A 72,089-nucleotide genomic window follows, 5' to 3' on the forward strand; every position below is an offset into this window, starting at 1 on the left:
GCGGCTTCGCACCCGACGCGCCCTGTCCACGGAACGGCGAACGACCGCTCGAAATTGAAGCTCATCTGTCGGCCCGCCAGTGGCCTGGGAGATACAGGCGCCTTGACTCTACATTGGCATCTCCACTGCGGTACCGTTCCCCAAGCCTTCGCCGAGACGCCAGCTATACTGAGCGGCGTTCTCCCGCATGCATATATAAAACAAAGCCTAATATATGAAACACATCACATGCGGCAAGAAAACATATACCATGTACATGAAACATACATTCCTTTTTTAAAACAGAAGCTGTGAGTATTTTGCTTGCTTTTCCCATCGTGGAAAGGCTGTTGAATTGATTAGCATTACAGTGAGTGCATGGTGTAAGGCAAAAAAGGCAGTGTTTAGGCCTTACGTTTAAGACAGTCTTTGATGATCCCTTACTGTCTGTTACGCAAAATCCCTGCACAGCCATCGAACCATATGACCCTCATATTGTACTCACAAACCTACCAGACAGGATAGTTAAGCGGGTGAGTTGGTGATATATTATCCAAAAAACAGCGCGAACATACAGGAACAAATGGAACAAACCACAGGAACTGGACAGATAATAAGAAAACATTGCGGTGCTCTCTGAAATACATGATGGTTTAGTGAGCGCTGTTTAACGCAAAGACAAACAGAAGAAAACACGGGACCGGCGCTTTTAGTTCTCTCTTTTATTTGTCTCTGTGTTAAAGAGCGCCCACTAAACCATCATGAACAACCTACAACTCGTCCAACTTTCCCTTCTGTTGCTCTCTGAAATGCCTCGTCTCGCACAGATCAACTGCTTGAGTTTTGGGGCCGCATTGCTGCGCTATTTAACGACGGCGCGGATCGATGGGTTCTCTTTGAGAGCAAAGCATTTGCAACGGGAGGGTAAGTACGACTTTCGTGCGGCTGTAAATTTGCGTCTTCATTATTATTCCTCTAAAAATGACGACGCTCAAAAGTTCTCTAATAACTTTGCTTCAGTGCTTTATGCAATTACAATGAGATGTGTCAGCTTACTTCACCGCCCAACAAACTGTCTACCAAACCCCGGTAAGCTAACAGCCGCATGCCATGCACTGCACGTCGAATTCGGCATGTTATTTTCGCGGCCGCCTCAAGTGGTTCAAAATGTGGAGCCCAAATTGGGTCATTTACAGTAATTACAGAACATCCTTTAAGTAATTAAACGTCATTTTGACATCAGCATTAAATGTTTATTCATGACGTATTTCCTGCCATACAACGTCAGACATTCATATTTCAAGAGTCTGCTCTTGTCCGTGGGCAGTTCATTTCAGCCCATTCATAATACAAACGTAAGTGCTTCTCTTTCAGTCATATACACCTATTTTCCCTTCACAATTACTTATAAATACCATCCAGACATCAAGAATACCGCTCCTAAAGATCAGTTTTTACGCTCACGTCATTTTTACGTCCCCGCAAAAAGCCATTTCTACACACCGAAATTTCGCACCACAAATTTGAAACACGTAACTGTTCTGAGAAACTTTCAGAGAAACAAAATGGCGCCTAACGGCGGCCATGTGTGTCGAGAATAGGGCCCCTGGTATATATGGCGCGCATGGACGACGCCATCTGCAAACACTGTCGCCAGATTAGCAATACTAACTCCGTTAAAACCATAAAAGTTGCTGTTATGACGTTTCAAATTAAAAAAAAAGTGTTGTAAATGTAGGAATCAATGGCAAGAAAGCATGCAAAAAATAATTGGTGTGATAAAATAAACTTGTGGCGCTATTTTATCCCAGTATCGGCAGACCGCTCTTACAAAGCGCGCACTAGCGTGCCTTGGGTGCCTGGATTGCATAGAACACACTATATGCAAGCACTGTTGCCAAACCAGCAATACGAACTGCAGTGAAGCCATAATATGTGTGGTGTGACGTTTCAAATAACAAAAAGCTCTACAATGTAGAATTAACGACAAAAGAGCACCCAAAAAAATGAGTGGTGTTGAAAATACAGTTGTGTGCGCTATTATACGTCTGTTTCTGGTATTTTTCAAACGTTCCAAATATTTCCGGAAAATGCGTTCAGTATTCAGGAATATTTCAGGAATTCAGTATTTCTGGAAATTATACGTCCTTATCTACTGCACTGAAGCCGGCTTTTTAGTGCGATAGGCTGTACGCGCTATCGCGTCAAACAGGCTGGTTCGAAATACGAGGAACGTTTGCCGAAGCCATTGTTGAAAACGAGACAATTAGAAACTTTTCCCTTTTTCAATTGCCGATAATTTCTGCACCATTCGTTGTTCACTTTTGAGGCTAAATAGATTGTTATTGATTAGCATATATTGTTAAGCTTCGCCCTAAACGTAGACGCCATAACGCCGTTAGCATCCCCTTTGGGTTTCGCGAATCTTTTTTGAATTTTCCTGCTTCAAGTTATAAATATTTGTACTTTAATATCAAAACATGTCGCAAGCACACATGAACAAGTGATTTGATTAGGTTTGTTTATATATAACGAAGTCCGATATACCTTAAACCCCGTCTGCCAACACCAAACAAGAAAGTTATGGGAAAAAAAGCACTCCTAACTTGCGTTACTCGTACTAATACAGTTAGCATTCATTCGCCCGTCGGGGTGGCGCACTGGTTACGGCGCTCGACTATTGTCCCCAAGGACCCTTGATTGAATTCGGGCCTCGGGGGCTACTTTTCGATGGTGGTGAAAAGCAAGGCGCCCGTGTCAGTGCACGTTAAAGAACCCCAGGTGGTCGAAATTTCCGGAGTCCTCCATTACGCCATCTCTCATAGCCTGAGTCGCTTTGGGACGTTAAACCCAACAACACAAACCAAACCAAACAGTTTGCATTCATACCGCGACATTTATGAGCTCTGATAGCGGAGACGAACTTCTGCGGGTATGCATGACGGAGGATCAATAATGCGGCTGGCGGAGGAAAAGGAGCTCCAACAGAGGTCACAGTAGAAACGCTTTATAATGTTTTAAGAATAAATGACGGGCGAATTGAAGTTAAAAGCGCTGTGTATTTTCCTTTCACTATTTTTCCTACGGAACAATAAGGCAGCGTGAGAAGAGTATAGTGGGCGGCAAACAACGTAAGAGCGAGCTCAAACTATTTGTCTTCTTTTGAACCGATCGATGAAGACAAGTAGTACAGCATCACTAACGATGAATGAACATTCTGCACAGGGCCCACCCGAGGTCATTAATTACGCTCACCACAGTCGTCGAATGACAGCCACAACGTATCGGCTCAAGTCCAGGAGAAATGGGACTACCCTAATTACAAGACAACGCAAGTCCACAGGGAACGCCATATTCCTAAATCAGCCGCCCGCTTATTTAGCAAGATCGACAGCGCTTTCAATTGCAGTTCGAAGTTTGTTTCCCGGATAAATTTATTAAGCCCCAGAATGTCAGAAATTAATCATAAATGCCAGTGGTCACATGTCCCCAGCAGTTTGGGCGTGGCGCTGCCGGGATCCCTAGCGAATGTCTTCGAAGCATAGAGACATGTAGTAAAGATTTTGTACGCCCTGATAAGTGGGAATACAGCTTTTGACAAGCTTCACAAGAAGCTTATGCGGGAATGATGCTGCATCATTTCAAGCCGTTTATGCACCAACACGCAATGCTGACAGGGAGAGCCGAAACCGGTGCTTCGCATTGCTTTGGTGCAGTGCTTATGGGCAGAATACTTCGTCATGTGGTGTGGTGAGGACTGTATTGTGGCTAGGTTTGACATATTGTAACTTTAAACAGGCTTGAAATATTTCTTTGATGATGCACATTGCTTTAATGCAAGGTGTTGACTTTTATTAAACGTAGTTATTGATGCACTGCTACTCGCCCACTTGCCAACTCAGTAGACTTGTAAACGTGTATACTTTGTATTCTCTGTAAACTGAAATGACGATATTGCTTCCCAATTTGCGCAATGACAGGGCAGTTGTGTGTCAGCATATGAAACTAGGGGCAGCATTCGTACCCCTATATTATTCTGCTACTTTGAGTTCTTATCATCTTTCGCTCTGTTTGCTCTCATACACACATCTTCAGAAAAACACGACACACAATAGCAGTCGGTTGTATGGCTGCAACAATTAGTCGCAAACAGAATGAACCTGTAGCTTTCGAACTACACGACCTATAGGCCTAGAAGTTTTCAAAATTGTGTTTCTTACTCACCAATAGTATCAGACATAAATTTCGCAGAGTATACTTTATAAAAACCGCGTATGGATCTGAAGTCCTGTTCTCTTAGGGTGACTATTGCATCGGCCATGTTGCCTTATGCTATAATTTCCCACCCAGTATGTGAAAGGCAGAAGGTCTGTCTCATTAGGATAAATATTACTGGCACTACCAGCTTACATTCTAAACAACGTAAAACCTTTGGTAAGCAAAACAGTCTGACACTTTACGATCATTCTGCCACTTCCTCTTTCTCTCTGTATCCTTTAGTCAGTTATGCATCATTTGAAACAATGTATGTGCACTACCTTTAGAGATTTAAAGCTTTCCTGTTCCTCTTGGGGCTGACGTCTTTCGTCAGCCCATTGATTGAATGCGACATTTATTCTAACTACGAAATTTCAAAGGTTCAGCTTCTTTTAAAAGGTCAATGTTGTAGGCAGTATCGTAAGGTTGTCGATGTGCTCGCCGACGAGGAGCCAGTATATGTCCGTGCAATAAAAACTGCTCTTCTATTCAAACGATGCCGGCTGAAGCCAGCTATGAGGTTTTACGCGGACGAATCACTTGGACGGTAAAAGTATAGATATTGATTTGGGAGCAGATTCACGGCGCCAAGGCAGGTGTGCTTTACCGTGCGAAACAGAGAGTCTGTGGGCAAATCTCAGTACCGAAGGCACGGCATGTCAAAAGACCTGAAAAATTCTCTACTTCGATGCACGTCTCATTTTGGTAAACAATCTTTAGAAGCTTGAGGTAGGGCTTTTGTTTGGATATCAGCACATTTTATTTAGTAAAAAAGTCACTGTTTAACATTCAAGAATTTTTAATTAAAAATTTCAAGGTAACACCAGTGTAGTTTTGGTGTGTACTGTACATAAGGGTCGAACATTATGCATGTAAGGACTAAAATTAAACATTGATATTTATATTAGACTACTATAAGGTACCACATATTTTTCGTGCAATATTTAGACCGCAAATTCGGAGGCCTTCAACAACAAAAATAACAAAAGGTCCTGAATTTTTGTTCTTCGCCTAGGGTCAATAGGTCATACGTAAAAGGTGTGTTTTCAGAATGTCACTTCTGTCACTTTTCCGTGCTTTATGTCTATAAAAGGCATCGCTGCCAGTATTGGTGCAACAGAAATCACGTTCAGTGTTTGTCTCCCAAAACAAAAAATACAATAAACAGGACTACGCCGTCAGCACTAAAAATGTAAATGATGTCATTTTAGTAATACGTGAAGCAATTACCAAACTAACCAGCTTAAAATGGCACAATACTTCCTTCCAAATATGCATTTACTTTGCCGGTCATGGAAAGTTCTATACAACTGGTTGTGCATACCACGTTCACGGCCATATATTTAATAACATAAACTACTATGTCACTATAAATAGCAATAACAAAGCTCTATAACGCAATAATATCCGCTTTCCTGTATAATGTACCGTCAAACGCTGCACTTTGCGCGTCTCGCGATTTAAAAAACGAGCATGTAGAAATCGGGGGGACGGTGAAACGTCGCCTTAGGCGAAGACGCCTTAGCGCCTTGAACACCGCATTTGCATTCCGCGATCGCGAATTCTTCCTCCAACTTGACTAAACGATGAATTGGAATTGAAATGGCATCACCCCAGCATGACAGCTGCGCAGCAAACGCTTGCTTTGCAGCTTTGACACAAAATCATGTGCATAATTATATTTTCAAAGAGTTTTGTTGATTTTGTGCTAAGCCAATAATATGATAATCGGTTTGTTAACGAAAGAACTGATCGCTTCTCGAAGAACCAAATTATATATATATATATATATATATATATATATATTGTGAGCCTTCTGTGGACCTTCTTTCATTTGTACATGCCATCATCATCTTCTTTCATTTGTACATACCATCATCATCGTCCCGCGGCGCCGGCTCTGGCGCGTGCCTGGGTTGGTGACCGGATTAAAACGCTAGACAAGGCTTCGCTGTCTTTGCCGCCCCGACCTCGCCGTCTTGACCTAGCCTTCTTCCACAAGTGGTGGAGGTGAGAATTGATCCCCTTGCTGTTTTGTGCCCTGCCTCTAGCTAGAGCTACGTTCCGGTCGCTGTTTACCGCCTGCCACCATCGTTATGTCTACCGAGAGCACCCACGAATCGGCAGTACCCTCTACCTCGGCTGCATCACCCCCTCCGACTATGCCCGCCCGACAACGCGACCCGCCGCTGTTCGCTGGTCGTCGCGACGAAGACGTCGATGACTGGCTGGACACCTATGAACGCTGCAGTAACTACAACCGGTGGGACGACGCTCTAAAATTTCTGAACGTTTCTTTCTACCTCATTGAGGTCGCCAGAACCTGGTTTATTAACCGCGAACCCCACACCACTAACTGGACAACATTCAAGCAGCAGTTCCGCCAATATTTCGCCGACCCAGCAGTTCGCACTGAGGTCGCGAAGAACAAGCTCGCCTCTCGCCTCCAAGGTCCCGATGAGTCATACGCGTCTTACATAGAGGCCATACTTGCACTCTGCCGGCGTGTTAGTCCCACCATGCCGGAACCTGAACGCGTACACCACATCTTAAAAGGAATTAATTCTGTGGCTTATAATACCCTGATTGCCCAGAATCTTTCTACTGTTGACGCCATTATTGCGACCTGCCAACGCATCGACCAGCTGCAGTCCTCCCGATTGCAGCCCAGCATTGCTACTGGCCCGACCTATGCTGACCTGGATCTACGGGCACTGATTCGAGCCATCATCCGGGAGGAGCTCCAAGCCCTCAAGCCTGTCTGTCGACACGGGTGCGATCATTCTTCCGTACCTTCTAATGACGCCGGTCTACGCAACATCATTAAAGATGAGCTGGCAACAATCACGCCACCTATGCCGTCCGACCCTCCTGCACCCCGCCAAGCATCGACTTACGCGCATGTCGCAGCATCACCCCCTCCTTTTGTTCCGCCACCCCAACTGGCATCGCCCTACAACCACATCAACGCCGTGACGACGGCTCAGCCTACGCCCCCCTATTACGCACCCTGGCGCCCCTCTCGCCCAGTGTGCTACTACTGTGGAATACGAGGTCATATATCCCGCTTCTGCCGTCGCCGTATTCAGAACGAGCGGCGTGGTTATGACGCATTCGAAAGTGACGTACCCTCATATTATCAGCGACGACCTCCTATTTCCAGCCCACCTCGAAGATCATCCCCACCTCCAGAATCCTCGTCTGAGCCTCGTGGAACCCATGCGTCCCGACGTCGGTCCCTATCCCCATACCGCCGCTCAGTTTCCCCTCTCCGACCCGCAACAACTCTCCCTGTCCGCCATCCGGAAAACTAAGCGTTGCAGTTTTCGGAGGTCAAACTGCAGTCTGCGAACTTACCAAAAGTCCTCCAGATCGCCCGTATAATGTGATTTCTGTTTTCGCTGAAGGATTACCGGTCGAAGCAGATTGATACAGGGGCTGCAATTTCTGTAATTCACGCTGATTTGTGCTACCGTTTGCGAAAAGTGACGACACCATATGATGGGCCTGAACTCCGTGGAGCCAATGACGTCCCTTTGCGTCCTTTAGCAAAGTGCACCGTACGAGTTGTTATTGACGGCGTCCGCCATCATGTGCAGTTTGCTGTGCTCTCTCCATGTGCGCATCTGATGATTTTTGGATGGGATTTTTTGTCAACCGCTTCGGCGTTAATTTCTTGTGGCGACCATGTTATCCATATGACAGACAGCGATTTTTCATCTGAAGTTTCTGAACGACATCATCCCCTCGTTGCCGCCGCTGATACTGTTCTGCCTCCTCAGTGCGAAAAACTGCTTACCGTTGTTTCTGACCACATCGCTGACGGGGACGTACTCATCGCACCATCTTATCGTCATCTTGAACGCGGTATCGCCTTCCCGTCTAGTCTTGTGAGGTTCTGCAACGGCTCAGCGACAGTAGCGGCCACTAACACTTCACGTGAATCCCTTGTGCTCCAAAAAGGAACTTCTCTCCCCTGCAAGGTGGATGTTCAACCTTTGTCCTTGATGGTGCTCACCACTCCTCAGCCTCAGCACCGTGTTTCGACAGACGTCTCTCTTTCTGTTCTCACAAAGACTATTAATCCTAACCTCACGCCGAACCAACGCCAAGAACTGCTGACATTGCTTCGACAACACCAAGCCATTTTTGATGCCACTTCCCCACCACTGGGACGGACTAGTGTTGCGCACCATCGCATCATTACTGAAGGTAACTCTATCGTTCGCCGACGGCCTTATCGGGTTTCCCTCTCTGAACGAAAGGTAATTGAAGAAAATGTAAATGACATGCTCCATCACAATATTATTCGTCCCTCGACAAGTCCATGGTCCTCCCCAGTAGTGTTAGTTAAAAAAAAGGACGGCTGGGTACGCTTTTGTGTTGATTACCGCGCACTCAACAAAATTACCCGCAAAGATGTATATCCGATGCCGCGAATTGATGACGTCCTTGACTCCCTCCAAGGCTCCGAATATTTCTCGACCTTGGACCTTCGCTCAGGTTACTGGCAAATACCTATGCACGAGGACGATAAAGAAAAAACCGCTTTCGCAACTCCCGATGGCCTTTACGAATTTAATGTTATGCCTTTCGGACTTTGTAACGCACCAGCGACATTTGAAAGGATGATCGATACTGTGCTTCGTGGCCTAAAATGGAGAACCTGTTTATGTTACTTGGATGACATTGTCATCTTTTCGTCAACTTTTAGCGACCATCTCACGCGCCTGAATGAGGTCCTGACGTGTCTCGCTTCAGCGGGCCTTCAGCTCAACACCAAGAAGTGCCACTTTGCACAGAAGGAAATTAAAATATTGGGACATCTGGTCAGCCATGACGGCATTCGTCCAGACCCTGAAAAAATCATCGCGGTCTTGAACTTTGCTCGTCCACAACGGATTACAGAATTGCGCAGTTTTCTCGGCCTGGCGTCTTATTTCCGGCGTTTTATAAGGCATTTTGCAAGTATTGCTGCTCCACTTCATCAACTACTTAAAGCACGCAGCCCTTTCGTGTGGACTGAACAATGCGAAGCTGCTTTTAATAACCTGAAGCACGCTCTCAGATCAGACCCTGTTCTTGGCCACTTCAGTGACAGCACTCCAACCATCCTGCACACTGATGCCAGTGGTATCGGTCTTGGCGCTGTACTTCTGCAGCGCGATGCAACTTCGCGTGAGAAAGTGATTGCCTTCGCCAGTCGGACTATGACTACAGCTGAGAAAAACTACACTATTACAGAACAGGAGTGCCTTGCCGTCGTCTGGGCTGTCCAAAAGTTTCGCCCTTACCTATACGGTCGGCACTTCACAGTTGTGACCGATCACCACGCTCTTTGCTGGTTGTCTTCGCTCAAAAATTTGACAGGCCGACTTGGCCGTTGGATTCTACGCCTGCAAGAATACAATTTTGACGTCATTTATAAATCGGGTCGCCAACACCAAGACGCCGACGCTCTTTCTCGCTGTCCACTTTCGGAATCGGCTTGCTGTTTTTCTTCCCAATGCATTTCCACCTATGACCAGAGCCGACCATCTCTTTCCCCGACGTATATCACAACTGTTTCATTTGACGACTCAGAGAACGAACACACTCTCCGCTCACAGCAATTAGCCGATGCCTACTGCCGTCCCATCATCGACCGCCTTATTGGCGCTTCAGACCCACCCAATGCTCGGCTTCGCCGACAACTTCGCAATTTCAAGCTCGAAGATGGCATCCTACTCCGCTTCGTGTATTGCCCTGATGGAACTCGCTGGATACCAGTCGTGCCGCGTGTACTTCGTCAACGTATACTGGCGGCTCTCCACGATGACGCTACTGCAGGTCACCTTGGTGTTGAAAAAACCTACGACCGCGTGAAAAAACGATTCTTTTGGCCTGGCCTATCTTCCAGCGTTGCCAAATACGTCGCATCCTGCCCTTTATGCCAACGTCGCAAACGGCCGACTTCTTCACCCGCTGGCCTTCTACAACCTGTTCCTTGTCCCGCCACGCCATTCGACGTAGTCGGCATCGATTTATATGGTCCCCTACCTCTCTTCGATGGGGGTAACCATTGGATTATAACTGCTGTCGACCACCTTACACGCTATGCTGAGACAGCACCTGTACCGACCGGTTCCGCTCAAGAAGTAGCAAATTTCTTTTTGAAATCAATTGTATTGCGTCATGGCGCTCCTCGGGTGCTCCTAAGTGACCGCGGGACGGCCTTCTTATCGACAGTCGTTGCCGAAGTTCTTTACGCGTCATCCACCCTTCATAAGACAACCTCGAGCTACCATCCCCAGACTAACGGGCTGACTGAGCGATTTCACCGCACCTTATCGGATATGATCTCCATGTATATCACACCGGATCATCGAAATTGGGACACTATTCTACCATTCGTCACTTTCGCCTATAACACAGCAGTACAGCGGACTACCGGTTATTCTCCATTTTTCCTCGTTTATGGCCGTCCTCCCACTACAATTCTCGACGCTTCCTTCTTCTCTACGCCCGACTACTCCACATCGGTACCTACCCAGCTCTTATCTCGTGTGGCCAGATGCCGTCATCTTGCCCGCCTCAACACAGCAGCGTGCCAGGAAGACCGCAAGAGCCGCTACGATTCTACGCATCGCGTGGTCTCTTATCGTCCCGGTGACGAAGTACTGCTTTATACTCCACTGCGCACCCCTGGCCTTAGTGACAAATTCCACCACCGCTACCTTGGTCCCTACAAGATCATCAGCCAAACTTCTCCAGTTAACTAAAAAGTCATGCCTGTTGATCCCCCGGCCGATCGACGCCACCGCGGAACTGAAATTGTTCATGTCTCTCGCTTGAAACCGTTTGTGCGCCGCGGTACATCGGTTAGTTAGGAGCGGCCAGGCTGGCCGCTTCCGACCCCCCGGGCAGATTGTGTGAGCCTTCTGTGGACCTTCTTTCATTTGTACATGCCATCATCATCTTCTTTCATTTGTACATACCATCATCATCGTCCCGCGGCGCCGGCTATGGCGCGTGCCTGGGTTGGTGACCGGATTAAAACACTTGACAAGGCTTCGCTGTCTTTGCCGCCCCGACCTCGCCGTCTTGACCTAGCCTTCTTCCACAATATATATATATATATATTTACTTAGCAACTCCCATTTCGAGATTAGGTTTTCCACTAACTATTCAAGTTCTCCTGTGCTTCGGTACAAGCCTCGAGGGATATGCCTTAAAACCATTGTGCGATTCTATTCATGATTACATAATTTCAACAGGTACCTATGCTAGGTACGAATTCATTACCCTTTATTTTTCTTTTTATTTTTGTCCAAATGCTAGGTAAACATTCATATTTATCTGAATACTCTAGTCTTTGAACGTATATATTTACAATCTACAATGCTCCCTGGCCAAGCCCCCGCCGTGGGTATGAGGTACTCATCATCATCATTAGGTGATTCCCAGGCTACCGCGCACAGGTGCAGAGGGGGATAAACAGGGAATGAAAGCGGAAGATGGCTGAGGAAATCGTGGTATGAAGCTAGGGCGGCACCGCGCGCGCGTATTCCTTACTGTCAACACGGTGAAATGCAAATTAATAAAGGGAGATTATTTTTCGGCTCTATTAAAAAAAGCAATCGACACAAAATGTTCGTCCGCTACATTATATTATTAGAGCGTACCGTTATAACGTGCTCCGGAGTACCTTGGTTTTCTAAAAAAATAAGCAAATGGTGAGCCCGCATGTTAATACATACTAATACATGAATACTAATACATAAATACATACTAATACATGAAACGCATCACATGCGGCAAGAAAACATGTGCAATGCACATGGAACATACATTCCTTTTTTAAAATAGAAGCTGTGAGTGTTTTGCTTGCTTTTCCCACCGTGGAAAGGCTGTTGAATTCACTAGCGTTACGGTGTGCATGGTGTAAGGCAAAAAAGGCAGTGTTCAGGCCTTACGTTTAAGACAGTCTTTGATGATCCCTTGTTGTCTGTTACGCAAAATTCCTGCACAGCCATCGAACCATATGAACCTCATATTGTACTCACAAACCTACCAGACAGGATAGTTAAGCGGGTGAGTTGGTGATATATTATCCAAAAAACAGCGCGAACATGCAGGAACAAATGGAACAAACCACAGGAACTGGACAGATAATAAGAAAACATTGCGGTGCTCTCTGAAATACATGATGGTTTAGTGAGCGCTGTTTAACGCAAAGACAAACAGAAGAAAACACGGGACCGGCGCTTTTAGTTCTCTCTTTTATTTGTCTCTGTGTTAAAGAGCGCCCACTAAACCACCATGAACAACCTACAACTCGTCCAACTTTCCCTTCTGTTGCTCTCTGAAATGCCTCGTCTCGCACAGATCAACTGCTTGAGTTTTCGGGCCGCATTGCTGCGCTTTTTAACGACGGCGCGGATCGATGGGTTCTCTTTGAGAGCAAAGCATTTGCAACGGGAAGGTAAGTACGACCCTCGTGCGGCTGTAAATTTGCGTCTTCATAATTATTCCTCTAAAAATGACGACGCTGAAAAGTTCCCTAATAACTTTGTTTGGGTGCTTTATGCAATTACAATAAGATGTGTCAGCTTACTTCACCGCCCAACAAACTGTCTACCAAACTCCGGTAAACTAACAGCCGCATGCCATGCACTGCACGTCGAATTCGGCATGTTATTTTCGCGGCCGCCTCAAGTGGTTCAAAATGTGGCGCCCAAATTTGGTCATTTACAGCAATTACAGAACCTCCCTAAATAATTAAACGTTATTTTGACGTCATCATTAAATGTTTATGCATGACGTATTTCCTGCCATACAACGTCCGCCAATCAGATTTCAAAAGTCGGCTCTTGTCCGTGGGCAGTTCATTTCAGCCCATTCGTAATACAAACGTAAGTGCTTCTCTTTCAGTCATATACACCTATTCTCCCTTCACAATTACTTATAAATACCATCTAGACATCAAGAATACTGCTCCTGAAGATTAGTGTTTACGCTCACGTCATTTTTAGGTCCCCGCAAAAAGCCATTTCGACACACCGAAATTTCGCGCCACAAATTTGAAACACGTAACTGTTCTGAGAAACATTCAGAGAAACAGAATGGCGCCGAACGGCGGCCATGTGTGTCGAGAATAGGGACCCTGGTATATATGGCTTCGCTTCTGTGTTCGCTTCTCGATGAACCAAAAAGAAATATATCTGTTTGATGTTTTCGATGTGTACACTGAATCTTTCAGGCTCTGACGAGTACAGGGTCCCATGGGCAGGCAATGTGGTCCCATGTGGCGCTGTTCCGCTATGAAGAGCCTCGAAAAACTGAGAGCTGTGACCTGACCTACTTAGATTGCTCTACCTGCTTTCCAAGTTAACCGGCGCTCGGGGACTCGGCAACGCGGCAGAAATTACTGACCTGGATTCGCACTTAGCAGATTGCTGCGATCAAAAGACAGAGCTCAGAATAAAAAAGCGTCTTGACCGTAACAAGGATCCTGGGTTACCATAAAGGTCCTTTGTTTTGCAAGTCGACCTGTTTTTCTTTGCCGTCCCTAGGGTAAAGGCTGCTCTCATTTCATTTTGCAACGTTTTTCGACGCATGACATGCTGCTTCGAATAATTTACGCTTGTGCAACGCTTGCCGTCAAATATCTAAGAACGCGGGGACCCTGCAACACTTGCTGCTACTTTAAAAATATATAATACTTGGGGATACTTTTATTGGTGAACAAAAACACTGGCAAAGCCTCTAAAAATAAGGCCAAACAAACACTTAGGCTAGAGAATTTTAGAGCCACTTGCAGAAACGAAGCAAATGTGGCTCTCCGATCTTTACACAATCAGCTATGGGACGTCTTTACCCAAATCGGGGTGTTTAAAAAAAACACTCACGTTACGCAAGCAAATTAAACAATCATTGCTTTTTGGTTTGAAGTAAACGTCTTCTTTCCCAACTATGACAGCTTTTTTACGAATGAAAAGTTGTGTTCAAAACTCAAAGGTGATGGCCGTGTGTTGAATCCAGCCATACGATCTTCCCGCGCGACTCCTCGTAATACACTCGAATGGAACATCGATAACGGGCTCAAACTCGAGGAACAATACATGCGGTTGTGCGCAAGGGACTGCCTAGACTTCGGCCATCGCAACCTCACCCTCATGTGGCAACCATCCCGCATATGTACCGTGAAGTCATAGGCAGGCAGTGGACGCTTCTTTGTCGACAATACTTGATTCAATTCTTTCAAATCGTGATTATGCCTCTGCATCTCAAAAAAAAAAAACAACAGCAGTCGTCAGTTTTTCTAGTACGCTTGAGGACCATCAATACAACCCCAAACTCTCGACCATTAACATAGAAGCATCAGGCCGCAGGTGAGATAAAACTCCTGAAGACTACCGATAATCGTCCACTGCACTTTCATTTTTGAGCGTCTGATCCCGGTTTCGGTAATTCCCGTAGAGCGGACGGAGCAAAGTGGCATCCTTTCGAAGAGCTTTGATCAGACCCTGAGCAATATAACATCGATACATCAATGACCACCTGCGTCGAGAAAATACGTCTTTCTTTTCACCATCACAGACCATATCACTTTTCGCGCCGCCAATCCAGACACGCTCATCAGCTCTAGAAGGAAGACTCTCAGTCGCAATATAAAATCCTGTAAATAGAACTTTAGGAAGAGAGGTGATTTGAAGTCTAAATAACCAATCGCCGAAAGCAATGGCTCCAGACGATGAGTAAAATTCCAGCCACTCTATCAGTGGCGTACAGTCGTGTACAGGAAATGGCTGTCGACGGTCAAGCATCAAGTTCTCTCCTAGGCACACTGACACCGATGTTCTCGATCAGCACAAAACAGCTATAGGCGAACGACCTAAGTTGACTGTACGCTTTCCTTCGATACCGTTCAAATATTCAAGGACTTGAAGCCGCGTCTTTATAACTTGAGCGCCTCAAATGGGTTTATTTATTTATGTACGCCTTGATTTATTTATTTATTATATTATAGTATTAATTTTTATTTATTTATTTATTTATTTATTTATTTATTTATTTATTTATTTATTTATTTATTTATTTATTTATTTATTTATTTATTTATTTATTTATTTATTTATTTATTTATTTATTTATTTATTTATTTATTTATTTATTTATTTATTTATTTATACACAATACCTACAGCACCCTCACTGCGGCACTATTGTACGGGGGAAAATATCATAAATAAGAACAGACGTATACTAAAGAATAAGGCAAAATGTTGTGTCCTTGTATGTACCAAGAAGATCAAATATACCATCCAATGTAAAGTTCAGTTACGTTCCGCCGAGGAATTGATTTCGGAAAAAGCTTCACTTTTTTATCGAAGGCACAAGCTCACGATAGATGATTAGGCAGGTTAGTGATCAATGTTCGCTCATGAACAAAGGCAAGACCATCGAATTATTTCATTAAATTGTCGAAGTAAGCAACTTTCTTGTCATCCGAGACCAGTCAAACACGCATCTAGAAGTAAATAGCCGTTCTCAGATCTGAGCGGACTCATCAACCTGAAAATATATCAAACAGTCTTCATTTTTAGACTTGCTTCAACTGACTGCTTTGTTCGAACAGATAGGTGTCGCGCGTTGTGACATAGCTCAACGTCGAGTTAACGGTTGTGTCTTGCGCGTAGCCGTGGTGTATAGTCCTGTCTTTTTTTGTGTGTGTGTGAACAGAATAGTAAAGCGCTTGAATACTGCCCTTGTCCCAAGAATAATTAGAAGCATTATTGTTGTTTAATCGGAGCAGAACTTTTTACAGCGCTCCTGAAATTTTTGCTAAATATTTTTACTAGTCTAAGAATGAGAGCAGCGCACATTATATGGAATCCTATGCACGCCAGCAGTAAGTATTCATTCAAAGATCGTCATGAATTTCAAAGCAATGAAATCGCTATCAAATAAAGGGTACGAAATTGACACTGCAGGAACTCTACATCGCCAAAGCAGCTCCTATTTGGGTGATGTTAAGGAGATTTCCCACTGAAACGGTTGAACACTAAAGAGCACTTGTTTGCCTTCTTTACTTAATTATTGAGACCTGACTTTATCATTCCAGACGGGTAAGATAAAACTGTTGGATCGCACCCAAAAGAACGAATATTGCCGCCGTACAGCCAGGCATCCACAGGCTAGTTTGTCAAGCGCATCAGTAGGGGCCTAAATGAAACGATATGAAAACGGGAATATTTGCACTATTAGCGTTTAATTGACAAGATAGTTTTAACGGTGTCCTTTATGAGATTCACTTCTGACAACGTTAGCAATTCTAACTTGTAGTGTTAATGAGCTCGTTTCGCAACTTTTTACCTCTAGGAAACTGCGGAACTCAGTCAAACACTTGTCAGAAACAAAAAAAATGTTTCGAGGCTTTTAGAATGCCGTCAACAATTCAGCAAACAGTCAAAATAAATTCATAGAACATTGAGGTTCCTTTAATAGAGGTATTTTAATAAGCATAAGTGATCCAATAAAGTTACGTACCAACGTTTCCTACCTTGCAGGTCGAAACCAGACCCTCTGCGTGCCGAACGAGGATGCTACGCATGGGCAACAAAGGTTCTTTAGTCATGGCGTATTAGAAGAGAGCCTAGAGAATGCTTTGTGCAATGTCATACGTAGTAGTATGAGTTGCAATACTGCCCTGAAATTATCGCGCTTCACCCTACGCGACGCTTCAGTGGCCTCGAAGTTTATATTCTGATCTTTTCTTTTTAATTGGGTGCAGGTGGGTGTGAAATTCCCCATCGGAAAGATTACCATTGTCAAATGCATGTCCAATCCAACAGATTGCTGAGCGCTGTTACGAAGCCTAACGTGACGAGCATATATCATCACACAGTAGAGTAGATTTACTATAACGCACTTCTGGGCTAGTATATAAACCTGTTCGAACAGCTAAAGGCTGATAGCAAGACAAAAGCCAATAGCGCCCATCGTGGGAATGTTTTATCGCATTTCGTTTATGGTGGTACGTACACTCTTTGATAGGCGATACAATGTCTCAATACACGATTAAGAGAGCAATGAGGTTCTTTTCAAAATAGCTTTTTGTAAATAGAACTTCAGAATTAAGAAGTTTCAGAGGTCACGTGCATGCAGCTAGCATATAGACCGGGTTAATTTGAGTAATATGGGAGGGTTATTTGCCCAGAAGTAGGTATAGTCCGGCTGGTGATTATGATGATCATGATGAAATAGAACCAAGATTGCTACCCAAAACCGATAACTGCTTACCGATGGAGGCCCCGCCGGGGTGGTGTAGGGGTAAGATGCCCGACTACTGTGCCGGAGTACCGGGCTCGATCCCGACCGCGGCTGCTGCGTTTTGATGGAGGCGAAACGAAGAGGCATCCGTGTGCTGTGCGATGTCAGTGCACATTCAAGATACCCAGGTGGTCGAAATTACTCCGCAGCCCTCCACTACGGCTCATTTTTCTCTCTTTTATTTTCACTCCTTCCTTCCTGCCTTCCCTTACATGGCGGTTCAGGTGTCTACAGAAACACGTGGGACAGCTAAATACTGCGCCTTTCCCTTCCTTTAAAGCAATTATTATTATTATTATTATTATTATTATTATTATTATTATTATTATTATTATTATTATTATTATTATTATTATTATTATTATTATTATTATTATTACTGTTATTATTATTCTTATCATTACCCATGGAGCCCCATAATTTCAATCAAAAATACAAAAAGGCGCTTGTTTATACCCATCTTTGTTATTTACTTATTTATTTTACCCTCAGGGCCCGATGGCATTACAGAGAGGATTGGGATACATAAAACAACAACAGAGCAATGACAACGAGAAAACAATAAAAGTATATACAATGTACGAAATGCAGCGGGGATAAGTGCAGTACATTTTTAGACAGTGAAAGTCAAATATTCATACGGTTACAAGCATAAAAACATTCAGATGTTAACAATAGCTTTTCGAAATGAGTTATAATCAGAGATACAAACAATATTGTGTGGAAGGTAATTCTTGGAGCAAAGCTATTTCATTCATAGGTGTTTGCATTATATCGTTCATCCTCGGTTTATATTGTGGGCGCGACAAGCTAGATTTATCAAGGCAAAAACACTATATGGCTAGTCCTACACAAAAGCGGTCGTTGGAAGTCGGTCCGTAAACAACGCCCATTGAAATGGTACCATTTGTGATATCACGCACCGATGTTTCTAAACATCTTATAAAATAAAAATGAGAAAAATATACAACACCGCAAACACTAACAGTTGGAAATCAGGGCCATTGGCCCACGAGACGGGGACACTGCCACTCTGCCACGACGCTTCGATGCTTGAAGCTCACTAAACGATTTCTAGAGAATGCACAGTTGTCTCAGAAATGTACTTCGAAATATATACTGGGGCATGCATGAGTAATTCCGAGCATATTAATTACAGATGTTGCAGTTACGTGATAAGAAGACTTGCAAAAAAGTTTGTCTTTTGGCCAGATGACAAAGATAATCGACTAGTTGAAGAGGAACAAAAAGAGACAAAGGGGGGCAAAGAAAGAGAAATGAGAAACCTTGAAATCAGGAGAGTAGCGTATGCTCTCCCATTTTTCCAATTCAGCATACTGCACTGCTCTCAGTGGTTTCTTTTTCACTTTTATTATATTTTAACAGGAAGGTTAGCGCTGTATCGTCTTACTTGTACTGGCGTCTGCCTGATTCGCAACCTGTCTGTTTGCCTCTTTGATCAGGTGTCATAATTTACATACACTGTTGGGGAAAATAGAACTCGAGGCTGTTTCGCGAGAGCCGAAGCGGGAGATGACGAGTGCTCGTAAAGAAGCTTTCAAGTGTATTGGAAAGTTGTGCGCTAGGAGTCCCTCCCCCTGTTCATTTTCTTCAATTTGATTTTTAGGATCCCCCGTCTAGAATAGCAATATTAAAAACCAATTGAACACTAGGAATAGGCTATATGATATTTTGCTACGTTTTTTTCTGATTTGTTCTTGATTGACCGATTTCTTCATATGTATTGTATCGCTCCCGGCGACCGCTACCAAGAACGCATTACCAAAAGGAGGAAACTCTAAACGCTATATGTATGTGACAAAATAAGACCGCATCTGACCTTTCTAACCGTTGTCTAGCAGTTTACCGCCATGTTCATGAAGCTATATTTTTTTCTATTAACTCACTATGTTCGCAGCGTATATGATGCGCTTAGTAACTGCTGATAAGTACACTCATTTTATCTTTCTCCGTCGTGACGGTTCATGCAAACTTAGTGTTTCTGACGTTAGCAGCTAGGTCACTTAGATTTTCAGGTTATCCTTCGTAGCCCGGAGAACTTATAAAGTCTTGCACAGTTTGATTGAACTCTCAAATTTAGTGCTCTTATTTTGCGAATTCATTCACCTTATTTTACATCTTTGCAAGTACATGGAAACGAGAGGGATAGAAACGAAGCTAGCAGCCATGCACAATATTTAAGCGGGAGAAACGTACTTCTGAATTAGAAAACGTAATTGTAAAATTTTTAAAGCTTGAATTAGGTTTTCTGGGATTTGCTATCTGGAACGATTATTTTTCGATAACGCATGCAGAGTCAAGACGACTGAAGAAAAAAAGAATATTCACATGCCAGAGAATGCACGAAGATGTTAAAGTGAGGATCCTCCATCACAGCGGCTTCAAACTGAGCCCCATCCACCGTTTCCTTATACGGTGGATTCATAAAGAAAGTCGATGTAAAAAAAAAAAAAACACCATATGGCTTTTAATTAAAGGGTCGTGTTCTTCCTCGCAGTGCTACATGAGACACGTTTTTGTAAAAACAAAGTTGGAAGTAGCCTTGGTTCCAAGCCAGGGGTAATTAGGTATGCTAAGCAAAAGCATCGAGCAGAAACCAAACATTTTAGTGCTCAAATTTAAAGTCGTTTCCGCTCCTTATTCACATCGAAAGCAAATCGCGCTCTAGCGTGTTTTTAGATAAAGTTCCGCGACGAGGCACTAGCTGAGCAGGGGAACAAAAAGGTCGAGTGTAGTTAGGGTATTGTTATTCCATTGCTAACGATAAGGGACCTCTATACCGTTCACTTCGTCTGCTCTTTGTTCTGGTTTAATTTTGGCACGCGTATTACTTTGAAACGTTTGGAAGTGAATAGTACATGCAAAATGTCGATTAAAGCTTCTGCTCGGTGATATTCTGTCTTACTGAATAAGGTACATTTTCACTTTTATTTTCAGAGCAGTAGTCACGAAACGTCATGTGCTTTAAACAATTCCTTGCTGCCTCTGTTTCAGAAGCGACTCTTTGCTTTGCAAATCAATGTTTGTTTTAGGGAGCTGTAGAGATTCGAATGTGAGAATAATCAGGTTATGCTCAACAATTGTACGCCGTGTTGTCAGCATATCTGATTAGCTTAACTTGCTTGCGGTGCCGAAGGGCAAAGAGAATTGCTCTGAGGCATGAAACATTCAGTATAATGAATAATATTGGAGGTCCGATGTCATGTCTCTCTCGTCCTTTTAGCTGCACGCACTAAGAGCACTTTCAAGATTTCGTGGTGTTGCAGAATCTCACAAGGGTAACACAAGCACTATTTATGAAAACAAACGATTGTGCTTGACAGCATCTCCTGATACGAGAATATGTAATAAGAGAAATCTGAATATTTTCATATGCGCATGTGTACGTGGCCGCTCGACCATGAGGTGTCAGTCCACGATAAAGAACTCAAGGGGTAATAAATAGGAGCCAGCTGCATATTAATTTACGGCCTCCCTTCATTAAAATAATGAATTTTTGTCATTTTCTATATTGTACATTGTTTTAAGCAGAGGGAGAAAAACTGTTTTCTTGACAATCGCACTGCAATGATTCTGAGTAGAATAATGCTTCTTGCATTGTATTAGCTAAGCCTTTGTGTATGCTGTGCAGTACAAAGGGGATATGGGGCCTGCTTTCAGTAGCATATAGCATGCCATCGCGTATTGCTTATGTATATGCAACTGAAGGCCATTGATCACAGGAGTGCACTCCAACGCTCCTTAAAGCCCAAAAAGCTCGAAGACTTGTGCCAAATATCTTTAGAAGGAAACGTTTCTGCTAACCAGGCAATTGCTAGTAACCTTTTTATTTCGCGCCAGTATTCAGCACATCGTGCAGCAAATATGAGAACATAAAATATGACACATCGTGCGCTGTCGCAACGCGCGAAGTTGAATACACTTGGGGAACCTCTCGTTTCCTTAATTTACCTAGCATCTGTCTGGGCTATTGCCACTTGGCCATTAACTCATGCTCATCATCGGCGTACGACGAAGCACGACTCACATTATCAAATCATCGACGCTTTCTTTTGTTTACACATCGCATCTTCGAGCGCGAATACGCTGAAGGAAAACAGGATAAAGCTGAACTCAATTTTGGAAAATGTCATTCAAGCTTTTATATTGTTTATTGAATTGTCGCAAACAAAAAGTGTACCTGATAGCAAATGCAACCGCAAATAAAGCCCACGGCAGTAAGAAGGCGCGCGTACTCTTTTCTTTCGCGAGGCTAAACCTCATCACTCTGCAATGGCCAATGAAAAAGCTACCACAGCTGAATCTACCGCGCCCAACGATTCGCACTTTTTCGGAAATCGCTCCGCGTGTTGTCAATGACTGGCCGCGTGTAGAAAACACACTAGCGGATGCTAACAACCAATGCGAGCGCGAAGAGCGCGACGTTATGGTGACGTAAGACGGCTCTTTCCGACGGCCATCTCCACAGTGCAAGCTGAGAACCACGGATCAGAAAACACGGGCAGCGGATTCCCTCAAGCGCAGCCCGCCACCGGTGTCACAGCGCAGCAGTTTATGAGAAATATTTGGTTTGATGAACTTCACGTTCGTACGAGAACAAATAAAACAACAACGTTGTGAGAAGGACTGCCTGCTATAGTCGTGAAATAACAGCATGTCTGCATAAGTGGGAGGATTTTGGCAACGGCGCTTCCGCCGGACGACGAATTGCACTGCTCCTGGCATACCCTAGTCGTCGCTAGGCCCAACCGGCTTCGCATCAAAGATGCAGTATACGGAGCTTCGGAACAGACCAACGCTGTAATAGGAGTTCGAGTTTCGTCACCGTTATACTCGGAATCCCGTCCAATAGTAAAATAAGGCCAAACTCGATTAGCCCAATGTCTTCAGCAGCGGAGCTAGCAGACTCCAGGCGAACGCACCAGAAACCGGCAACTCAGTGGCTGTAAGCAAAAGCTCGTTTCTGTCGCAGTTATCACTTGTAACAGCACTTCAGTATTGTACAACCGCTTTCTCAATTTACCCGTTAATTAAAGCTTTTTTAATTACCGGGCTTGTTATGCCCGCGGAAAAACAAAACTAAAGCATTTTGTCGACTCCTTTTAAAAAAGTTTTGGAACAAAGTTAGACTCAGTTCGTCTAAAATTCCGAAGGCATATGCGTCAAAGAATGAGCTCCTCATTATTGTTCAGCACTCCTCATTAGTGTTCGCCAAGCACAGCCTTGCGGCTACATTGAGACGCTGTACAGCTTTCACACATAAACAGCAGAAAAAAGCAAAGCTGTACAGCTTCTCCACCTCACAGCAGGCTGCACTATACAAACTGAGTTGTGCAATAATCTACTGGTAACCCTGTGTAGCTTAGTTCGTAAAGCTACACCGTCAGACAAGACTCGGTCCTGCGTCCGAACCTCATACCCGAATGAATTTTCGCTCCGTCACTAGGTTTCTGTGAACGGTGCATAGCTTAGCCCCTAACATCAACTTCCACGTGGCTTGGTAATAAATATGTTCCCTTAAAAATGGTCAACTCCTGTTTTCTACAAAACGTACTATTTTAGAAACGTCAGCGTAAGTTCATGCAATTATTTATGCCATCAAAAATGACCTGTTGGGGTGATAAGAGTCATATACAATGTTAGTGATTGCAGAGTACGATAGCAGCAGTAGTCTGAAATGAACTTATCTCTTTAAACTCATCCTTTGTTTTTCCACCATAATAGTGACATATTTCGAAAAGCTGCGTTGAAGTACTAGTCAGGTAATTCGGAATTGCTAGAACTTAATACCCAAAAAGATAATTACCTATGCGATTTCACTGGGATATAGCCATGTACGAAAACAGAATGCCCCAACAAGATAACTAGAAATGCCAATTCACTTGGCTTTAGTGCTGCTGCTAAATAATAATTGTCAGAGATTGGCTGCACGCACTGAATTTAGAAAGGAAGGGCCTTGCGTGTAGGTGAGAAGGAGAATTATAAGCCGTGTCATTAATAATAAAGTTTTATATAAACAAAAAAAAATGTAACATTTGGATCTAGGGCACGGTTGCCGAGTAATAGTAATATTAGAAAACAAAAGCATATCAAAAGCTAATAAGACGCGCTCGTTCCCACAAAACTATTCACGGCAGAACTATGGCACTGGGGAAAAACGCCTTGTACCAGAACTGGTTGTAGATGACATGGGCATTTTCGTTTTGCTGACAGTGCCTGCCGTCCTTGTGAGCGCCGGAATAAAACTGAGCCCGACGTTACGAACGCTGCTACTAATCATGGCGTTTCTGCAATCGGAGTATCTGGAAACCAATTCCAAGTAGGTCAGGTCGGCTCTGTCTCTGTTGCTTCGAGGCGGTCTCATCACAGATAGTGAGCTTCAAGGGAGAATTTCGATACCCTCACCATACAACGACTACACCGAATCGGGTCACGCATCATGTGACACGTGGCAACGGAAAGGGAAATAATACTCCGGCCTGGAATACGACAGCCGCAAGGAGCTGTTTATATTGGCTTTCATTTATTTAACGTTGCTTAGTACAACTTAAGAAGCACTCACTTCTCTACATTTCCAGAAAAATCTTGGCTGGCAGGTAGTAGGAATCCACTGATGAGGCTGTATCTACTGTTGTTTCTTTTTTGTCAAGTTTCGAAAAATCTGTCACGCCCTAATCTGCTCTAAATTGAAGCATATATGTTCGCATAGTCAAGACAGTTGGGTAAAGAGGTTCTTAACACTACATTAAAACCACTAAAACTAATTATCCGAAAGACACATCCTCTGGAATGTGGGGCTTGTCCGGTTAACCTGGTATGGAAGACTCAATAAACTTCGTTTGACTCCTGCAGCGCAGCTTATAAACAGCACACTAGATTTTGGCTGACATTTAAGCATTTCCGTCAGATATTGTTTTCATTCAATAAAGAAATCCCCGCTGCTTTGATTCAGTGGCTCAGGCTCTTTCCTACAAAGCCGGGGGGATGGCGCCGTCATTTCCGGACTTGGTGGCGTAATTTCAAGGCAGGTGTCGGCGTACCTCAAATGGTACGAACCTCTGTGCAATTGCAATTCGAAGGTTGTGGTTTTGGACAGCACCTGCAACATGTGGGTGATTTTTTTCTACTGCTTGATTATATTTTTCAATACGTTCTTGTTTAACGTTGATCAATGAAAGCATTCCTAACGCTTTCCTTCGTATCAAGAGCTACTGGTTCGTTCTTCTTTACCTGATAATGCACATTTCACTTCTTTATATTTGCGGATTAACTACGGTATTACTAAACTAACAGCCACGCTAAACTAACAGTCAAAAAATGAATGTACTATAACCAAGCTTCCATCTCGCTTGCAGCGGCCAGAACATTGTGTATCGGGAAGGCCATAATTCCCGAGCTGTGATCCAAGCAGAGGGAAGTGGTGGCAGTGTCATCAAACTTTACACATCTGTTCGCTCTTTGATTTGTGATCCCCGTGTTAACGATAATTTGCAGGTGGCGGTATCCCCGGTTTATCCCGTGTCTCTCCGAAAACGACCGGAACGCGTTAGTTGCGAAAAGAGAGGATAACAATGGGGTAATTTCATATATAGCGGGCATAAGTTACTGCGCGCCCTCGAGAGCCGTGAGCACGTTTTGCTTATGTTAGGAGTCGTGAGCACGTTTTGCTTATGTTAGGAGTTGCTTTGATGCCGCGCTTCCTTTTTTTCAATTCCTGAGCTGTTGTAAGACCGGTAAATTGGTTGGTATTTTTACTGACTGGAATTAGCGTAGGTAATACGCGAATTCGTGTGCGCATGATTGCCAAGGGTGGGACTCGCGGATGGTATTGCTCAGTGAAAAGAACGGGAATGGCGGCACAAAAACGTTTAAATTACACTTAGGCTCCGCCGTTAAGGGCATGACGCGATAGCGTTAGTACTGCCGTCTGCATCGCCCCTTGCAGTTCGTCCTTCGCGTACATGTAGTTTACTGCAGGTTTAACTACTAATTCCTTCATTTGTGCCTTATTATTATTTGTGCTACGTTTCTTTTTAGCGGATCGCGAGTCTTCAGCTAACATGTTCTGCTGATACCGGCCGTAAAGGACGAACAGTCATTGGAGTATGCAGACCGCTTTAACCAATGTGTACAAATGCGTCGATGGAGGCTAGGAGTAGCATGCGTGACTTGGCATTCAATAAATCTGGAAGCTTTATTCAGGTACGACTCTTCCGCTTCAAATGCACAACCCTAGTTAGTAGCTCCTCCGACCTTTCTACGTCACAAAACCAGTCAACGAACACTGCTCGGCCATGTTAGTGATTAGCTGGAACTTGTCAGAGCTATATGCCTGAGATTCATCGCTCAAAATGCCTAAACGCCGATTAGTCTGACAACGCTAGGTTTTCTAAAACAACAGGACCATAAACAGAATAGACAGCCTGGGGCTCTATTTTCGACACACATGGCCGCCGTGAGGCGCCATTTTGTGTCTCTTATTAGTTCTCAGAACAGTCATGTGTTTCAAATTTGTGGCGCGAAATTTCGGTGTGTCGAAATGGCTTTTTGCGCTGACGTAAAAATGACGTGAGCGTGAAAACAGACTTATAGCAGCGGTATTCATGATGCCTAGATGGTATTTATAACTAATTGTGGAGGGAAACCAGAGGTAAATAATTATTGAAAGGGAAGCACTTACGCTTGTATTACGAATGGGCTGAAGTGAACTGCCCACTCACAAGAGCCGACTCCTGAAATCTGATTGGCTGATCTTGTATGGCGGGAAATACGTCATACATAAACATTTAATGATTACGTCAAAATGACGATTGATTACGTAAAGGATGTTCTGCAATGTAAATGACCAAAGTTGGGCGCCGCATTTGAACTTGAGCGGCCGCGAAAATGGCAAGGCGAATTCGACGTACACTGCCGGCGGCTGTTATCTCACCGCAGCGGTTTGGTAGACAGTTTGGTGGGCGGTGAAGTAAGCTGAACATTTTTTTTTGTAATTGCATAAAGCACTGAAACAACGTTATAAGGGAACTTTTCAGCTTCATCATCTTTTAGAAGATTAATAATGAAGACGCTGATTTATAGCCGCACGAGGGTCGTACCTACCCTCCCATTGCAAATGCTTTGCTCTCAAAGAAAAGCCGTTGATCCACGCCGTCGTAAAAAGCGCAGCAGTGCGACCCACTAACTCAAGCAGTTGATCTGTGTGAGATGAGGCATTTCAGAGAGCAACAGAATGGAAAATTGGGCGAGTTGTAGGTTGTTCATGGTGGTTTAGTGGGCGCTCTTTAACACAGAGACAAAGAAAATAAGTGCGCCATCCTGTGACTAAAGAAGTCCTTTAGGCCAAGACTATGGCGTACAGAACGCCAAACTGTGCTATTGAACGTGCCATTGGAGTAAAAAAGCGAGGCTCGCGGAATATATTCCTCTGTAACTGACCGTAAGGAGAAGCGGCTTTCAAGACGGCCAAGGAGAGCATCGTGACCTCTCTTGATAATGTCAAGCAAAGTCAAAGCCATAGGGGCTTACAAATCCATTAGTGACGGCTGTGCCGATGATCTGAAGAGCAGTGTTAAAATAAATAATTACAGAACACAGACATAAAGGCAGAAAGATTTTAGACCACAAGTAATCAGAAAAAAAAAAGGCCTCCAGTGTTAATTTTCACCTGTGTCAATTATTTTCCTGAAGCACGATCGCAACGACGAGAGGCGCTTGACAGTGAGGCAGCCGATACGAGCCCAGCGAGGGTTTTAAGTGCAGTTGGGTGGTAATATATAGGAATTCTCGCCGATGGCAGGGCTGCTTCTCTCGGCACTCCATTTCCGAAGTTGGCCGCTAGTGAGACGAGAAAAAGTCGCTGCTGCCTTTCTCCTTCTCCTCCTGTTTCTCTCTTTCTGAACGGCGCTGTGTTATTTCCTGTCATTCGTAAGACAGTACAAACTCCAGAGACAAAGAAAATAAGAGAAATAAAAGCGCCAGTTCCGTGTTTTCTTCTCTCTTTCTGCGTTAAAACGCGCTCACCAAACCATCATGTATTTCAGAGAGCACTGCGATGCTTTCTTATTATCTGTCTGGTCGCTTTGTGAGTACAACCTGAGTAGTCATATGGTTCGATGGCTGTGCAGGAATTTCGCGTGACAGGCAGTGAGGGATCGTCAAAGACTGTCGCAAACGTCGGGCCTAAACACTGCCTTTTTTGCCTTGCACCATGCATTCACTGTAATGCTAATGAATTGAACATCCTTTCCACGATGGGAAAAGCAAGCAAAAATACTCACAGCTTCTATTTCAATAAAGTAATGTATTTTCCATGTACATGGCACATGTTTCCTTGCCACATGTGATAAGTTTCATATATTAAGTTTTAATTTAACATGCATGCGGACTCACTACATTTGCTTATTTTTTACCAAAAAAAAAAGTACTCCGGACCACGTTATGACGGTACGGTCTAATAATATGATGTAGTTCAGTGACTTTTGTGTTGACTGCTTTTTTTAATACAGGCGGAAAATAATCACTTTTTATTGATTTGCATTTTACCGTTTCGACAGTAAAGACTTCCGGCGTTTACTTCTCTTTGTCTCTGTATTAAACAGCACTTACCAAATTATAATGAATTTCATAGAGCACCGCGATGTTTTCTAATTATCTGTCTGATCGGTTCGTGAGTCTTTCTCCCCCTCTCTCCCTCCCTCTCTATATATATATCTCTCTCGCACACACGCACACTCACACACGTGCGCGCACACACAGCACGCGCACACACACTCAGTACACACACACACACACACACACACACACACACACACACACACACACACACACACACACACACACACACACACACGCACACGCACACGCGCACGCACACGCACACGCACACGCACACGCACACGCACGCACACACATGCGCACACATGCGCACACGCACGCACGCACACATGCACACACACGCACGCACGCACACACACACACGCACGCACGCACGCACGCACACACACACACACACACACACACACACACACACACACACACACACACACTCACACTCACACTCACACTCACACTCTCACACACACTCTCACACACACTCTCACACACACACTCTCACACACACTCTCACACACACTCACACACACTCACACACAGGAATACGCGCGCGTGGCGCCGCCCTAGCTTCATACCACGATTTCCTCAGTCATCTTTAGCTTTCATTCTCCGTTTATCCCCCTCTGCACGTGTGTGGTAGCCTGGGAATCGCCTAATTAACCTTCCTGCTATTCCGTTGTTCTGTTTCTTTCTCTTTCTCGGACGTCTTTCGCGTTTCGCGAGAGCCTTTCGCACACCAGCGCATGAAAATTTAACCTACTTGGTGTAAATCCCGACGTATGCTCCAATTAACCAATAAACGTTTTTACCACCTTCTTCCACTTCGTGTGTGTGTGGAAGACTCTCTGTCTCTCTCTGCCTCCCTTTATCTCTCTCTCTGCGCTGCTCTCTGCGCTCTAAACAACTCATGCCGGCCCAATATGTTAGAAACTTAAGCAGACTTGGTTACCTGACGGTAACTGGTCATGACGCAGCTTTTCGGAATAGATGGGTTAGCACAGCCACTACCTAACAGTAGTTGATACTTTGAGACTGAGAGCGTTGTCCTCAAACATGGACAATGCCGGCTGCCAATTCCTTCTGTCGATTTCTTCGGTTTACGACAAAGTCCTGCATTTAAACGCCGCTGATAAGTGAACGTGAGAGGTCATCGGCGCTTAAGAACAGCAATGCTACTTTCCGCTCTCATTTTGCACCACTGCGAATATTCCGTTGCCGTCCCTGCTCTTCAGCAGAATCTCGCGCAGCCTTTCCGTGCCTTGCTGATGACGTATGTTCGACCGCCAGTATGTCATGACTCATGACACACTGATATCCTCAATGGCACAACATACTTCACTCGCATCACTGCAATCCGAGGCTTCCGAATCGCGGAATGCACCGCAGCGGCACAGTTCCTGCCGGAGATTTGTCGTTTTTTATACTTGGCGCCAATATATAGTAGCAGACGACAGCACGCTTTTTCTGTCATTTTATTTTTCTTTTTCTTCAGAATGCGTAACCCGATTGTGTGCTTACGTAACCTGGCACCGTCTTACTGCACACATCACGCGTACGTCACAATTGGAACAAAATGGCGAATTGTCGAGAATAGGGCCCCTTAACTGACTAGGTGGCGTTGTTATTGTCCTGCAGCGTGCCTCAGAAATGATGCTGTTAGCCGCTCGGTTCGCGATAAACGACCGAGGTTTTCAGCGTCATGGTAGATACGCATGTGACAGATAACGTCCTTGGCCAGGCGCTCTCGATGTAGCCCAGTTATCTAAAACTCGCCATGCAAACGTTCGACAGAACGTGAAATCTGGTCCCTGTAAGCTCATGAAGGTGGCGTGAAAACGCCCTACGAAACCGCCTCTCGGTAGGATATGTGTTACGGTGCGTCGCTCGCAACAGCAAACTTCACTGCAGGTGTCTATAGCGCTGAAAACGTTTGTTTCAGGCATTTAAAAGTGTCCATAGCTGGAATTGTTACCAGATTTATATAAGTACTCCCACAGGTTGCACCTGCTGATAAATTGACTACGTAATTTAAAAATCTGCAGTCATGGATAAAACTGCTCAGACCAAGAAAATACTGTGCCCAGGTAAAAGGTAACAAAATTGGTATTACACAGTTTGCGCCGTCTTAACCTCAATATGGTAATGTGAACGAACCCATTCTCAAGACACATTGTCTAGCCCTACGGTGCCTGATTTCGAGGTAGGCCTAGGCTGTCTTACAAGTGGCCAGCAGCTCACTCACCTCTCTATGAACACAGTTTTCGGCCCAATATTAGTACTGTAATAACAACGACCAGCCGAACATAGAACAAGTGCATTTCCAATATATTATAATGTTTGGTCGATGTTTTGTGCCGCTCGGGCTATTCTATGGGCGCACCTTTCCTTCCAGAAAAGCAGGAAACATCATAGCACGGTCATTATCCGCGTTGTGCTAAACCCCAGGCAGCACAAACCTTAGGCACAATGTTGGTACTATGTCTGTAATTGCCGGTCCTACGTTGGTCCTGACATTGCTAGCACCGTACAAACACTGGGCTAAAGCTTTGTGCTGACTGGAAAGTTTTCCTGCAAACGCATAGTACTGAAAATGTTAGCCACACGCTGTATGAACGTTTCTGCATGTCCTAGCAGTAGCTGGTCCGAAGCGAAACTTAAGCGTAGAGGGATCGAATCTTATCTCATCTTTTCATATTAAAGAGTTACCCGAGTTGAGAGCTCGTCCCTAATCGCTCAGTCAAGAGATATCTCGCGACCTCATTACAAACCACTGCCACTCACTGCCCGGCAAAGTAACTTGCAAACTACAGCTGCCATAGGAAAACTTGTGATTTTTGTGCACAACTCCGAAGCCTGGTTTTATAGGAAACGAGATGTTTAACCTTCTGTGGTAAATACAAGCCAGAGTGTATCGTTTTTTAATAAACAAAGCTAAAGGCTCCGTCCTCCACAAAATCCAGCGTCATGGTTGTGCATGCAAAATCACCGGCACGGCTTTCGGAGGGGATAATCGGGAGGTTGCATGACCGGCCCACTGACTGGTCGTCGACTTGTGTGACATCACGAGACCATGAGACATGGCAGAGTTGGCATGTGCTGCTGAGGTACACTAAGCCGTTAAAATCGCAGGATAAGATGGGAATCTTGCGCTCCAGGATGCTTAAAATACAAGTAAGACGCGATCCTCAATAATAGAGTCGAACGATGAGCTACTTGGTCCCACATCTCTTGGAAGAAAGCAGCAGAGCAGGTAACACCAATACAAAGCACAAGAGGCACACACACGCACACAAGGACAACGCGTTGCCCTTGTGTGCGTGTGTGTGCCTCTTGTGCTTTGTGTTAGTGTTATCTGCTCTGCTGCCTTCTTTTAAGCGATCCTCAATGCCATAAAAAAGCTAGGTCGGCTTGACCGTCTAATATATAATTCACCACCTTACACGACTGTTTGTTAGCGAGTGCAGGGGAGATAATAGAAGCAAAAAAAATGAAAAGGGTTCAGTGCTGCTGAACCGAGTGTAGAGCGAAAGCATAAGCTGCAAGTCACTCCCTCGTAACTTCCACTCCATTCCCACTCCCTCGTAACTTAACGAGATTGGAGGAGGTTTCCCTTAAAAGGATAAGAGCTGGGGCGGCCCTTACCCCGTCGGTAAAATGCCGATGGGAATCGCAAGCTGACATCGGACCAACCACATGCCCGAAGTGTTCCACACCAGCTGCAGAGGTGGATGTTCGCCACCTGCTATGGACTTGTGCAGGGACAAGGGCATCAAGGACACAGATTCTGCGTGAAGGGGGGCTAACCACAACAAGGAAAGAGGACTTTTCTAAATGGCTCACCGACAACGCTAAGAGCGGGAGCCTGCTCCGTTTCCTCACGGAATACTATTTACATGAGTTTATATAATATGCCTTATGGCAAGCTTGCGTACAAAAAAAAAAAGTCACCGAGCATTCTTTTTCTTCTTCTCCTTCTTCTTCTTCTTCTTTTCGTCTTTCTTTTCTTTTTCTTCTTCAGCTTCTTCTTCTTTTCTTACTTTTCCTTTTCTTTTTTCTTTTTTTTTTCCTTCTTCTTCTTCTCGTAGCTATATACGCCGCTTCACGACGCAGCTGTGGCCAGCCGAGGTCTTGCTTTGGCTGTCGTAGTGTTGCTTTCGCATCAAAATGAAAAGACAATGAATAAACGAGTAGTCGAGCATCTACGCAAAAGAAGATCCACAAGGAAAGCCGGCAAAAAAAAGGCTGATGGCGTTTTCACGGCATAAGCCTAAATGAGAAGCTGAGTTCTGGCCACAATTTTCAACTTAGTATTGTTAAAGGGCCTGTTCTCTACAAAAGATGGCATGGACGCAATCGTTGTTGTAGCGCTTGGAGGCGGCTTTATGTGTGAAAATTATGGGCAATATTTTTGGTAGGTTGTAATTGTCAACTGGCATCACACAGCATTGATTTGTCTTCAAGTTGTGTGCCGCCAAGCAACCACATGATATGATCATAGTGCCAGGAGAGGCCGTATCGATCTTCTCATTGCATATAGAACGATAAGGAAAACGCCCTCCCGAACCTATCAGTGTCGAGTCTGACACGCAATACTCCTAGGCCTGCACAAGCAGGTTCGTGCTGCTTGGATAAGGTGGACTTATATGTTTGGTGATCTCTCACATAATGTGATAGTTTTGAGGCAGTATGCTAATAACTGTGTTTGAGATAATAAAGGCACATAGAAATGTATTATTGAAGTAGTAAGCTACATGTCGACGAAAGAGGATGTGCAAAGGGATCCATAGACGGTTCTCAGTGACACTGTTGCTTGATATCATCGCACGTTGGGCTTAAAGAGACACTGCGGCACGTTTTGCGAAAATCGGGCTTTCAGCAGACACCTGCACTTATTGAGTTACGGACTCGAATTTCATATTGAAAATAATCAGCAAAAAGCTAAATATACTTTTGTCAGCAGAAATAAGCAGCCTGCGTGACGGGACTCACCGCTGGTCGTACTGCTGCTTGTGATTGGCCAAGACATCTGCTGATAACATTTTGGGGACCGGAGAAGCTGCCAATGCGGCTATGCGTCGTTTCTCTGCGTGCTGATAGCAGCTCTTTGTGACTGTGTGAATGTCATAATGACACACCATTTCCACTCGAATGACCATCGGGTTTTGCACTGCATGTATCCGTACAAGTTGCGGCCACAAACGATGCAGCACTTCCGTTGCGGGGACCGTAGGCTTTTCATGAAAACTTGTTTTGGATAGAGAGTAAGGTATTTTCAGAAGCAGTGTGTGTCGTTATTAGCAGAATTTACGTAGTACTCAGCGAAACCTCGGGGCGCATATTCCTGAGAAGGAAGAGCCGTGAACAATGTACTAGCCAACTTTGCTTCCGTCTCAGGCTTCCCACTCTGTCCAAAAAGTAATTGTTGTGGAGAAAACGGCCAAATCGTGGTGTACCAGATCCCGCTTTGAGTGCCAGGCGTCTTGCCTTGGGCAACGAAGAATTTTATAGAAGGGGTGAAGCAGTACACAGCTGCCACCAGGCAATTGAACAGTAAGGGAAGCGCGGTTGCCGAGCTCTACGATGCATGATAGGCATTGATGGAGCTATTGTCAAGCACGCGCAGGATGCTGTTTGAGTGATGGGACAGTTAGCTGACATGAGAACCTTTCCCCTTTAACGTACGCTCAAAATATATGTTTAGGGAAGTGACGGCTGACGTACGTTGAAAGCCACGCTGCAGCTCTGCCGCACGCATACATCAATGGGAAAACTATGTTCGGAAATGTGTTTTATTACAAGGGCCTCGTCGCTTTCGTTTCTAATTTAATTTGCATCCCCAAACAAGACAGGACTATGTAAATGACGAGGCAGGAATGGATGCAAAATAATGTGGCCATATATGAGCAACTTCGATAATTGTTCGCTTGGATGCATCGAAGGAAACCTCATTCAGTGCGTTCCATACCTGAATGCACCCATGCTCAGCTGAGCAGTACACGCCGTATCTTTTAGTAATGCTACCATAGGGGCTCCACAAGCATATCGCACACGTTCCGTGCTAGAAAGAATTATTGCATTTGTGGCTTGTACCAGTTTTGTATTTCTTAGAAGAAGGCAGCAGAGCAGGCAACAACACAAACAATACAGTTTTGTATCATGTCATTTATGTTCAAACCGTCGGTAGAAGAATCGGGGCGCCTTATAACAAAGAATACCGAACTCAGAAAACAGTTAGCTTCAAAGACTATAAATGAAGGCAATGCTACAAGCAATGAGCGTGTATACCATATATCTATATTTATTGCTCCGTGCATATAGGTCTTGATTTTAAAGCACGTCCTCGTCTGAGCACTAATTGCCTACACAAAATCCAGTTCATAACGTAATCTGTGCTTTACCTCAAAACCTCAGTTACCTGACACAGCAAGGCATGATTCATGTGGTTCACCCGAAAGACTCAGTTTATGAACTTTTCCAACCACACTACAAAGCAGAACGGCCCCTTGTTCGTAAAGATCGTTAAGCAGACTCTGTAGTCAGTCTGTGACAAGCAGCGTACCGGTGTCACTCAAGAGGAAAGTAGATTATTGAAAATAAATCAACATTAAGACAAACTTGTACCGCCCAACAAGAACAGCTTCTTGGCATTGATGCCGAAGATATAACAACACAACACAAGACATAAAAAGGAGAAATGCATCATCATTGCCAGTCATCAGCTTTCAGTATTACTCAGGCACATTCGTAGTGATAACAAATTATTGAAAAAACAATTTATATTTATAATTTGGAATTTAAATATTGGGGAAGGTATGTTATAGTATATCTTATCAAGGTTTCCATATCGGATAATTCAAGCGCATCCACACTGCAGTTCGTTATTGCGTGAGGACAGTGCTGAGTGAATACTCTTTCTTGATTACGTCAGTAATTTAAGGCCATACATAATGACTGGTATTTTTAACGGTTAAATTATTACACACTGTAAGCTTATGCTTTAGATAAACAGCATTGTGTAGAAATATATTTTCCATTATAAACGTTTCTTTCTTTTTCCAACATTTATCCTTGCATCAGCTTCAGTGGTTGTAAGGTACATTTTTATAGCTAGTACAAAATAAAATTCTATTTCCACTTTTCATTAATGCACTGTTTCCCCCTTTATTTCCAAAAACACTTTTGGAAGCGAAGTTTAAGCTCAGTTTTTGCAGTTTATAAAAAATTTGAGCCTTTTAAATACGCGCGCTAATTTAGTAGTCACTCCTTCGTCAAATTATAGATTACTAAAGTTATAACATACCGTAAGACAGTCAGCCGATCGAACATTCCCCTATAGAAGCAGAACGTCCAAGATCTGTGGAATCAGTGGCACGATCCCACAAGCGTAGGATGAGGTTCGGCTGCATCAGCACTCTCGAAAGCTATCAGAGAGTTGCCAGGCTTATTCCTTCCTATACTAAGCCTTATAGGCTGCGCAATTGGAGCGTTTCTTCTACATTTATTGGGCTTATTTCCCCGGCCTCATATCATTATAACGGCGCTTTAATGCGTTCAGACATACAGAGTCAGTGCACTCAGTCCAGCGGCTGAATTTAGCGCTGGCCTCGAAACGAGATGAAAGAGATGACAGGAGTGTGCCAAGAAGGAGGTGAACGAGAATTAAGTTCAAATCAGAGCTCGTGGGGCTGCAACACAGTACGCAGTATGTCAACAAAAAAGCGTGGTACTGAAATCGCCTCTGTGTTGTTATGCCTGGAGCCCACAGGGGGGGGGGGGGGGGGGGGGGGGGTAGAATCGCCGTGTGATCGACCGTATAAAATATCAAAATGAAGATTAGCTTTCTAGCTTAGGCGCACAAACAACAGACTACAATATCAAAAAATGCGGGAGCAATTACTCCCGGCTGCATTCATTGCAGGTACAGCCTATTGCGTAATTCGTCAAAAATATAGCGACCAAGTCATTTGCAAGCGACATCCAGAAAAATGAAATAAACGCTATAATGGTTGCTGATCATTTTAAGCGTCCGTGACCATTCTGGAAACTAACTTTGTCCCTGAATTTGGATCTAGTACTCGTCAAACACAGTTACTTAGCTTATGAGCAATAGACGGAGAAAAGCGCGAAGAAAACGGGAGGCTTAAGCGCCACAGCCCACATGTCTCGGTTTAAGCGCATATACGGGCAAACTTATTTTCTTTATAATGGCTGGTTCGCAAACAGCTGTTACAACCTAGCTCCGAGAACTAGAAGAGGAACGCCAAACCTTCAAGACGCAAATATGGATGCCCTTGTGCCCCTGCTCTCATGATTGTGCTTTCACTGAAATGGCGCTAAGACAAAATAGTAAAAAATAGAGAATGTCACCTATGCTTGTTCCCAAGTATATTTCATATATGACGATACAAATATACTTTTCCAAGGTGTAGACGAGTGAATGTTTACCCAGTTAATGTTATGCCACTGACTTACACATCGAAGTAGACACTCACGGTTGCTGTCCTACTTACAGCGAGCATCTCGCAACTTCAAGCCTCATGTGCCATTTTGTTTCCGAATAATAACGTCAAAAAGAGATAATGAGAACTTAGAGCATATCTTCGTTCTGACTATAAGAACCTGCTATTAAAATCCCGAATTACGGTCAAGGTAGCACTGCCTTATAACTATGCATGCTGAACTTCAGAGTATGCGACGGCACTGCAGGCATCTCCGGTATAGTAAAAGATCCTCAGTTGCAGTAATCGTCTGAAAAGCTGCGCCTAAAGTAACCGACAAAATGTTATGGGGGTTGGAAAAAATAAAAAATATTCACAGCCGGAAGTATATAGCGAGAGCTAGACATCTGTATTCCATGACAGCTGCCCTCGGTGAACACGAGAAGTCCATTTGTGATCGCCGTCGAAGACACCATCAGGTGCAAGACTTGCACGGCCTCCAATGGACAGAGGAACCTATGAATGAAAATAAAGTGACCTCTTTATCTCTCGATAGTCCCGAAAAGCTAGGCGGATATTTTTCATTCTTTCGGATAACCATCGAACTCAACACTACCTCAGCGATAGAAATGACTTTATTTAAACGGAATTTGAAGCGCGGGGTATGTGTCCCGGACCGGGGTCACCAACGCCAAATGGCCCGCCAGGTGGTGCGACGCCCATGCTCGCCACCTTAGAAGGGAAGGGCAAATAATTGGAGCCCTAATGGGAAAGGGACGGAGAAAAAGAGGTAATATTTTATATTACCTTAAGGTCCTGTAAAACTGAGGCATGGTGGGGACTGTCGTATACGAAACGGAGCTTGGTGGACAGGCACCCCTTCAGTAAAACAATTTGTGTGCCTATTCGCGCACTGTGTTCACTATTCAGGATCACTATTTCTATCAACCGCTGTGGCCATTCGAATGCTTGAGTTCTTGTATACCATTTTAAAGTGGAATATTTAAGATTTCTTGACTAGTGCAAAAGTAAAGTGATGGCTAGAGATGGGCGTATAATATAATTTCACAGTTGCTATCGACTTAAGGCTAATTACGTCCCCTAATCGAAACAAGAGGTGTCTCTCATATCACTCCGCTTGTCGCTGTGAGGTGAATGCGTCACATTTAATGTCTCGTAGCTGCAATGAGCTACGAGAGACGCCACTGTCTCTACGCCAGCACAGCGTGCTCACACAGAAATGGGGACCTCGATATAAGGGCATGGATCGATTTCGACCACATGACCTCGTGTGATGTCGTGTTACGGTGTAAACAAAGCCCTCTTTTTTGTCTATGACAACGAATTCCATCAGACATGGCTGAACTTCAGGGCACGTTCGGACAACGTTTTTCTTCTTGCAGCTCTAAAAGAAGGAAGCTTGGAAGAGACGTCCTATTTATATTGGAGAAGGTTCCTAACAGAAGTACAGTTATTCGAATAGCAGTTTGTTGTGTGTGTGACCGACGAAAACGGGAACGTCAGCAGCTCTCTCTTTCTCCGCATATTTTGGACTTTACGGAACTACTGCGTTCGATGATAAGGTCCGAGTTTTAATTTGTAACGCGTTGTAAATGAAAAGAGCTGTAATAAATATGGATTTCGAAGCACAATGCCACACACATGTAATCTTGGAATACATCTTTTTGCTCGCTTGCAGTGTGAATGCAAAATGACCGCCCTGTTTGGCTCTCTTTGCGCGTTTCCTATGTTATGGTAATGAATGTACTTTTGATTCTTTGCCGAGCCAAGGTAATTCTGAGCGCATTTTAATAACGCCGCTAGATTTGTTGATTTTAGCCTCGAGAGCTGCACGTAGGATTAAAAAACGGCCTCACTGGCTTTACACACGTTCTCTTTCATGATAGCTACCGCGAAGCGAGAAGCTTTTGCTGCACAGCCCCCCCCCCCATTATTAGCATTACACTTAACTAAACTGAGACCTTTTGCAGTTCTCGCGTTTAGTGCCTTTTAACGTTCGGCTTGGAACATTCAATATCCTTCTTATTACGAATATGGCGCCTAAGTTTGCACTCTAATCATAAATTATGAATAATGTTAACGCTAAACCATGCTTATTCTGCTGAAATTAACATGCAGATGTTTTTAAGTATAATCCGCTTGGAGCATATTGTTTTTATTATGAATGTGATCCTGTCTTTAAAACATTTTCTGAATCAAAGTTTTTTGCTTGTAAGTACAGTTTACTCACTGTTTACCTGGCAAGCTTTTAATTTCAGAAATCATATTGTAACCCGCGCTAACCGTGTCAGTTCTGGAGGGAGAAGAAGACGAAGTTCTGCGGAGTGCGCGTGGTTCTGGGACGCCGCTGCTTTTGCCTGGTAAAGCGCCTGCTCTCTGCCTCCTGTGCCTCAACCCCGTCCTTTGACCCTGTCCTTCTGGACTGCCGTCCGGGTAGCGTTAGAACCCGTGACATTCTGGTGGAGACGCGGGGTAAATGCAGCACAGCCCTTCAAAACCCGCTACTCTGAGTTCGCCCCCAAGTCTCAGCCGCCGCCCCTTCGACGAGGAGGCCGAGATACGTGCCAGCCGGCGACTTCAAGGGCTTGCTCCTGAATTTGGTCTGTTGCCGAACTCCGGCTCTCCACAACTTACAATGGCCCGGAGTACCACGACCCAGTGTCAACAGACGGACTCGTTTCTCGCACCGTCCGTGGTGTACCTACCGATGGCTCCTCGAGCGGCTGCCACGTTCCATGGCGATGCCTCCGAAGATGTGGAGGATTGGCTGGAGCAGTACGAACGTGTGGCCCGCCACAATGGTTGGAATGCCGAAAACTGTCTTCAGAATTTGTATTTCTGCCTGGACAGTACGGCTCGGCACTGGTTCGAAAACCACGAGGCCTCCCTTACATCCTGGGACACCTGTAAGGAAGAGCTGCGACGGACGTTCGCCAATCAGTATCGGCGACAGCGAGCAGAAGACCTTCTGCAAACAAGAGTACAACGACCCGACGAAACTGTAACGAGTTTTGTTCAAGACGTCCTACGACTTAGCTCCCGTGCCGACCCCCGTGCCACCGAGGAAAAAAAGGTGCGTGCACTCATGCGGGGCGTCAAGAGGGACATTTTCGGCGGGCTTATTCGTGATCCGCCGACAACAGTGGCACAATTTGTAAATGAGGCGACGAACATTGAGCGAGCCTTGGTTACGCGAGCGGACCATTATCGTCGCCTTGCTGGAGGTCCCAGCGTTTCGAACCTTTCAGCTGCTCGCTTCCCTGTTGGTTCCCTTGACACCGCAAACCTACGCGAGATCATCCGCGAAGTTGTACGTGAGGAAATACGGCAGCTGCTTCCACCTGCTGATGGTACGGCATCCTGCGCCCTCACGGATACCGTCCGCGAAGAAGTACAACGTGCCCTTTATCCACAGTGCTCCGTTGCTTCTTCACCTACGCAGCCCATTGAGACGTACGCGTCCGTTGCTAGTCGCCCGCCGCCGCAGCAGCCACTACCGCCGCCTGCTCGCCGTCAGTACTTGCCTGCACAACCCCGTATCCCTGCGTACGATCTTCGTCCGCAGCAGCAATGGATGAGCAAGGCTGACGCGTGGAGGACAACCGACCAACGCCCACTATGTTTCCACTGCGGAGAAGCAGGCCACGTCTACCGTCGCTGCCCTTACCGCGAGCTTGGTCTTCGCGGTTTCCAGCGGAATGCTCCCCGCCCGGAGTTCGGCGAGCAACCCCGTGACATCGCGGATTATCTGCGCCGTTCACCACCACCCGACCGGTCTTCCCGTCGCGACCTTCGCTCGACACCGTCCCGCCGATACGAATCTCCCCTTCGCAGCAATCGACGGCAAAGCCTGTCCCCTCATCGGGAAAACTAAGCCCGGCGACGTCTGGAGGTGACGTTGCCGAACCCGTTCCTGTTAAAGAGCCTCCACGTTTTTCGCCCCGCTCCCCCACGCGAACCGACGATCAACCCGACGACCTTCCCGACGAACTTCGCGCCGAACTTCTCGCCGAACTTCCCGCCGAGCTTTCCGACGAGCTTTCTGGCGAGCTTTCTGACGAACTTCACGACGAACTCCCCGACGGAGCTTCCGACGACCGTCGCGCCACAGTGTACAATAACCTCGATGTTGTGATCGACAGATACGACGTGACGGCACTCGTTGACACCGGTGCAGACTATTCTGTTATGAGTGGGGAGCTATGCCGCCGACTTCGCAAGGTAACGACGCAGTGGGATGGTCCCGATATCAGAACCGCTGGAGGCCACCTCGTGAGACCAATCGGCAGATGCACTGCTCGTATTGAGATTAACGGTCTCAGGTGCCCGGTTACCTTTGTTATACTATCGAAATGTTCCAGAGACATTATTCTCGGCATGGATTTTTTGAGTGATTGCAGCGCTGTAATCGACTTTACCGACCGCCGCCTCACGCTTCGTCAACCTCGATATACCTCGGCGCAAACAAAGCCCCAAGTTTGCACGGCACGCGTTTTGGCGGAGCACGTAACCGTACCGCCCCAGTCTAGCGTATTTCTCCCTGTCACGTCCGACCACGTTGCTTCTGGCGAAGTTCTGCTGGAAGGAAGTGCTCAGCTGCTTCTTGAACGGGGTCTTTGTGTTGCTCGAGGTATCGCGCAGCTGGATACTGGCTGCGTACACGTCCTAGTCACCAACTTTTGTGGCACTCCACAGCGCCTTACGAAAGGCACGGCTCTCGGTACCATGGAGAGCATTACCGCCCCTATTCAAGTTGTTGCCTTGTCCGAAGGTGCTTTCTCCTCCTCTTCGCAGCAGAACGATGCACCTTTGGGTGTAAGCATTGCACCTAATCTCTCTATGAGCGAGAGGGCCAAATTGATAGCGCTGCTTGAAGAATTCCAAGACTGCTTCTCTACGTCATCCGGAGTTCGCCAGACGACCATTGCCAAACACAGAATAATTACCGATGACGCTGCTCACCCTGTTCGTCAGTCGCCTTACCGAGTTTCTTTCAAAGAACGTGAAGTTATTCAGAACCAAGTGCAAGAAATGCTGGCCGACGATATAATCCAACCCTCGCACAGCCCATGGGCAGCTCCAGTGGTACTAGTAAAGAAAAAGGATGGCACTCTTCGATTCTGTGTTGACTATTGCCGTCTCAACAACGTCACCAAGAAGGATGTTTATCCCCTTCCTCGCATTGATGACGCACTTGATCATATACGACATGCCCGTTACTTTTCATCTATAGATCTGAAAAGTGGTTATTGGCAAATCGAAGTTGATGAGCGCGACCGAGAGAAGACTGCTTTTATCACCCCGGATGGTCTATATGAGTTTAAAGTGATGCCGTTCGGCCTCTGTACCGCCCCAGCAACCTTTCAGCGCGTTATGGACACCGTCTTGGCCGGACTGAAGTGGCAAACTTGTCTGGTCTACCTTGACGATGTTGTAATCTTCTCAAGCACGTTCTCCGATCACCTTCTTCGCCTGAGAGCAGTACTACAAGCTATAAGAAGCGCAGGCCTCACTCTGAAGCCAACAAAGTGCAAGTTTGCCTACGATGAATTAAAATTTCTTGGCCACGTCGTCAGTAGTGCGGGCGTTCGTCCAGATCCCGATAAAACAGCCGCCGTCGCCTCCTTTCCTACACCATTGGACAAGGCCGTACGGAGGTTTCTGGGCCTCTGTGCTTACTATAGGCGCTTTGTTCCCAATTTTTCTCATGTCGCTGCACCACTTACTCATCTCACGAAGGAGAACGTCGCCTTCCAGTGGTCGGATGAACAGCAGCGTGCATTCGACCGCCTTAAACAAAGCTTACAGACCTCCCCTGTACTCGGGCACTTTGACCAGGACGCCGAGACTGAAGTTCATACAGACGCCAGCAACAAGGGCCTCGGAGCCGTGCTCGTTCAAAAACAGAACGGGACCGAGCGTGTAATCGCTTACGCAAGCCGAACATTATCGAAGGCGGAGACTAACTACTCGACCACTGAAAAAGAATGCCTCGCGGTAGTTTGGGCGATTAATAAGTTCAGACCCTACTTGTACGGACGCCCATTTCAGGTGGTTACCGACCATCACTCTCTATGTTGGCTCAGCACTCTGAGAGACCCTTCAGGGCGACTTGCACGGTGGGCCCTTCGGTTGCAAGAATTCGATGCTACAATAGTTTATAAGTCCGGTCGCAGGCACACAGATGCTGACTGCCTCTCGAGAGCCCCTATAGAATCAGCGTCTGACGGCCAAGACGACGAGTATGAAGATGCTTTTATAGGTACCATAAGCACGGTCGATATGGCAGCGCGGCAGCGACACGACACTGAACTCCGTGAAGTAATCGCCCATCTGGAAGGTCAAGAAGGCACCATTCCACGCGTCTTCTTGCGCGTTCTACCCGCATTACGTCTTCGCAACAATGTGCTATACAAAAAGAGCTTCGCAGCGAGTGCGAGGTCATGGCTACTGGTTATTCCGGCTGACCTACGTAATGAAATTATGGACGCCTGTCATGACGACCCAACTCCCGGCATTTGGGATACAGCCGAACACTCGCACGAATTCGTTCCAAGTATTACTGGCCTCAACTTGCTAAGACTTCGTCACTATACCAGGACCTGCCGCGAATGTCAAAGACGTAAGACTCCGCCCGTACAACCCGCAGGACATCTTCACCCCATTCCGCCGCCTATGACTCCGTTCCAGCAGGTAGGAATGGACCTGCTCGGACCTTTTCCTACGTCCAACTCGGGACGCCGCTGGATTGCTGTTGCTACTGATTACCTCACACGGTATGCTGAATCGCGAGCTTTACCTTCTGCAATAGCGGCTGATGTAGCGAAGTTTTTCGTCGAGTCCATCGTCCTCCGTCACGGTGCTCCCGAAGTCTTGATCACAGATCGCGGTGCCGCGTTCGTGTCCCAGCTAATGGCAGAGATCTTGCGTTTAAGCAACACGCACCACCGGAAAACTACCGCATACCACCCCCAAACGAATGGGCTCACAGAGCGCCTTAATAAGACTATGGCCGACATGATATCTATGTATGTGGACGTCGAGCACCGTACATGGGACGATATTCTTCCCTACGTAACTTTCGCTTATAACACCGCAACTCAGGAAACAACCGGGTTTTCGCCGTTCCGCCTGGTGCATGGCCGAGAGGTGACTACCATGCTTGACGCCATGCTTCCCCATGAACCGGAGGCCTACTCTTACGACGATGTCCAACTGGTATCCCAGCACGCAGAAGAAGCCCGACAGTTGGCACGACTACGCATCCAAGACCGCCAGCACGTCGATGCACGCAGGTACAACCTCCGGCATCGTGAAGTTCATTTTGCACCTGGTGATAAAGTGTGGGTGTGGACTCCCGTTCGCCGTCGCGGTCTCAGCGAGAAGCTGCTAAAACGTTACTTTGGCCCATACGAGGTCGTTCGCCGTATAAGCGACGTGAATTACGAGCTGATTCCAATTGTTCCGAGCACATCTCGTCGGCCCCCTCATCCTGAAGTGGTGCATGTGGTTCGCCTCAAAACTTACTGTGAACGCTAGAACCACGTATTCTGACTCTGAGCTCTGCTTGATTTAACGTTTCAGTTACGCTGGAGCGCGCATCGGGACGATGCGCTTTTCAGGGGGAGGAGTAGTGTAACCCGCGCTAACCGTGTCAGTTCTGGAGGGAGAAGAAGACGAAGTTCTGCGGAGTGCGCATGGTTCTGGGACGCCGCTGCTTTTGCCTGGTAAAGCGCCTGCTCTCTGCCTCCTGTGCCTCAACCCCGTCTTTTGACCCTGTCCTTCTGGACTGCCGTCCGGGTAGCGATAGAACCCGTGACAATATTTGTATGCCTCCGATACATTCATGGGCACATTCAGTGCAAGAAGACTGCAGTGAATGGTGGGCAACTAATTTGTGAAAAAGAAAATAATTTCTGAATAACTTAAACAAATTATTAAACTTTCTTATTTTCGATTCGAATGACTACGAATATATTTTTAGAGATCGAAGACCATCAAAATGAAATCTGGGCTCACGTGTTATAATTTTCAGTTAGGAATATGGCTCAACATATAAAACTTCAATGATACACATCTTATTGGTCTTAGAAATAGTATTCCCGCAATGCATATTTTTGAAACGGCGTTCGTGAACCTGGGTACTGTAGCCGATATAAAGTTTTTTCATCACGTTTACATTCACCTATTCTCTAGGGCAGGGTAGAGATATAGATCCCGCAAGGCGTTATTATGTCAAGCTGAAGCCCACAAGACCTGCCGCTTTGTGATTTCTGTTTTTACTGCTTTGTTTTGTAACAAAAGTTTGTGGAAGTCCGGTGAATAAATAATAAAAAATAATAAATAATAAAAAATAATAAATAATAAAAAATAATAAATAATAAAAAATAAAAAATAATAAATAATAACTGGTGAATAAAAAAAGTCCGGTGTGGAAGACGGAGAATAAATGCATGATCAGGCTTGAAAAATCAAGCCCGCACTGAATACACAAAGAAGGCTAGTTTTGACCATGTGCGCGGGCCATGGTTCAAAGCTGCGACGGGTTTAATTTTTGGCACCCTCTATTTGTCTTTCATGCAAGCCCTCCAAAATTCGATAACGTGGCAATGCTCCAGCTTTTCCACTTTTGTGCCAGATCTCGGAGGCTCCACATTCACAGTTCTGAGCCTGGTAGCCTACTGCAATGGCGCTTACGTTATACTAATTCATCGCCAGAAGCAAGAAGAAAATTTTCTAACATTCAAAAATATGTGGTTTATTGATACTGATTTTATGTTCATGGCTACTTTAGGAAAGTCTGCGGCGGGCTCTGACAACTATAAGGAAAACTGAAAGATAGTTTCGCGTGGTTATCCTCTTCAAACGATTACTCCGTGACTGTATGATAATCGCAGAAGATATTCACTTCATTTTGAGCCCGGTACTATCGCTATTAGATTTGAATTGGGCTAAAATTTAAGACAGAAATCTTGTTTTGTTCGGATTTCGAGAAGCAAATTTCATACAACCAGGAAAAGCGCGTCCGCATTGCTGCCACTGCCGTATTCGATAGAAGAATGACCGAAACTGAAGCACGATATGGTTTTAGCTTTCGTCATCTATTGTCTGGAGATTGATAATGTGATTGTTTTGCAAACAATTTAGCTTCTCCTAGATCAAGATTGACAACCAAAATTTTTTTAATAATGAGTCCGCAGTCTTTTATAGTTTTTCCTAAATTCTAAGGTTCTCGGATCGATTGAGCTTGCGTTTCTTACTGACGATGTGTAAAAATGAGAGCCTGACTGGGAACATTAAATATTCACGCTTATTCTCGAGCCTTCCTATAGGCATCATACAAATCCTGTGCCACTTCGGTAGATTCAAACCTATAAAGGAAATACGAAATAATTCCTCGGGAACTTCACAAAAAAAGAGGCTACAAAAGCGTATGAAGTTTATCTCTTATTAGAGACTTTTAGTATTTTGCAGATTGATGGTATAATTTCTCGTTTAGCGAAGTAATCCCAGTCAGATTATCACAAACCGTTGTGTGGACAATGGACCCTAAGCGACTGTGACCCTAACTAGACACGATCCGCAGCTTCTACTGCCTAACGAAGCGCAATTGTTACAAAGCAGGTTAGGCATTTTGAGAATAAACAAATTAGCCGCTCCAAATTTAAACAGATGGCTGAGTTAAAATATTCTACAAAATCTCGCGACTCAACAACTTTCAATTAAAAATGCAGCAGCGAAGATGGAGAGTATTAGGCATGCTTTATGGAATTCAAAGCAGCTTACTCTTGAAGTATAAAAATGGTGTTTGTTAAGCAGAACAATAAAAACGCATCAACAGCTTTTAAAGCGTTGGAAGCCACCTAACTTCAAACTATGCTTGACAAGCAAACTTAACATGCAGCTAGCAGTTAGATTACAAGCGAAATAGATCTCCACCGAGGATATAAATAGATGTAGAAGTTAAAACGGCAGTTTAACGAGATCAGTTTGCATATTCACAGAAACGTTTCAAAAGGACCGCCCTGAAGTGGTCTCGGAAACTGCCCTTAAAACATATAGCCAAAATCCGGCATTTTGAAGTCGCTGTTCATTTCGAGATTCAATAAAACATGCAAATACCATATACGGAATCCTCATAGGCATGACATCATGGGAGATGCAAAAAGAGTGGCTGGCTCCTGTTTTGCATTATTCTGTGAATTATGTGTTCTGAATGTTATTCTGCCGTGTTTCTTTGCTCATTAACGAAACAACGATGTGCGAAAGAAATCTGGAATATTCTTCTCTTTTGTGCCACAAATAACGCAATGAATGCTAACAAATAAGCTTATGGTAAATGAAAACGAAAAAAAAAATAGCATAATGCAGCCGGCAGTTCTTCGAAGAGCACTCTTTAATGAGGTAGCCCCCGAGGGAAATTTTCAACCATTTCTATCGTTTAAGTTTCTTGCCTTGAGATAATGTGTTATGCGTTGTAAAGAGCACAACACATTCGTGCTCTAAAATGTGCTCTTTAGAAAATACTGAAAGAGCTCAGATTACATCGCGTCGCCTGAATCAAGTGGAGTTGCGTAAGGAATGAAAGATAATCTGGCCCTTGAATACGGTCGCCACTGTCACGTTATGCTAAAAAGGGGAACTTATTGCTCTGCCAGCATGGACATTCTGAAAGTACCCTTTTACAGAATTTCTGCGTGGATGCATTTTGCCATCGGGAACCAGAAGGAAAATTCTTTGCTAAATTTGCAAGGCCTCTGGAGATAAATCAAGAAAAAAGCTTACACTACGTCTTTATAGGCATGAGCTGACGGCAACTTGAAGGTATGAGGCCTTTTCGACTTTCAGAGTTGCTTTCAGGGCGCATTTGTTATTCCAGAATTATTGCAAGGACTGAGCCGAAATAAATAATTTCTAATTTATGGATCAAGAAATGAACTGTGTCCCCTTATTTGAGACTTCCCATGCACATTGGATGGGAATGTAGTGGCCGTAGAAAGTAACTGGCTGAACGAAAACTATATGGGAAGTAGTAAAGTAACCTCAAGAACTGGTTAGCAACTGGTGACTATTCACGAATGCTGAAACGTTGATAATTGCCGCAAAAGAGAGTTGCATGCAAGGCAAAAATTTATTTAGCTGTTTGTGCGTAGGAGTTAGCACCTTGCACTACCTTGCTCCACAGCGATGAATTGCTAACAGCTGAGGGATGCTGTTACAAAACTTCGAAGTCGTATCTGAATGGAGCGCGCCTATCCCGAATACATGTGCCTGGCAGCATGCGATGCATAATTTTGAGCTATTCACAAAATGGCACTTTCATGCGTTTTTTTTGTGAGTTGTTTTTTGTGTGTGTTTTATCACTTCCCAAATATGTACCCTAAATATACAGGAGCCATACCTGGAGACTACGCGCTTGCATTGACGTCATCCTTCCACGGAATACTGTAACTTGAGCTTACTTCTCAAGTACCAGTTTGAGTTTAGGTAAAATCTAGAAAATGAGCCCTCCTTCAAGGAAAAAATATTTATCCTCTGCGTTTAACACATTTGTTTTCCTTGCTGTTTAGGACAGCACGAAAACAGCCAAAGTATTGAATTTGAACTTCTAAAACTGCATCACAAGAATATTACAAGCCCTTTTTAGAGATTTTTGCTTACGCTGTTAATCAGTATGTATCTGCTGTGCAGATCGTGTACTATTCGAGCATTTAACCAAAATATCTACACCGCTATTACATTTCTAGTTCAAGAAAATGATGCAAAATATGACATGCTGATCTGGTACCCTATACGAGAAATATGTTTGGAGAAGCCTAATACTAGATTTTGAATTGCAGATTACAATTTTTTTTTTGCTCGTTTCTTCCAGACAACGGCCATTGAAATTAGGCCTTCAAATCGACGGATATGCGCGTGCCGAAATGTGATTACAATCCAGACACTAAATTTTCCTCTAGAACTTGGTTATGGAGCTTCACATATTTGGGGCTATTTTCCCCAGTCTGAAAATCTGAAAAAAAATAATAATTGGTTCACAGAAAGGGAAAGGGTCAGTATCTGTCACATTTACCTGCGGACACCTGCACCGCGATGTAAGGGAAGGAAAAAAGGTTGGAGTATAAGTGGAAAGAGAGAAATGGGAGCCGTAGTGGAGGGCTACGGAGTAATTTCGACCACTTGGGGATCTTTAACGTGCGCTGACATCGCACAGCACACGGACGTCACTTCGTTTCGCCTCCATCGTAACGCAGCCGCCGCGGTCGGGATCGAACTTGGGAACTCCGGCACAGTAGTCGGGCGTCTTACCACTGCACCACCCCGGCTTTTCTTTTTCTTTATTGCATGAATTGGTACAAATACATCAGTAAAAGATCGTGGTTGCGATGCCCCCTGGCTGACAACCGTGTCTAATGTACTGCATCACCCCGGCGGTGCAAAAATCCCCTGATGGGGCTGGGACAGGTAGATCACCGCCGCTTGCGGCGGGGGCTGGCCTGCCGCAGAATTTTTGTCTGTTGTAGGCCGTCATTGCACCCGCCACCGTTTCGGTGGTGGACGACGGCCGTTGTTGCGACACGCGTCTTTCTCTCCTTCTTTCTTTTCTTTCTTTATTTTGTCTTCTGTCCCCAGGAGGCAGCGGAGGTGGCTCAGCAACAGAGCCAATAGCAGGCCCGTGCATTTTCTTTTCCTTCTTCCTACAACCACAGCAACAACAACAAATCTGAAATCCCAATCTGAAAGTTTCTTCATAAGGATTATTAGCAGTTTTGGCGACTTAAGGGAGAGTTTCGTTCCAGCGCATGTGGGCCTCTGAGAACAGAAGTAATATTACGGTTCCTCGTGATATAGCACCTCGCTGCAATCATCACTTCACTCGTGATACCTTGCGCTTCTCGTGGAGCTCTTAGGACTCGCAGGTGGCCAGTAGCGTACGCCATCCCAGCTTAGTGGTGGGGATGAGTGCACGAAGGAAGGATATGAAGGATTAGTGGAAGCCCTCCTTGGGTGCATCTGAGTATATCATGATTGGGACGTCGGAGCATAATCGGCCTGGAATCTCCTCTGGGTGAATTCTTACGCGGCGGCTAAACCTTATTGGATCCACGCTTATCCATGCTTGCAGACGCTGTCTTAATCCGCTGAAAACGAGGTCTTGGTGCAGGTATAAGAAATTTCGGATCAACAATTTCCTTGGGTCAGAATACGGGCTTTCTTAGTCTGAAGAACACCTAAGAAAGATGCGTTAGTTCGAGGCCTTCAGCACTCTTTGTCAGTATTATGTCGACACAGGGTAAACCATTACTTTATAGAGACTTAGAAGGGATATAGTTTTTGTATTTGGGGATTAGAAGATGATACAAGATTGATGCTTTTATCAGCTACCATTTTTTTTTATTTTTAAATTAACAACTAAATTAATTCCTGCTAAGTACAGATTGTACTTCGCGTCTTCTTTATTGCTGCTGGTGTCTTACATCAGTGTTTCGAAAGCATTTCTGATCTATGGAGATTAGGCTTCAGTATTACTAAACTCAAAAGAAATCAAAAGGAGATTCTTGGGCGATGCATTAATAACTTCTTACTAAATCGTATTATCTATTCAGATGTGTGTACAACGTGCGATTAATTTTACAATGAGGTGATAACCGTGCATCGAAAAATATTCTACCTTCCGGATTTTTATACTAAATTCCTTAATGAAGAAGTTTATGTAAGAGTTACCTACGCAAAGTTCTCAATTTTTCAACCCTATTCAGTGGTAGAGTATATTACAGAAAAAAGAAAGCTGGAGTGATTACATAAGGGTTTATGTTCAGTTTTTGGTATTACAGAGTTCTTTATGTTCGACTTTATATATGTTATTCAACGCTTTTCAGAGCTCACCCTTGATATGAAGCACGTAGACATTTGAGCAGCCTTTTTGTCTAGGCGATCAGCATACCCCCCGAAAAGGACAGCAACAGCGAATATGCTACAATCTTTAGCGGACAATGATGAGCGCCACCACTCCTCCACGCAGATTATTAAAACCAGTTCATATCAAAATCACCTTCCAGCAAAAAGAGAGCGAGCGCATTTGAAGACACATGGATAAGAACTTATGCGATCTTTTAAGGCGAAATCCTTTGATGCTTCATACTGTCGTCCGCTAATATGTCCGCGTTTCGGGTGCATGCCTTATATGAGCATATGCCAATCACAATTGAATCGATACTTAATCAATAGCAATTGGATGATATGGGAACATAATTTAGGGCATTTTCAAAATACTTTCATGATAATTTACGACTAATAAAGTAGTTAAGCAGATACCCATAGGAACCTATGCATTTGGAGGTCAACGTAACTATCACTAACCATCACTTACTAGTTAAGGGATAAATAACTAACACTAACCATATAATAACTAGTACTTAGAAAGTGCAATTCATTATTAACTATCACTACCATATAATAATAGTTAGACGTTTCGAGACATCCATAGCTGTCACGTGGTGACGTCATCGGCATGACGTCAACACCAGATGTGACGTCATCAACATGACGTCAACACCAGATGTGAAGTCATTGGCATGACGTCACATCTGGTCATGTCCAATAACCGGAAGTAATGATGAGGTCACGGGGTCATGGCGTCATGACTGGTGATGACGTCACCAGGAGATCCACGCATATACGAAGCTGACCCCGCCAGACGTTCGATCAGGCGTCCGTGCAGCGCCTCTCATTTGGCGCTTCCTCGAATGCCACACCACAGAGCATAATATAGAAATAGACGCAGTACAGCAAGCATCAGCGGCGTTTAAACACGGTTGACAGCAAAGAAAAGGCGCTGTGGCAGTAACAATTCTTGTAAATCACAAAAGGTCTCGCAGGCAATGCCTAAGCTGCGCGGCGGGGAAGGCTTACACCTTGAAGCACTTCAGTGAGGCAATGTGCAACCTAAATTGTTAGATATGAGCCACGCTTACTTCATCGAATTACGCAGTACCCATACCTGTCGTAGGGAATTAACTGGGGAATTTCCTGCCTTTCATTCGGGCTCGGAAAATGTTTACCGGTAATATTGCATGTATTCCGACTATGGTAAAACATATTTAGTCCACGTTCGTGCAAAATATTTGCTTAGCAAGGTCGATTAGATGAATGTGACCTTTCTCCTGTAGCAGTGAAAATTCTTTTTCTAGTGGAATAGTAGAACATAGCGAATTAATCGCGTGTACGTGCAGGGAAAAACGACGGAAAGATAGTACACTATCCAAGGTGCATGATTCTTAGAGACGTCTTAAATAAAAAAATTCTGAACCAGCAGGGCAGCTCCAGTTAAAATTTATAATTCGAGTGCATATCTTCAAATCTGAACGCTGACATTCTCAATTTAATAGAATATATAGTGATGTAGTTTAATCAGAGTTACGTTTTTTAACATCCTTTGGACGCATTATTCTGTTTATATCAGTCGGCCATTCATTCTCTCTTAACTGCAGAAAACTTTTATCTGCACTTCTTTATAGACTAAGCTTTTCGCAAATCTTTGTGCTGTTTTTTTTTCTGGTCTGTTATGATTTGGTAAACGTGCACCAAATGCACTGCAGATCCGCAGCTCGATTTCAAGGGCGCCGTATTCCTCAATATGCATCGCTTTTATACTACTGGGGAACCTCGACGTTGGCAATGCCTTTGAATTCATCGCGGTCAAGCCTGCACTATAATAATACATTCTGATCGTTTGGCTAGGACAATTTAGCCAACAATTCATGCTCCGACAGGATTTCTTTTGCCTTTTTTTCACTATTAGAGCAAGGTTTTCCGGATTCCTTATGACAGAATCTATTTGTGCGTATTGAAGAAAGTACGCACTGATTATTAACCAAATCAATTCTAATTACGATAATGAAGGCCTTCCCGCTGACACAAATGAAGATTTTAGGACGCTGGCCGCGGCGATTGTCGGCAGTGAAGGCCTCCCAGGCACTGCTCAGCTTCTTGAAACCACGGACCTACATGATACGCTGTGATTGTGCCATATGTTATACTGGATTCATATTCCTGCAACTCCCTTTCATCCTTCACCTTTACATCCACTCACCCCATTCCCTCAGTGCAGGGTATCAAACCGCGTTTTCTTCTTGCGGTTAACTCCTCAGTCTTTCTTCCTCATATTCTTCTTCCTCCTCTTCCATCTACACAAATTTTCCTTGTACTGTGAACGCAACTTGTCGTATTTAGGTTCATGCCGCAAGCAACGCACTAAAGCCCAACATACTTATTCGACTGCAAGTAATCAACACAAAGGTACCACAGGATTTCTAAATAGTACACGATATCACTTTGCTGCGTGGTAACGGGTTAAGTGGAGAAATATGGGAGAGGCCTTCGCCCTGGGTTAAGTGGAGAAATATGGGAGAGGCCTTCGCCATGGGTTAAGTGGAGAAATATGGGAGAGCCTTCGCCCTGCAGTGGGTATAGTCAGGCTGATGATGATGATGATGATCAATTTGCTGCGCGGTAACTTGGTGAACCAGCTCAAATTTCTAGCTCGACCAGCCTTCCCTTAATCTAAGCCAATGTCAATAAATGTTTTATCATCATCATAGTTGCTTATCGCCAGCTCGTGCGATAAGCCACGCAGTGAGCGCACGCTCACCGCAATGCGAACATTGCTGAGGCAGTTTCAAAGCAGTGCTTTCTTCATTGCTTCCGAAAGTGCAGGCCAATGGCACAGGACCTGGACGAGAAAAGGGGACAAACAAAGCGCTGAACTGAGGACGAGCTTTTCAGGATGTCATTGCTATATTTAATCTGGCACCGCAGAAAAACAGAAAATTCACACATGTTGCAGGAAGGTCGACCCACGTCATTCTGACAATCCGATTTTTGTTAGTCCCGACGATTACAAGAGAGCCGATAATTCGGCTCTTTCACTGGTATGGCATCAGACGATATACGGACACGTTTGGCACCAAGCTTTATATTTTTTGATGCCTCGATTACCTCTCTGGTTAGTTTATCCTTGTAGGTGGTGACAATCTGGTTTTTTGCTTTCAACACTGGAAAGCAGGAGCAGTTGCGGCAGTGGATACCTATGTTACGGGCAGCATTCTTAACGTTAGTGCTATGCTCCCTAAGCCTGTCATTTAGACAACGGCCGGTCTGGCCGATGCACCGACAACCGCAAGACAGTGGGATTGAATAAATAACATTCTTGCAGGACACATGTACTTGCTCGGGCATTTTTTTCTTTTTTTTTGCAATAAGAACATATTTTGCACTTTTTTCAGTTTCATTTACACGCGAGTACAAGATACTCAATCTGACAGAGGCCGAAAACACCACGCCAACGCCAGTTATTTTTCTATTCTTTTAAACTTATTGGACAGAACATGGACTTTAAGGTATAACCGGTACATTCCTTTCGACAATTATCTGTTTGACTCTGTTTCTAACCTTCAGCTTTGGCAACATCCCATCTGCTACTGATGCAAGCACCTCAAGAGCATATCCTGCTTGAACTAGCCTATATTCACTTGAGCGGGAAAGCCGCAGGTAATTCTGTGCAGAATGTTTTCATAGCGTTGCTTAAGCATGACGCCACTATGCCCATTTTAACAAGTTTCGGGTGGCCTTAGCTGTACAGAAGCAATGGCGTTTAACCTCCGGGCTCAAACGACCAGCAACAATGGAAAGCAGTAAAATACTATCTCAGGTCAAGAAACTTCATGTGGTCGTTGACAGGCACTTAAGTGCTATTTCATTGGCACTAAAAGGTCAGGAAAGACAGACAGCCCATTGAAGCGAATGCAACGACTGCTTCTGCGACCGATAGCTAACGCTCCTGAAACTTCGTTAAATGATAGGTAAAAGTCAACATTTTTTGCGGGGGGGGGGGGGGGGGAGGACGGAGGGGGCAGTGGAGGATGATACGTATATGGCAGATTCACCCACCTTCTAGTCGATCCTCTCAGCGAAGAATATATTACTTCCTTAGAGGGCCACTGTCCAGGGAAGGACCTTTTAAGCAAAGGAGCTCAGTGTTTCCATCAGGTACCGGAGATAGTCTGTGCAAAATACTACCGTGACACGCTCGCCGCAAAGCAACGAAAATACAAATCAAAACTCTCTCATGCTCTCCTTCGGGAAGCCAGCTTCCCCGTTCTCTGCGCTGGACCGTCCAACCGCAGCTATGACGTATTTGTCGAAAACGACGTCCATTGGTCCGTCTCGCTGTCTGAGGGTGAAGGATGGGTGTCTATCGCTCGCTGCGTGCTTTTCCCTCGCCACGGCTGGACTGAATCCAACGGCGCGCGCTCCCTCGCCCATTATTTTTGTTTTTCGCGCAGGCAGAGTGCCACGCCCCACCTCCCGCCAAACGCGGAGGAGGAAGGGGAATTGGTCTAGCGGAGGCTAGACGACAGGGCAAGAGAGTGAAAAACCATTGCTAGGGAACGGGAGGAGAGAAACACGACAGAATCGGGTGATTGCGGTGACTGTAACTGCGTTATTAATTACTCTTTTTAAAAAACATTTTGTGGCTGTGCGTTTTGGGGGCGAATTCTCATAGTCACCGGGGAAGATAATATTTTCGACCGGAGGGTGGACAGTGGACTTTTAATGAGAAACAAATGCTCGAAACGTGCACAAGGGCCACTAAACCGGTAATACCTGTTTTATGGCATATAATATAGCCCTCGCTCTTTCCGTTACGAGTTGAAGGTAGTTTGTCAGAGCGACATCCTACAATAGGCCAGCAGTAAATAACTGCACCGGCAAGTAACCTCGCCCACAAGGTGGTCGCTTGCGACGGCATCTCGGGCTTGGGAGCCTATGGTTGACAGTATCATGTCCTTTAAAGATTTCTAGTAATGTAGCTTTTGTATTTTCAGGCTAAAATCTGCCAAGCTTTGACTGGTGCTTTTTAATTCTGGCATATTGACTACTGGTCTATTCTTTTTTTTCAAATTACTCAATTTTTTTTGTTCTGACAGTGAAAATTTAGTTTTTCTCTACCGAGGTTTTTAAGTACTTAAATGTCCTGCATCTATAAAACCAATGAGGTGTTTGACATTTTTACGAACTTCATGTTCTTCATTCTTTTCTTCTTCACACCTCTCATTCTGAGCAGCAAGAACGAGAGGTTGAAAAAAACAATGCGGATTCGAAACTATTTATTGTAAGCATTGTGCCATATTGGGTATTATGCTAGATGGCTTCTTGTTTGTGGCTTTCGGCGACCTTATGAGCCCCCTCAGTGGTCCCAACTTGCGTCAACGGATCTGAGCTGGTCTGTATAGCCTCCCACCGCTATAGAGAAGGGACGGGTAGTTGGTACGCCATAGGTGGCACCCTTTTGCAGCTCCTTAAAATTTGATTATATCCAGCTATCACGGCGCATTCTTTGCAAGATAGGTTGTATTGCGTTGGGTACATGTGTGCTAGTTTCGATTGACTAAAGGAAGCTCGCGTCAGGGGACGATGCCAGGTTACCTCCTTCCTTTTGTCAAGCTGCCTTTCGTCTGGTGGTGGATTTATCCTCCGTTCTAACTTAAAGGGATTAGTGCAGCCGTGAAACGACATCACTTCATCTGTCTAGAAGTTAGTCACATCGAGAAAAAGACAAAAGGTGTCTGTCTGCATCAGCTACGTTTGTTTGGCCTTTGAACATAAGCTTTTAACATCGCTGTCACATTTAAAGCGAAACAGTTGTTGAAAATTCATTACCCTACACGTGCATGTTCGCGCATTGTATCTTCACCTTTGGTGCAATTGTTAATTCCACTTCGTTTACCATCTACACACTCCCCAGCTAACAGATGAGACACTAATATTTTGATCACTTTGGGCATGATACCTCAAAATGAGTATAGAGCTTAGCTCGGTTATTCCTGCCTATGCAAGCTAAAGATCTTATGTGCTTGATTATTCTGTGTTGCTAAGCCAGGTTAGACTGAAATGGACCTGTACCTAGTTTAGAGAGTGGAAGCTTGTTTACGCAGACATGGTTTGCTAAGGCTCAACTCGTCGATGTTTGCCTGCGAACATCCATGAAACGCAGCCTAAGCACTAATTTCAACACGCGACTTTTCTATGGTTGTCTCTGAACCTGAAGGGCCCCAAAGACGAAACGAAGGTGTCGAGGCCATTTGGAAGGTGGAGATCCCATAATACGAGACAAGTGGGCAGCGATGGTGGTGAAGGGAAAAAGTAGGAAGTGGGCCGGAAGGTTCTGTGGCATTGCGAGAGGCAACGTAGAACAAAGCAGCACGTATGAGAAGTAGAAGATGAATAAAACGTGAATATTCAAACAGAAAAAAACTACAAAGCACTTGCGTACAGTGAATAAGAATCCATTTTTTATTTCCAATAAATATAGTTTTCTAGCGAGAGCTACATTGGCCACAGTCTTGCCATTTCGCCGTGCCTGTCTGTGCCGGTCCGAAGAGCACGTGCCTGTCTGAAGAAGAAACAGAAGACGAAAAAAGAGAAGAGGAAGAATGCAAAGAAGAAAATGAATAAGGGCAAAAAAAAAAACAAGAAAAAAAGAATAAGAAGAGGAAAACGAAGAAGGGGCAAAAGAAGCAGAAGGAGAAGAAGAGAGATAAATTGGTAGTTGGTAGAGCCGAACGACAACAGCGAGTTCATAGGACAGAATGTTCTTTCCAACGGCGATGTGTCCCGAAGTTCGACGTAGAGACGGTGTTATACTACCAGAAGTCTTCTACACCCGAATGAGAAGCGTCAACGACAGGATGCAAGGGTTTCTCATACGTGAGGTGATTCCCCTATGGTATAAATGAAGCTAAACCCGTAGAGTAAGCTACTATGCGCAAAAGCCATGTCTTTAATTTCAAGCCGAACCTAAGTAGCAATGCAGATTGCTCTTGCGTAATTCCAGGTTTAACATCAAGTTGAACCGCAGCTAATTGTTTTGAACCAGAATAAAACTGCATACCTTCCAATGTACAAAACTAAAAAAAAAAAATAAAGGGGTTGGGCTATACAGACAGGAAATTTCTTTTCACATCCTTGATTGTCGTGAGATATTTGATGCGGACAATGCAAGGGGGCAGAGAGTTTTTCTTTTATTGCATTTCTTGGGTGAAAAGAATAACAAAAACGTTTTTTTTCCGCATAATGGGGCACGAATGTTTTTTGTGTGATTGGCGCGTGTGGAAAATAAATTAGGTTCAGAAAGGAATTCAGTTTTCAGTGATTATCTAGGCTGTCTTTATACCATTGTACAGCACTGAAACGGTGCACTGGGCTGCACTGGGCTGCATTGGGCTGCGCACTTTTCTTATTTTTGAGTAGGCCGATCACTGAAAGCATATCCTTGTTGGGTACACACGTACGTTGCGATCACAATATTGCTGGACATGGGAGAACTTGGCAAAACTGCCTTCTATGGCATCTAAATAGAAGGCACCTGCCCGCTCGATTGGCCATCGAATATTTCTGTATCATCGCTCCTACTTTACGAGTGTTTTCTTACTTTGGAAGGGGCGCCAGATGCCGCTTGGATATCCGCTGCTGTCGACAACGGGCCACCTCACACCGCACCGAATACCTGTGTGACGGCCATAGGGACTTCAATTATGGCTTCTCTAATATTCTTAGGAGCTACGCTGGTTTAGTTATAAATTTCCAATGCGCCCTCATCTATATAACGGTTGCAGAAGTCCCCGGATTTCATACATACTTGCTAAACACTCCTGGTCGAGAAAATATAAAAATACCCATCCGTTTTCGAAAGATGCAGTTGCGCTGCAGTTGCGAAGAAAATGTGCGATTTATTGTGCACATGGAAGGCAAAGCAAGAACATTTTTTTTATATTGGACCAGGCGGCATGGTATGCGAGAATGCAAGAAGAGCCGCGTCCAGTGGCTCCGCTGTATTCCCCTCCAGAGCAATAGGAGGCCGTGTGGGCCAACTGTGGCTCTGTCTTCCAGGTCAGGGGCGTCGAATTAGCCCAAATCGCCGTCAGTCGGAGGCTGGTAACCATCTAGCACGGAACCATCGATCAATGAGCGCTTTTGCCGAAATAAATATTTTCCAATTGGCCCAAATCGCCGTCAGTCGGAGACTGGTAACCATCTAGCACGGAACCATCGATCAATGAGCGCTTTTGCCGAAATAAATATTTTCCATCCCATCAATCAAATCTATAATATGCCTCTGCATGTATAGCAGTCTGAGAAAGCAATGTTTCGTTAGCTTCGGCACTTTCTGGCGGCAGTTATTTTGGCGTTAACCGGCATGCGCTGCACATATTGGCCATATGTTGTGATGCAGAATTTGAGCGAGCAATAGTGAAAATATATTTTCAATTTGAATTACAAGTAGATGTTCTGTACAAGACTTGTAGTGTGAAGTCGGTGGATTATTGTGCTGGATGCTGTGCGGAGCGCAGGCGGGGTGTTTGTGACGCAAGGATGACAGTGGGTGAAGTGTGTGCAGAAAACGACAGCACCCTATAAATTGGGTAGATACGTGGCACCTGTGAAGATATGGGAATTATTATTCTCTAAAACTGGCTCTTTCATCAGCTTCATTAGGGTACTGCTTTTTTACCTGCGAGAGAACACATAGAAATATAATAACCCAGCGTCGCCTGCAATGTTTCACACGTATTCAAAGAAGACGTTGGCATCACGGGGCGGCCCCAAAAGCTTTCGACACGGGCGCACGTGCGCACACACACGCACACAAGCGCGAATCTATATATATATATATATATATATATATATATATATATATATATATATATATATATATATATATATATATATATATATATATATATATATATATATATATGCATACATGTGTCTGTATTGTAAGAGAGATGCATGACCTGTGGAAAGGAGAAAGGAGCGGAAATTTGAGACGTCGCCCGAGTTTCTGTGTCGATACCAGGGACTCTATCATGTGCTTAAGCAAACCTCTCCGGTTAATTAACTTATAGCGCCCCTCACGCCGTCAACAGATCACCGCCAAAGAGGAGGCGAAATTGTCGACCTACCATGACCGGGCCATAGTGACCTCCTCTTAATCCGCCGGGATGGCGTCATTTCACAGGGGGAGTATTGTAAGAGAGATGCAAGACCTGTGGAAAGGAGAAATAAGAGGAAATCTGAGATGTCGCGTGTCAAAGACGATAAAAAAGAGAAGATGACAAAGCGGATGAGGCTCGAGCTGTCACTGTGATCGCTGGCCTTCGTAGCTGCTGCGTAGGATACATATATTGCTGTGCGAACAATCTAAACCGCTTCATTACACTGTATATTGTGACGTGCTTCGGGGCGTCAAGGGAATGAAAAAGAGGCTGGAGGGAAGAAGAGGAAACAGAAGCTACAGTGGTGTGTGCTGGTATTCTTTGCGGACTCGCAGCGCTTAGACTACAAAATAAACAGCCATCTTACCCACTGAGTACGTAGCAATATTTATCTACACACACCCACATCAGCCATCTTATGTCCTGAAAACAGCCAAAATTTTACTCTCTTTGCCATAAAATTTAACATTGCTGACGTTTTACCGACGTCACCGTAGCGCATACACTCACAGCGTTCAGCCAACATTGCCAAAAAAGAAACACATTAGCAGAGGAATCTCAAGAAGAAGAGTAGACATGATATATTGTGTATAGCCCTTTGTTGTAGGCATTCTTGGCGTGGACCTTACGGTTTATTGCGCGGTTTTAGGAAGGTTCTAAGAGAAGCAAACATTACAAAACTATGTCTGTCTTATTGTATTCTCAACAAAGGATTCGCTCTTCCGAAACAGGTTTATCGCACGCCTCAGGCAGCGTGCAGCTTCTTGCACTGCGTTCGAAGAACGGAGTGAAAGACTCGAAGCGTATAGCGCAGCTATTGATCTCGGAGCCGGCCGAAAGCGTGCTGCGCGTCCTTTGATGACCCGCAGTGTTCGGTCGGCTTAGATGGGTCGATCATAAAGCAGCGAGGACGAGCAGCGGGCTGTTTTCAACGCATACGCGCATTCCATAGAATGGGGCGCCCTAATACTTTCCAGCGGGTTTCCCTGCGCTTCCTTGATAACAAAATCGGAAACAAGAGAAAATCGGGAGCGCAGAAACACCAGGAAGTATTTCTTATTCGCAATTGGATGTTCAAATATTCATTCAAAGCCGGAGAAACCTTTCAAATCTCTTATTTAGTTATCATAGTTTGCAACAAAACTAGCACTGCGCAAAAAAAAAAAAAGCGAACTACAACACATCACTTATTTTGATACAAATGGCAGTATTTATCTTCTTTACGTCCTATATAATATGCTACAGAACTAAGCTTGGCGAACGAACAACAAATGGCGAACTAACAAGATAAATTAATCTCGGTCGCTCTCCTATCTACCACAAGCTTCACGCAGCTTAAGAACGCGTATTTTTAGATGCCGGAAAATGAATGACTCTTCTTTTTTATCTTTTTATGTAAATAAATAAACCAGGCTATAGCTTAAACCACCTACTGCTTCATTTCAGGTTCATTCTTCTCCCTGCGTTAATTTAATTCTAAGAATTTGACCGGCTTTTGAGAAGATGGATGAACTCAATTGGGTGGTTAAGGCTCGAACTCGGAATGATGTGATGCTTTCCCGACAAATCGTCATATGTAACCCCAAACGCGATACCTCTATTTAGAGCAGTGAAACATAAAAATGGCTCAGATCTACACTGAAAATGGCAAGGTTATTGGTGTGTTGAAATCTGCGTGCTGAGAAGTGAGATGAATTGGGGACAGTTTGACAGGGACAAACCATTGCATAAATTATAGTGGGGGAGGGTTTGGGGAAGGATTCAAAAGGGTGGTTGAATATGCAGCTGTTGCATGGATGACCAATCTGGATGGATGGATGTCCACTATGGCGTCTTTCACAGCCTGAGTCGCTTTGGGACGTTAAGCCCCACAAACCAAATCAATCTATATTTTAATATCCATACTCTTATCGATTTTTATATACCTGAAGTTTGGTGGACACAAAACTTTAAATATTAGGCGGAAGGAAGAGCCTAGAGCCGGTTACAAGAAATCGATGAGAATCACATTGACTGCAATACACGTTTTTGATATTCATGAAGACTTTTGGGTGTGCTGTTTTACGATAGCCTTGGTAAGCGGCGATCTATAGCGGTTTGTCTTCCTCATTATGTGTTAGTGCATGGAAGTGGAGGGTTCCAAAAATTTCGACCACCTGGGTTTTTTTAACGCGCATTAAGATCGCATAGCACACGGGCGCCTTGCTTTTCGACTCACCCCTAAAGCGGCCGCCGTGGTCGTATTTTGATGTCCCATCAATGGGCGCAGTTGAGCGCCCTAGCCGCTGCACCATTTCGGCGAGGGGCTGGAAAAATAGAGCTCACAATAAATGTGCATATATGCAGGCCATTCTCAAATTCCTTGCTTCAGTATGTCGCACAATAGTAGTGGCTTAACAAATATCCTTTATTATCGCATCATGACCTGGTAACCATTGTGGGTGTTAGTTAAGACCTCGAGTTATGTCTCCTAACTTCATGAAACTGCAACCTCTACCAAAAAAAGAATTACGCTGCAGTCGTCGCATGTGAAGTTGTAGCATAAAAAATAATGCCTTTAAAATACAAAAGAAACACTGTGTATATTGGTTGAGGTAGAGCGAAAGGTAATATAAAAATAATAATAGGTAATATAAAACAGGTAATATAAAAAGTCAGAAGAAAAAAACGTTGATATAAACATTTTGATTACAGGGAAATGGCTCCGATATAGAAGGCAGTTTTAATAAATCACTTCCACCAGTTGGTATCGGATAAAAAAAAGAATACATGAACATGACCATTGCTTTATGTTTATCGTTCTAATTGAAGGCTACAGTGCGTGCTGGCTTTAATATCTCCAGTCGTGCGGGCGTTATCTGTGCATGAGAGTTTTATTTGCACCCGACTAGGTGTGATTAAATCCAACGCTGACTGCAGGATGTTTAAATGTTTCAGAACGATTTCGCGAGTGTCCGCTATCAAGTCGCACCGCTTTACTCTGGGAATCAATAGACGGCACGGGGAAGAATAATTTGCATATTTACTCTTAATCTCAATTCTTGAATGGCTCTTCGGGACATCACGCCTTACGGTCTGAGAAGGGAATTAGGTCAATCTCATTAAAAATAGGGACGATTGAAGGCTCAAAAAACAGAGAAGCCATACATCAGCTGTTTTTGAATGCTGCGAAGAAAATATGTCCTTCTCAATAATCATCTGAACTGCGTAATGAAACTTCGCCTCTTGCACATTCTCTGACAATTTTCGGATGAATTATCTAAGCATACACAGAGAGTTCTGTTCTGTGTGCTTAAGCTTCTTGCAAAGACCATAATATGTTTTAGCAGTCGTAAGCAGGATCTAGCTACATTTAAAGGGATATGTGAGATGCCTTTGCGCTGCAGTTGGCGTAATTATGCTGATGATGACGGCGATAGCAAACCTCCTGGTAAATATTTAGCCCAGGCTTTCGCTATTTGTAAGAAGCAGATATCATAAAAGCAATGCATAGGTTTATCCCGGGTAAACACTGATGATGATGGCGATGCCACACACCGCCTGGCAACGTTTGCCCTAGGCTTTTCTCTATCTGCAAAAAGCGGTTCTCTTAAAAAAAAAATCCCGGATAAGCACAGTTATCTGACCACGAGCTCTGCTAAGCATGGCTAAATATTCATACCGGCGTTTCTTGTATATGCTAGCTTCTCGTTCCTTGTACCGGTCTCTGCCTCGAGCTGCTCACTCTTCCTATTCGCTCCTGCTTCTCGAAAATTGCTATATCAGTTGATTTACCAGTCTCAGCCCGACGCCTGTGCCTAAGCGATGACGAACTAGGTCCGGCGTGCACCTCTTCCAGGGAGAGACTGCGCAACCGTGTCAGAGAAGCAGTTATTAAACTCCCCGCCTACTCACGTGGTATCGCAGCGTATAGCCTCTGCATCTATGATAAGGACGATCACTCGATGGTGAAGAGTAGTGCTTACGGACGAGGGAGGTGACGAAGTGGGTGATTTCGTTCGATGCTAAAGGGTGTGTCTGTCGATGAAGGAGACATCATAGTATCGTTTGATGTAAAGCCGATGTTTACATGCATTCCTGTTGACTTTTCTGCGGCATGTTGCAAGCGGGTACTTCAAGAAGATCCATCACTGCTATTCTTAACGTCTTTTGAAACAGTCGATGTTTGCCGCCTCCTCAGCTTCTGTCTCAAAATCACATATTTAGTTTTTAACAACGAATTTTACAAGCACGTTTTCGGCACCACTATGGATGTGTAGGTATTGGTAACCTGCGCCAACCTCGCGCTTGAGGCCATAGAAAGTTCACCTCTGCAGTCATTCCACACTCGTACCAAACTCTTTTTACGATATGTGGATGATTTGTTCTGCATAATTCGCCGCAAGGATGCCAAACCATTTCTGGACCATCTCAATTCCTTTAAAATTAGTGTTCAGTTTGCCATGGAAGAAGAAGTTGCTGGAAGGATTGCTTTTCTTGACGTTTTTGTTCTCCGCACTCCGGACGGACTTGACACTACCGTTTTCCGGAAACCTACATACACCAGGAAATATCCAGATTTTCAGCCTGCCCACCCTATTGGCCACAAACTTTCCGTTGCTTCCACCCTTTTCAGCAGAACAGCTCGTCTATTCTTCAGTCACGTTTCGCGCTCTTCCGAGTAAGAAAAGGTCCGCGTCAACCTTAAAAATAACAGCTATCCATGACAACTTTTTCGAAACAAAAGAACGCCCATCGCTGCAATTTCCAGCACCCCGGTCCGTCGAAGAGATAAAGCGTGACAGCGTGCCTTACTCCTGGGGTACAAGTGAATCACTTGCACGTATATTTGCGAAATACGATGTGCGCATCGCACACGTGCTATCCAGCAAGCTGAAACAAAAGCTTTGTCTTGTGAAAGGTCGTCTAGAGCACCCGCACTACCACGGAGTCATCTGCAAGATATCTTGCAAGGACTCAAATGATGTCTACATTGGCGATATCGGTGATAATATAATACAATTAAAGAGCATACGATCGATGTCAAAAAAGGTCCAGCATCCTTCAACGCCCTTGCTGAACATGCTCAAACGACTAATCACATCACTGTTTGGGACAACGCAATAATCTTGGACACGGAGAAATCTATTTTCACGTTTACTTCTGGAATCTTTTTGCATAGAGACCACGATGAATGTTATTAATCATCAATCTTTCCGATATATCAACGCCCACTCCCTACGATGACAAGCACGCTTATAAGAGGCGGCTGGGGTCCTGAAACGTCATGTTTTCAACTTGATTAATTCCGTCTCCTCAACGATAGGGTCCCGCAACTTCTTTCTCCTCACTAGTTACCTCAGAGCGGGTTAAACGGCGATTGTTACAGAGAGGTGTCTCTGGACGCAACTTAAGTGACACACTTACTGAAGGCAGGAAATGATTATGGTGAAGATAATTGAATAGTATTGCCGTTCTCATGCCGCCACCGCATGGTTCTGTTCACGGCTGGTTTTGAGGCTAATAAGACTGAATAAACATCTCATATTGCAACCTAAAGAAAAACAGTCCCCCGGAAAGACCTTGGTAGCTTATTTTAACGTTGCGTTTAAAAAAAATCAGAACAAAGTGACACTTAGAGGATTCGAATAGATGCTTTATTCACTAAGCGCTAAGGTAAGTAGCGGCAATCCATTGCGCCATTTAATTTTTTTCTTTATTGTCTAATTTATTATCAGATTTTACACATAGAGAACATTACTCCACACACACACGCACGCGCACACGCAGAATATTACGCGACAAGTACACAACATGGTACGTGGTTTGGGCTGCGTGATCCATTACAAATCAGTCCATTTGTAGCAACACTTCCATTCTCGGATGCCACTCAGGCACTTCGTCTTGTATCTTGACAACTTTTATAACATTCGCAACGGCTTCGCGAAAATACTGCCGTATTTTCCGCGCATCAACGTCTGCATGCCTGAAAGTCATTCTAGATCGGCAGATACTGTGCAGGCCCAATAACATGATCATGTCCAGCTATAGCCCATCATCATCTTCAATTGGCAAAATTTGAATTCCGAATGCATCCGCGGGTACGAGTTTTTTAATTGTTCGTTGTAGAATATCCCGCTTCCCAACAGTCTAAGAAAACATGTTCGATAGTGTTCGGTTTGCGGCACATGACAAAGTGATTTCCCCAAGGTATATCGTAACCTTTAGTGTATTGCTATGGAGCTTGAAAAAGAAAGTTTTTTCTCCCCCTGGTAGAGCCATATTTTTTGCTCGTTTAATGACTGACTTCTATGGACCTGCACACTATAACGACCTGTACATTGGCATCGGGAGAAAGACATCGCACAAGTCTTTGTAAAGTTTCTTACGCGTCACCAGTTGATAAATATTCAAACGAAAAACGGGCTTGCAATACACGACATGACATGTACCCTTTTGTAAGAATTCCATAAATCCTCCCTTGAGTGCTCGCCGAAGTTACAACAAGCGACGAGTACGACAGGTTCTAAAAGTGTTCTTATTTATTTTACTATATTTTTGCTGTCTGTCGCCAAGTGCCGCTGCTCAGCGGACCCTACCGTGGTGAGAACGGAATCTCGTTTTAACTATTTTGTAGCGAGAACTACATTGGTCACAGTCTCGCCATTTCACCGTGCCTGTCTAAAGAGCGAAGACAGAAATCGTGGGAGGCAGTATATAACTGGCAGCTGACATGGATGAGCACTAAGTGTAAGTAGGGCTTCCTGGCATCCAATAGAATGCTGCTATTGCGAAAAAGAAGCTTAGGTTTGCTGTAATGTTTATATCATATAAAGATGAAGATCAAGAACAAGACTAGTAGGGCTAACCAGGACAACGTAAAATTTCACCTAATTGTCCCTCTTGTGTGAGCACTCCCTTCATTTTTCTGCGAGTATCACATTTCTGCGTATAAAGAAGGAGTCCTCCCTTTTCCACATGGAAGTCCTGAAAAAATTTATTTCTGAAATTTTGTAGCGAAAGCTACACGGGCGGTAGAGCCACATTTTTGCTGTGGCGGTAACCGCGTCGTGGCTTTGGCCGAGTCCTGGCGAGCTACATCAGTGGTGTAGTACTGATGAATAATGGATAACTAGTCACAAATCAGGGCTATGTTCTGGGTAAATAGTTACTAACCTGTGCTAACTAATTACTAACTAGTCAATATCTCGTAATAATAAGCCATTATTCACGACAAATAGTCAGTAGTAATGACAGTGACTGGTTATGGCGTCATCACATGGTGACGTGATTGGCTGTGACGTCACCAGACAATTCAAGCATATACAAAGTTAACTCTTCAGGGCGTTCGATCGGGGCATCCGTGCGGCGCCATTCATTTGGCGCTTTTTCGAACGCCGCGCCACACAGCATATAGAAGCATACTCTGTGCAGCAGGCATAAGCGGCGTTTCATATTGGCTGTTGTTGTTGTTGTTGTTGTGGCTGTAGGAAGAAGGAAAAGAAAATGCACGGGCCTGCTACTGGCTCTGCAGCTGGGGCACCTCCATGGAGACGATGGTGCGGGACCGGTTGTCTGAGTACCTTGAGACACAACATGTCTTCGCGGACACCATGTACAGATTTCGCCCACACAGATCCGCACAGGATGTCTTGCTTCAACTACATCGGGAAGTCCGTGACCCCCTCGAATGCCCTCATAACGACAGGGTCGTACTCGCCCTGGACCTTAAGGGGGCTTTCGACAATGTAACGCATGATATTATTCTCACTCATTTAAGTCAAACCAACTGTGGCCACCGTGCCTTCCAATATATCCGCCAATTCCTCACAGACCGCCAATCTTACATCCGCATTCAGGATAACGAACACGGCCCCTTCCCCCTAGGTACCAGGGGAACGCCGCAAGGCGCAGTGCTTTCTCCCCTGCTATTCAATTTGGCCATGATGCGCCTGCCGGTCCAGCTGGGTGCTGTCGAGGGCGTGCAGCATGCTCTGTACGCCGACTACATCACCCTGTGGGCTACACAGGGCTCACTTGGAGACATTGAGGCCAGCCTGCAGCAGGCGGCGACTATAGTAGACCGCTATGCTAGCCGCTGTGGCCTTCAATGCTCCCCACAGAAATCGGAATTTGTGCACATCCGCCCCTCTCCAAAATGCACTACTAAAATTCAACTTACTCTTCAATCAGGTCCAATTCCAGAAACACAAGAAGTCCGAGTACTGGGACTCTTCATTCACCAACACCGCAAGCCAGACACCACATTGGCTAAACTCCGCAAGGTGGGGGACCAGGTGGGCCGCATGGTCCGCCGGGTTTCCAATAAACGCGGGGGGTTACGAAGCAAGGATGCCTTGCGGCTGGCAAACGCCTTCGTAACCAGTCGAATCCTTTATTCGACTCCATATCTCCACCTGCGGAAGCAAGATGAGGATGCCCTCGAGGTCATTCTCCGCAAAATCTATAAGCGGGCCCTCGATATTCCGGTGACTACCTCAAACCAGCGCCTCATGGCACTGGGAATGGTGAACACCTTCAGGGAATTGAGGGAAGCGCACCTCACAAATCAATATACGCGTTTGTCGCAGACGCAGTCGGGCCGCCGCCTTCTTGCCCGGCTCCACATCAAACATACGACACTTATGGAAGAACGGGCACGCATTCCAGCGCCGTGGAGATGCGCCCTCCGCGTACGCCCTCTTCCCGCCAAAATGGCACGCGAAGACCATGATGGCAGACGCCTGGCGCGGGCGGAAGCCCTGGCACGCTATTATGGTTCTAAACCCGGCGTTTTTTATGTGGACGCCTCTGGCCCGCACCATGGGGGGTGGTACACGGCCGCAGTCGTCCACGAGGCGAAAACAGTCAACGGTCTTAGCTTCAGGGCCCGCAACACAACTCATGCGGAGGAGGTCGCCATAGCATTGGCTGCTTCCCACTCTGACTCGAAATATATAATTTCCGACTCGCGAGGGGCCTGTCGGAATGTCGAACAGGGCTGGACCCCTTATCTAGCCTACCGAATACTTCAAAATAGCTCCTACATTGGGGACCCCGCTACCCGATATACTATTTGGGCTCCTGCTCATCAGGGGCTGGCTGGAAACGAGGCTGCCGACGCCGCCGCCCGCGCGCTCTCTCTCCGGGAAGTTTCCTCCTCCTCCCCCTTCGACCAGGACGCTGATCCTAATCCGGCTTATACATTCAAAGATATCGTAAATTACTACCAATCTAGCCACAGCCTTTACCCCCGCCCATGTAAAGGCCTTTCAAAGGCGGATGAGCGGCTCTTACTCCGCCTCTATACAAACACACTGCTGTGCCCGGCAGCTCTAAAACACTTCGACCCTGCTTTCTCTGGCAGCTGCCCGCACTGTGGGGTGGTGTCTTCGGACATCTACCACATGGTGTGGGCCTGCCCCTCAAATCCGGCTATCCCCCCTCACCCCAACCCAACCCGGGAGGACTGGGAGGCGACCCTGCTCGGCTGCTCCGACCTGAAGGCCCAACGGGCCTTAGTCGGGCGAGCCCGAGCGGCGGCAGACGCCACTGGGGTCCCGAACTAGGGACCTCCACCTAGTGTTTGTGAGGGTTGGCCCCTTCAGGGTCAGCTCACGCATAACCTCCTGTATTTGTCCTATATAAATGTTTTCTACCACCACCACCACCACCTCTTGCAGACAAAAGAGAAAATAGAGAAGAAAGAAAAAGAAGAGGGAAAGAAAGACGCCCGCCGCAACAACAGCCGTCGTCCATCACCAGCGGTGGCGTGTGCAATGACGGCCTAGAACAGATAAAAATTCGGTGCCAGGCTAGCCTCCTGCCGCAAGCGGCGGTGACCCACCTGTACGAGCCCCATCAGAGGAAGCCTGGACACAAAAGGCGCCGTATTTGTCACAATTCTCCGTGGACACCTTAACTCCTAAAGAAAAGTACGAAGGTGGGAGTGAAAATAGAGAGAGGGGCCGTAGTGGAGTGCTTCAGACCACCGCGCTACAGAAGCTTTCGCCTCATCACTTTAGTGGTCAAATGTGACCCCTATGGCATGAATAAAGCTGAAACCACACAGTAAACTACTATGTGCAAAAGCCATGTCTCTACTTTCAAGCCAAACCTAAGCGTAGACATTCCGATAGCTTACCAAGATACTTTGTTGAGCGAGTTGGTACTGTGGCTTTATTTTATCTTGTCCTTTGTCTTCGTGTTTGCGCTGTTTATATTAATAATTCTGATAGCTCTCGCGTAACTCAAATTTTAGCCAAAAGCTAGACCACAGCTAAGTTTGTCTGAATCTACGCGCACATCCAAGCTTAATTACTGCGTTCTTGTCCACTCCCCTCGACAGCCATTCTATGGCCGGACCAGCGTAAGATATATTTGCGATTTTTCGTGCAGTAACCAGGGGCAGAGTCTTAGTGGCAATGGCATGTATAAAACGTTTAGCGAGTTCTAGCTTCATCGAACAAGTTTGGGAATAGGACTTGAAGTACACAGCCACGCATGCTCGACCGCCTAAAATTGCCGAGCTGCACTATAGGCTTGCCGTGATTAGTGCCGTGGTCCATTCCGAACACCGGGATGAACTGATTGATTTTTTTATTTATAGGAAGGGAAAGGCGCGGTAACTGTCTCACTTGTTTTTTGTGGACACCGCAACCGCGCCGTAAGGGAAGGGAGGAAGTTGGGAGCGAAAGTGGAAAGAGAAAAAGAGGAGCCGTAGTGGAGGGCTACGGAGTAATTTCGACCACCTGGGGATCTTTAACGTGCGCTGACATCGCACAGCACACGGACGCCACTTCGTTTCGCCTCCATCGAAACGCAGCCGCCGCGGTCGGGTTCGAACCCGGTCTCTGAACCCGAGTACTCCGGCACAGTAGTCGGGCGTCTTACCACTGCACCACCCCGGAGGGGCAATGATCTGAAGAACGTATGCTGTGACCTCATTACTGTGTTGAATTCTGAGGAGTAATTTGAGTTTTAACAGTGGCGCAAATGACAAAGGTAGCAAAAAAGCAGTCTTGGTTGGTCGGTTCACAGGAAGGGAAAGGCGCAGTATCTGTAACACTTGCTTTGTGGACACCTGAACCGCGCCGTAAGGCAAGGGAGGAAAGTGGGAGTGAAAGTGGAAAAAGTGAAAGGGGAGCCGTAGTGGAGGGCTACGGAGTATTTTCGACCACCTGGGGATCCTTAAGTGCGCTGACATCGCACAGCACACGGACGCCACTTCGTTTCGCCTCCATCGAAACGCAGCCGTCGAGGTCGGGTTCGAACCCGGGTACTCCGGCAAAGTAGTCGGGCGTCTTACCACTGCACCATCCCGGCGGGACTGACAACTTTTGCTTGGTACCGAGGAAGGACCGCTGTCAAAGTTTGTCGATTTGACTGGTCGTTAGAGGGGAGACATTTTTCAGTATTTTGCGGTAATGAAACTTGCGAGAGGCAGAATTGAGGTAAGTGTGGCCAAGCGTGCGCGAAGACATGTTACCGTAATTAGGCCGTACAAAGTTTAATTGTTCGCGTTGGGCCTAGTTATGCCCATAGGTTTATGAGCTCACGTTCTATTATGTGGTACGTTGCGGTCTGAAAACATAGTGGCCGTAATTATACTTCTGTAGGCCATATTATAGTAGATTAGACTTATTTAGCTGTTATAGGCCTAATTAAAGACGTTTACAGTCGAAGCAGTTCTACCCCTCACTCGTGAATTTTCCCCTCCGCTATTGCTGACTACGTTTTGTTATTTTTTTCCTGATTTACCTCATTTCTCAAAATAGGGCCACCAGAAATTAAGAAAAACCATGCGCACTAAATACTTACTATTGCACAGTTGCTACGTTCATCTCGTTGCTACGACAATGCTGTTCGTCGACAGTTCAAGCACACCATGTGAGGGCCATATCCGCATACTAAATACGGTTTAATCACACCTAACTACAAAAATTATTTTATTCATATAGCATGAAGATCGAAGCCACAAATGATTGTTTGAAATCGTTGAGTATTGATATGGCCACACATTTCTAGCAGGGAATCGACACTATGGGCTCAAGGAAACGCCCGAAATGCGCGACTAACACTATAATTCTAGTGAGACTTCTGGAGCACGCAGGGAATCTCTGATACGCTGCTCTTCAAGTAATATATGTTACCTTAATGAATTTCATATTGGACCGGAAAGGAGGACATGAGTATGGCAAAGGCACGTCAACAGTCTCTGAATCTCAGAATACTGGTGGATAGGGTCGTTTAACGCAAATGTTTCGCAATGAGTTCGACCGCCTTAAAATACTCGATGCACATTTACTTAATGTCTACCTCCTCTAAAGCACGGCCGCCGCTAAGTGACTCGAACTCTCGTCCTCTGGCTCAGCAGCTGAGTATACGACAACTCTTGAAGAAAGAATTAC

The sequence above is a fragment of the Amblyomma maculatum genome, chromosome 9 (genome assembly GCF_055883805.1).
Source record: "Amblyomma maculatum isolate TAMU_Amacu chromosome 9, ASM5588380v1, whole genome shotgun sequence".
NCBI lineage: Eukaryota > Metazoa > Arthropoda > Arachnida > Ixodida > Ixodidae > Amblyomma > Amblyomma maculatum.